The sequence below is a fragment of the Callospermophilus lateralis genome, chromosome 10 (genome assembly GCF_048772815.1).
Source record: "Callospermophilus lateralis isolate mCalLat2 chromosome 10, mCalLat2.hap1, whole genome shotgun sequence".
Lineage (NCBI taxonomy): Eukaryota > Metazoa > Chordata > Mammalia > Rodentia > Sciuridae > Callospermophilus > Callospermophilus lateralis.
Window position 1 is genome coordinate 50,414,216 of NC_135314.1, and position 72,089 is coordinate 50,486,304.

The window sequence follows — 72,089 nt, forward strand, 5'->3', positions numbered from 1 at the left end:
TTTAATCCGCAGTACTAAAAATAAATAAATAAGCAAGAAAATGAGTTAAAGGAATATCAAGATGCAGAGAAAAAGGGATACCCAAGAAGTGAGGAGAGCTGGGTGCAGTGGCACATGCCTGTAACCCAGAGGCTCGGGACTACTCGAGTCAGGAGGCCAAGATAGGAGGATTGCAAGTTCAAAGCCAGCCTCAGCAAATGTGAGGTGTTAGCAACTTGGTGAGACCTGTCTCTAAATAAAACAAAACAAGGCTGGGGATGTGGCTCAGTGGTCAAGTGTCCCTGAGTTCAATCCCCAGTAACTGCCCACCCCCTCCCCCGCAAAAGAAGTGAGGAGCTGAAAGAGCCATAGCGCATTACACAGAATGTGACTATAAAAAGTACAGTGTGCTGGCTCACCCTTAATGTAAGTACCTAAGGATATCTGGGATCCCTATGCCTAAAATGAAAACTGGTAAACTATTCTTTCACTCTCCGTGGCTCTCTACAGATGAGTTAGCTACAACACATGCTTCCCTCTGTCAGATTGGCTCAGGGGAGGGTAATTTTGGAAGTTCAAGGTCTTCAGGGGCATTTTTTTTTTTTTTTTTTAATTTATGTTTTAGTTGTACTTGGACACAATACCTTTATTTTATTTTTAGGTGGTGCTGAGGATGGAACCCAGGGCCTTGCACATGCTAGATAGGCGTCTACCGCTGAGCCACAACCCCAGCCTCAGGGCTTTTAAAAATGATATATGTCAGCTCTCCAGCTCTCTGCCATATTAAAGATATGTTGGGCGTTTATGTGAAATTTAAACTACTAATCCAAATAATGTCCTCAAAAGAATTCACCTAAAATTCCAGTCATATTTTAATTGATTACAACTGCTAAAAGATCATGGAATGTTCAGCTGGCATTTAATCTACTTAAACAAATGAAAACATCAATTAGTGACAAATTAATTTTAGTATATTTTCAAAAATGTCCCAACTCAAATTAATATGCATTTTTGTGTATGTTTACACAAACAAATATACATCATCCATTCCCTCATCTGAAGACCAGCCTCCTACAGGAGTACATTTCTGGGGCTCCAACGACTACTCGAGTCAGATATCGTTTCCAGGAGCCCTTTAGTCTTGACATCAAGATTGTTGGATGTGGCTGCAAGGCACAGGCAACAAGCAGCTTCTATTTTTTCCCATATGCACAGTGTAGATGCCACTTCTGTTGTAGTTCAGGTTCACATATCCAGGTGCTTGTAGAGTCTACGACTTTTCTCTTTTTTATTTCTGTTGCCGTGTTTTTTCCAGGGCTTCCCGGTTCCATTTTCAGAGGTCAGAGTAGCTGCAGTCACTAGGCCACTCCCAGGCCTGTAACCCATCACAGCCTGAACCCCTTTGGTCAAAGCTCTTACATTCTCCTGGGAAATAAAAGACATTATATACAAGGTGCCAGATGGCTATCTCCCTTGATGAACATACACAGTACTGTTTATGGATCACTTCAAGATAAACATGAACATATCACTGAGTGGAGTTTTGTTCTCTTTCTCTCTCTCCACCCCTTAAATGTTAAGCTTCCCAGAATTCTCTTTGGTTCATTTCATTTTCCCCCTCGTCTACTTTATTTAGTCCCATAGGTTTAAATGCCATTTATAACTAAATTCATAGCATTAGCTCTGTTCTGGAAATCTCTGTCTTATCAAAATCCAACCTGCCTCTACCCAAATTAGACACTGACTCTTTTAAAGAAATTTTAAGTTTGTGTAGTATGAAAAACTAATCCAATATGATCTGATATGGAAAGCAAGATCCCACAATCTTTGTGTAATAGTAAAATATTGGGCTAAAGGTTAGTTATAGAATAAAATTAGTGGTAAGTTTTCAGCTTTCTTATACATGACCCTGCCTGCCTCACAGGCTCATTTTGTGAATCACACAGGTAAAGCACCAGATAAATACCTAACTAGTATCTGGATACAGCTGATTTTTAAATTTTTTTTTTGCTATAGCACTCACTTAAAAGCATTTAAAATATATATTAGGTACAATTCTATAATTTAACTCTCTTGCACATAAATCTGTCTTTTAAAATACTACTTTCAGATCCAGTAGATATGATATAAGCAATTAAAGTTATATATATTTTTAAATTGAGGATTGAACCCAGGCGTATTCTACCACTGAGTTACATCCTCAATCCCTTTTATTTTTTTGAGATAGGGTTTCAATAAGTTGTTGAGGCTGGGCTAGAACTTGCAATCCTACTGCCTCAATCTCCCAAATTGCTGGGATTACAGGTATATGCCACCATGCCTGACAAAGTTGTTCATATTGTAAAGATAAAGTAGTTTTTGAATATTTTGAATATATTTAAGAAGTCCCCCCGCCAATCACAAGATATGTTGACTCAGAGGAAAAAGGACCTACTAGGGAGAGAAAATATTTGCAAATCAGAAACTGGGTAAAGGTCTTATATCTAGAATATATGAAGAATTCTTATAATTTAACAATAATAGACATTTCTCTAAAAAAAACATACATGTGCCTATGAACACATGAAAACATACTCAGCATCACTAGTCATTAAGGGAATGCAGATCAATAAGATACATGCCCCATTGTCAGGCTGGCAAAAATAAAGTCAGAAAATTTAAGTACTGGTAGGATGTGAAAAAATTAGAAATCTCCTACAATGCTGGTGGGATGTAAAACAGTAGCCACTTTAGCAAAGTTGGCAGTATCTCAAATGTTAACCTCAGCAATCCTGCTCCTATGTATATACCCAAGAGAAGTGAAATATATATCCATATAAAAACTTTTATAGAAGCATTCACAGCAACATTATTTATAATAGTCACAAAGTTGAAAATGTCCATCAGCTGACCAATAGATATCTAAGTGAAAAAAGTGGGTTGTAAAAGATCACACGGCATATGATTCCATTCATGTGAAATGTACAGAATAGGTAAATCTATATAACCAGAAAGACTGGTGGCTGGCAAGGGCTATGGGGAGAAGAGAATGAGGAGTGACTGCCAACAGCATGGAGTTTCTTTTTGGGGTAATAAAATTCTAAAACTGACTGATGTGGTGGTTGTACAACTCTGTAAATATACTGTAAATTACTGTACCCTTTAAAAGGATGAGTGGGAACTTAAATTTTAATTATGGTATGTGAATATCTTAATCTTTACTGTTATAAAAATGTGTTGGATCAGAAGTTAAAGAAAGTTAAAACTTACTTGATGAAAAAAAGTTTTGTCGACTACATTTTCTATCTGTTTTGTTTTTTTATTTCCACCCGGCTGCATTTTTATTTCATCACTTTTCGTTTCATTCCTTAGGAGTTGCTGGTGTTGATGCTGAAATGTCACAGGATCTCTTCCAGGAGGAGGATGGCAGTATAGTAGTTTCCCCTACAAAGAACATGGAAGATAACAGTGTCTCCTAAGTGTCATATGTGTTACCCCAAAATAAAATCCCCAGAGGAGACATCTCCACCAGCTACCTCCTTAGGGAGCTTTCTACATTTGATTCAGCTGAGTTGAGTTTGAGTCTACTGCAACTGAAGAGTCCTCACTTTATTACACCAATGTTGATGGTGAAAGTGTTCTAAAGATGGTGCTCTCTCATGGCCCCAAGACTAAAACAAAATCTTTTTTCTCTGTTTGCATTTCTACTAAGCATTCTTTAGTATATGTTTATGATTATACTTATGGTCAATATTTTCCAAAAGAAAAACCAGGATACAACTAGACAATTGTCACTGTACTAAAGGAACATTAGGCTAGAAATCTGAAATCAAGACAGTTCCTGATTCCTATATGTGGGATTGTAGTTGCTCACTGGGTACACATGTGCATCTTTCCACCATAGAGGATTTAAAAGTTACACTTTACTCATCTTTGCATCCTTCACAGTTAAGAAGGTAAGAGAATAAATAATCCATATAAATACTATTAACTACTTTCTTCCTGAACTGGAGTCAATAAAACATGGCTGCCCAGTTTTATTTCTATGCTCCAAGAACTCCATTGACGTGGGCTTGAGGAAAGAAAGGAATAAAGCCAAAGCCTCACAACTTGTTACTACCAGGGCCTCATAATGCTAATTTTGTAAAGAATTACACTTAAGGCCATAATAATTCTTGTGGGGGCTGGGGATGTGGCTCAAGTGGTAGCGCGCTCGCCTGGCATGCGTGCGGCCCGGGTTCAATCCTCAGCACCACATACAAACAAAGATGTTGTGTCCGCCGAGAACTAAAAAAATAAATATTAAAATTCTCTCTGTCTCTCCCTAAAAAAAAAAAAAAAAAAAAAAAAAAAAAAAAAAAATTCTTGTGGGTTTATTATGTGCCAGGCACTGAGCTTAATGATATTTGTAACATACATGTTAAAAACATGCATTGTTTTCATGAATCTCCCAGAATTTCATGAGCTACATATGATCAATCTCCATTTTAATTATGAAGATAATCCAAAATAGCTTGTTCTCATTTGTAACATGACAGCATTAATCCTCTTAAACTTGTTTGTTTACTCATTTATATTTATGGTGCTAAGGAATGGACATCATTCATTCATTCATGGTGCTGAGGGTTGGACCCAGGGTCTAAGAATGCTAAGCATGTGCTATACCACTAAGCCATTCCCCTAACCCCCGTCTCTCTCTCTCTTTTTTTTTTTTTGGTGGTACTAGGAATTGACTGAACCCTGGCATATTCTACTACTGAGCTATGTCCCCAGATCCTTTATTTTTTATTTCAAGACAGGATCTTACAAGTTGCTCAGCCTGTCCTTGATCTTGCAGTCCTCCTGCCTGATTCCTGAGTAAATGGGACTATAGGCATGCACCACCATGCCTGATTTGTTACATATTTTTAATGAGATACATATAAAACATCCACAACTCTTAAGCAAGTTATCTTTGATATGAATGTTAGCTATTACTACTACTGTTACTAGAAAAGCATGGGAAGAAAGGCATGCAAACAGGTAAACCATAAGGAAGATTGTAATAAAGTCACAATGGGAACAACCAAAAGGCTGTAGAAATGGAAACACCAGAAGCATAAATCAATGAATTTCAGTGATTCCAGGTGTTCAAAGATCTTCATCTTTCCTTTCATAGTATGTTATTAGTCACTTCTGGATTAAGAATATAACCCTAGTTATTTACTCCATCTCAATGAAAAAAAAATCTCATAAACTTGTAACAGGTTGCCATTAGTTAAGAATATAGTATGTGAGAAAAGACTCACTTATTCAAAAGTAAGAACAGGGCTGGGATATGGCTCAAGTAGTAGTGCGCTCGCCTGGCATGCATGAGGCACTGGGTTCAATCCTCAGCACCACTCAAAAATAAAATAAAAATATTGTGTCCACCTAAAAGCTAAAAAATAAATATTAAAAAAAATGTAAGAACAAACAAAAACAAAAATCCAGGATGCATTTACTTTGACATAATCCTTTAGGATATAGCGTGCAGACCGAGGTTGGTCTGGCTGTCCATGTGCTGTCATGAATCCTCGCATATCTGTGGGAGAAATGAACAGAATGAACTCAGAATACAGAATATCACAAAGATAATTGAGGCACTGTATGTTTAGTTTAAGTAAGCATGATTACTATGTTTTAAAAAATTAATTATCATTATATATTTTGTTTAACATTACAAATATTTGCTAATGCAGAATAAACTATGTAGTTGAATCTGATATCTTAACAACCTCTAGCACCTCACTTTGAAAGTTACATTACATTTCTCTATATTCCAGTTATTTCTTCGATCCCTGGATCTTAAATATTTATTTAAGGAGGCTATCTGAGAACATTATTAGCAAAATAAAAAGCAACAGGGCAAGCTTTTTTATTTTTTATTTTTGGTAGTTTCCCAAACATATGATAAAGATCCTTTTAATATTATTCAATTAATAGATGGTGGCAGACAGGTTGTGTTCAAAACTCAGCGCTCTCACATACTAGATGGATGTTGGCTTGTTCTGTTTACAGGAAAGTATTTAGAATCTTAATTCACATCATACAAAAAATAAATTTAGGTAGATTAAAAATCTAAATGTTAAAACAAATTTTACAGGAAGACAATTATTTTGGGGGGATAGAGAAAGCTTCCCAAAGTAAAATATCAAGCTGAGTCAAATCCAAAGAGGAAAAGATAGTCTATTAAAACTGTCCTCTTCTGTAAGGCTAAAGAAAACCATAAATAAGTAAACACTGGGGGGAGGAGGGCAAAACAAAACATATGCCCACACAGAACAAAGATCTTCTACAAATCATTTTAAGATACAACCAATATGTAGAAAAAGGTGACTCCAGAAGAAATATAGAAGGGCAACAAACATATAAGAAGTTCAACTTCATGAGTATCTAAAAAAATACAAAGCAAAACTAGAATAATCTGGCAATGCCTTTTAAAATTCACTGCAAGAATCCTTAATTCTATATGGACCTGCAGACAGCAGTCTCAGAAACTGTCTGTGGTCATTTGTTTTTACATCCTGGCTTTTCTTTTACTGGCTTTGTTAAGTAGTACTAGATAAAAAAGAATATTTACAATATAAAAAAATAAAATAGCTGGGGATGTGGCTCAGTGGTAGAGTACATGCTTACCTTGGGTTTAAATGCCTACATCCCCACAACTCCACAAAACTTCTGTTAACTATTTCTATTAATTAACCACATTGCTATTTTTTGTTCATGTTTTAATATAGAAAACAACTCACATCCATAAGCTGTCAACAGTTCTTCTGAGGTTGGAGGTCGATAGGGATCTTCATCTTCTCTAGGCTTTATGATATTAATGCCATAGGTGTCTTCTAAAACATGTCGTGGAATATTCTGGCATACGTAAACTGGTCAAAGAATCCATTTTCTTGAACTGACCATCTTTGCCTCATGACATCTAAAACATACTGCTAAAAACAGAGTACTTCAAAAACTTTATGACAAGTGCCCTTTCTTCTCTCCAAATAGTACAGATTTTCATTAAAGAATCAGTTTTTCTTTTTTTGAATATTTACTTTTTAGTTGTACTTGGGCACAATATCTTTATTTATTTTTATGTGGTGCTAAGGATTGAACCCAGGGCCTCGAATGTGCTAGGTGAGTGCTCTACTGCTGAGCCACAATCCCAGCCGTCAGTTTTTCATTTTAAACAAAGTTTTATTCACCAATTATCACTTCCAAAAGAGCTATTTTAAAATATCTCCAAAAGAGACCTTAAAGATGACATTAAAAAAAAACAACAAATAAGATTATAAATAAACTATAAATTTGTAAGGTAATCCTAATTAAGATATTAAAAACACGGGATGTCTTTGTTCCTATTGCCTACAACTATGCAGATGACTTTTCTTCCCTTTTCTAATCTCCCACAGTTTATCTGTAGTTTCCTTAGGTCACTTACAATTCTATCTTGTACAGTTATTCATGAACACATCTCATATCCCCACAGACTGATCATCCTTAAAAGGCAGGACCCACCTGAGTTATACCTGTTAACCTCCACAGTACCTAGCCTAATCTGCTTAAATGCTTCATACATGTCTATTGTTAATTAGCAGACTCAAAAAAAATACAGAAAAACATAAATATTAAGTCCTGTGTTCCCAACTACCAACAAAATTTCAACTATTAAAATTATGGTATGGTAGTGCTTGCCTGTAATCCCAACAATTTACGAGATTCAAGCAGGAGGACTGCAAGTTTGAGGCCAGTCTCAACTTAGTGAGACTGTCTCAAAATAAAAAATAAAAAGATCTGGGGCTCTAGTCGAGTAGTAAAATACCCCAGCATTCAATCCCTAGTACTAAAAACAAACAAACAAACAAACAAAAAGAAGTATTAAAAAATTAAAGCTTTTAAATCATTACACCAGTTCCCCACTCTGCCCCAGGTAATACCAGTTTATGGTACATCCTTCAGTCCACTTTTCATTTTCATATACGCATATACCTATGAACACAAGAAAACTGTTTTGTGAGATAAAAGTTTTTACAAAAATGGTATCATACTATATATGTATATGCAGCATTCTAAGGTTTATGCAGGTTGCTATTTGTACTATATTCACTTAGGATGGCCAGGTACTGTCCTTGATGCTGCTTCACATTTAACTCATGGTGCTGAGAGGAGTGGAGTTCCTAACCTACTACCATCTGTGAGATCTTGGGTAAATGATTTAACTTGTTTCTGTCCAATGGGAATAATAGCAACACCTGCCTCAAGGATTGACTTATGAGTATTAACTAATACTTAGTAAACATCAGAAAACATTATTAACAGCAAGCAGTTAATGAGTGTTAAAATGATTAAGTTCAATCAACTGTGAGGTAGATATTATTCTCATTTCATAGAAAAGGGTAAGAATTCAGATAGTTAATCAAGTTTTTCTAAGGTCACTCAAATAGTCAAATGACAATATGATAAAGGTTTGCAACTTGGGGCTGAGAATCTAAAGCTGGGGTTCTTCCACTTTTACAGGTTGATGAAATCAGAAGATAAGGTTCTGATACTTAAGTCCTGATGTAAACTTGTGTAGTTCTTAGTATTTTATTTAGTGTCTTTAAAATATCAGACCTGAATTCTTCAAATGCCATTGAAAGGCAATGCCCCCCTGCCCCCAATCCCTGAAGCTTTAGTATGTGCCAAACAACCAGTTTTTTCTGGAGCAGAAAGGATATTAGTGATACAGGTGGGACATGATCTCTCATCTGGTCAATTGGGAGAATTCCATTGCAAATCATCTCTGCCTTAGTAGACACAAAGGATGGCATCACCAGGCCCGGGCAGTCACACAAGCATAGGCCAGGCTCCACGTAGAGAGTCTGAAAGACAAGAGGTTTATTTTGGATATATAGCAGATGAGGGGAAAGAGGAGCGGTATGTGAATGGCAAGGGGCTGTAAAAATACCTGGAAATGCTTGGTGTGACCAGGTGTGGCAGACACAGATACTTTCTTGTTGCCCATGATGGTGTTGATGGTTGAACTTTTACCAACATTAGGGTAGCCCACCTGGAAGAGACTCAGAAATTACTGTACAGGCATAGTAGTTACCAAAGACCCAAAGATAGCACATAAATGGCGGCAAGACTAGCATAAGCATCTGGTTACTTTAGAAGATTGTGTGTTCCTTGACTCCCCCTTTCTCCTGCAGTTTGGGTGGGTTTATTCAGTCTCATCTCCATGAATAGCTGAGTTATACAAACTGTATTTCTATAGCTTTTGCTGTTAACCTAAGTAAATCTCACTGCCCCATTTACAGGCATTTCACTGTTTCCATTGCATCTTCCATAAGGAGGTGAAGATGAGTACCAGACAGACATTAAATCACAATATGATTATTTCAAATTTTCAATAACTTTTTAGTTTGGGCCCAGCAGAATGCCTGGCCTGTAGCAGGTGATCAAAAAATGTTTTTAGAATAGGTAAATTAACTTTTTTCAGGATTTCTTGCAATATCTTTATTTTTATTTATTTACTTTTTTTTGAGAGAGAATTTTTTAATATTTATTTTTTTAGTTTTTGGTGGACACAATATCTTTTTTATTTTTATGTGGTGTTGAGGATTGAACCCAGTGCCCGCACATGCCAGGTGAGCATGTTACCGCTTGAGCCACATACCCAGCCCTATTTATTTACTTTTATGAGGTGTTGAAGATTGAACCCAGTGCCTCACATGTGCTAGGCAAGCACTCTACCATTGAGCCACAACCCCAACTTGCTTTTTTAGAATTTCTACTATGACATTTTCCACATATGGATTTTATTATGTTGAAGTTGTTTAGTTATTTTGCAGTACTAGGGTCTTGTGCATGCTAAAGAAGTGTTACACTGAGCTATATCCCAAGCCCTATTTTCAGTATTTCTAGAGTAACACATTCAGAAAGTGAGAGAGGCTGTTTTTTTTCTTTTGTTTGTTTCATTAAATGAAAAACACTTGTAGAGAAGCTGAGCTTTTTGATGCATGCAGAAATTAATTTTTAGTAATAAAATACAGAACGAAGCCTTAAAACTCCAAGAAATTAAGTAACTTTTCCAAAGTTCTACTGCATGACTGGGAAAAATGTCAATTGCTTTAGTCATTTTAAGCAAGTTTCTATTGTTGTTGTTGTTGCAGGGCCAGGGAAGTAAGTTGAGTGGAGCTATAGAAGATTCAAACATAATTAGGATTACCTTTACTTGGTATGCAGGCATGCAACTTAAGAGCCCCAAGACTCCAAACCTGCCATGACCTCCCTTCTTCTACTCTTTGTTCTCCTGGATAGAAGAGCTTTATAATAAACACCTTCTCTAACATCTTACATTTCTTTAGCTAAGGCTGGGGCCATTTAGAGCCATGCTGTTTCCCTTTGGGGTATAGGGACTTTCATAGCCTCTGGAATTAGGCTATACATATGCTGGGATGTGATCTATTTTCTCCTTTGTGCTATGCAGTGGTTACACAACTAAAGCATCTGTCATGTTTTGCCTGGCCAAGATGTTGGAATTTTCCCAAATATGCATCTGGAACATTTACAGTATAAGTTGGCAAGGACCTCAAGATGCCAAAAGAATACTGAACTAGATATTAAATGCTTTCATTCTAGTTTCTCTTGGTAATTTGCAAGTCATTAAGAGTTGAACTGGAAGTAGATTGGATAATATATTTAACATAACAAGTATGTAACTAATAAAAGCCTTGAAGGAGTTCACCCCTCAAGCTGGGCTCTGGCCAACACACTGCTTCATTCCATGATGCCAGTGGGCAATAAGATATGCTTCTTATGATGCCCGAAGACTAACTGCTCTTTGGGGTCCTTGTGTAGCTAACAAAGGATGGGGAATAGACACTTAGGTAGTAATAATTTAATGATGTATTTCATCTTACCAGGCCAACGGTAAGTTGTCCATCTTTCACCTTCTTCCCAGTGTGCAGCTGCTTAAAGAGCTCCAGTAATTCCTGCTTTGACACCAGGTGGCTAAAATTGTGTATCTGCCTCCTCTGTGGGGTTTTCCTTCCCTGAGCCTCAGAATCCACAGTGCAGCTTTTCTTCCAGCCCTGAGCTTGGGCTTCCTCATCAGGGCAGCTATCTTCTGAGCATGTCTGCCAATCTTCCTCCTCTTCCTCCTGACAGTCCTCATATTCACTATTATCTTCATCACTAGAGGAATCATTAAATGAGAAAGAATCCCTGTCTGAGAGATGGTCGGTCTCTCTGTGTGGAATTTCATTCTCCTCAAAACTGGAGTTTTCGGACTCAGATGTGTTGGCTTCTCCAGCATCTTGGTTCACTTGTTCCTGCTGAAATTAAAAACACAAACAAACAAACAAACAAAAAAAAACCCCACAAAAGTTCAGAAGTGTATAGCTGCACTTTACACTTTAGTGAACATACTCAATGAGCCAGTTATGTAATGTTAAGATGAACAGAGTACAAGAAAATTATGCTGGAGACTGGAAAAGGCAAACACAAGGAGGAGGAAAAGTAAGCCTTTCCATGCAAGGATGTGCAGCCAATCACCAATAGTGGTGTTCTCTGAGGAGGGCAGGAGCAGCAGATCTTCACTTTTTACCATACGCATTTCTGCATAATTTGAACTTTGTACAAATGTTATGAATTATTTTTCTAATTTAAAATAAATCTCAAAGCAACTGGAAAATGCTATGTTAAGATGAACTCTTTGGCAGTGCATAATTTTGCAGTGGGCTGTAAAATAAAACCATTTTTCATTAACAATAAAACATTTTAACATTCTCCTTTTTGAACAAAGCAAGAAACTTTTGAGCTTCATTTACATTTCTTAATGTTTAAGGAAATGGCTATTCTTTTGTGTCTGTGGTGCTAGGGATGGAGCCCAAGGCTGTGCCCATGCTAGGCAACTGCTCTCACTGGGACCCTCCCAGCCCTGCTACTCTTTAAGTGCCTTTAATTAGTCAAAAAGTACCATGGAGCACAGACCCCTGAGTGTGAAATGCAGAAGTAGCAAAACTTCAATCCAGATGCTGATGATTCATTATCAATAAAATAAAAAGAGAAAAAAAAAATCACTATTCATGGGTGTGTTAATTCTTCTGAATCCCTCTTGACAACATAGCAGATAGGAAGTTCTACAGTAGCACTAATTCTTACCTACAAGTGTGAAGTGGTTAGACTTGAAAGTGACACATGTTTTGTATCATTTCTAAGTTGATTTAATACTAGAATGAGTAACAGCCACCAAGGAGGACACAGTCAAACAGGTATCCTAAAAGTTAGGAAACAAGAAAGAACAACCACATGTGAGGAAAAATAGATATGATTTCACAATGGCCACTCAAAAAGAAATCTGGCCTGTAAGAGAATCCTAAAATTAGAAATAATTTTTATGATAAATAAGCAATGAATCTAAAGAAGTCAGTGTGTCCTCACTGTGAACTTTTCTGAATCATTTTAAAATATGAAAGAAACATAAAAACAAGAATGTGAACTACAAATCAAGAAATGTGTGGTAGAAAATCTGGCTAGAAGCAGTTCAGCTTTAGAAAAAAAATGCTAAAGATAACAAAAGAACTTTGTAATAATTATGTTAAAAATTAAAAGAATGAGAAAGTCAAGTCTTTGGAAAATGCAATTATTAATAGATGACCCAGAGAATAGTATTCAACTAAAAAGAGTTAAATATATTTAAATAAGAAGGGGTTGAACAATTAGAGGAAGAACCAAACTCTTCAGAAAGGCAAATAAGCAGTGAACATCAAGTCATTTTTAATAAGTTTTATATTCAATACCCAATTAGATATGGTTACTGATATGAAAACACAACCTAAGAAATCATGGAGAAGAGATTTTAAAAGACTTGGGAGGAGCAAATGGCACATCACTTTAAAAATCAGAAAAAATAGCCATAAGTCAAGCACTGTTAATGCATAGGCTAATAACTGAAAAAATCCACAAATTAGCTGATTAGCCTTAAAAATAAGACAGACATCAATAGGAAGCATCCATGGTTTCCTGAGAACACATCATGTAAACAATTTCATTTCTCTCTAGAATCTATTACTCAGAAGAATGTTAAAGACATAGAAACTAATTTTTTTTTCCCATTTCTGATAGGGTTATTGACTTGTTTTATCAGGACAGAACCATAAAGTGATAAATATTTATTTAAACACTTCTTCAAGACACTGACTTCCAGAACAGATTTGAAACAGAAATAGTAGGCATGTAGGCAAAAGATGGAGCCCAATTGCCAGAGAGTAGGAAGTAACTGCATGCTGCTGAGAAGACTTAATGAACAAAATATGTAATGTGTTCAGAATAACAAGCCTGGTAGGGAGTAAGATTCTATTAATATCACTTTTATGGATTAGTTTTTATTTATTCTTGTGAGTATGTTTATCTTCACCACATAAAAATGCTGAAGGTACAATAACTCTGGGGCAGGAGGTCTGCAAATGGAGGCTAGCCTCAGCAACTTGGTAAGACCCTGTCTCAAAAAATAAAAAGTACTGGAGATACAGCTCAGTGGTAGAGTACTCCTGGGTTCAATCCCTGGTACAAAAAAAAAAAAAGCTTGGTAGAGAGTGATTAGTAGGTCAAGAAAAGGTCACAGAAATCCTATCTCTGGTTTGATTATGTTTAAAAATGTTATCAATGCCTTAGAAGAATATATAGACTATACAGAAGTGTAAACACACAAAGTCTGCAGATGATTCAAAGCCAGAATGAGAGAAAAGAAAAACTGCCCTTTAAAAAACAAACTCTACCTTGATGCCAAACCATTAATGTTACTATCCTAAGTTGAGGTAAAAAGCAAACTTTTACACATGTAAAAATAGTTTGCTAAATTCTCTTTTTAGAAAACTATTTGAGAAATTCAGTTCACCACAGTTATATTATGCAAACAGCATAATATAAGTCCTGGAAGCAGATGAAATTAACAGAAAGTCTGAATTAATAAAAGTATCCTGATGTCAAAAAATGTGTACCTTTCTGTATATGCTCTGGGCAATATACAGAAGTATATACTTCTGGAGTAATACTGCCAATTTTAACCATAATCCTGACACAAGCAGATAGGCATTCAGAATGGGGGCTCCAAAGAGGGTGTCTACAAAGAATTTAACAGCAGATATTACAGTGTGTAGTCAAGGGAACCAAGAGGACATAGGACAAGTGCTCAGATCAAAGACTAAGGGGGCTAACACAGCTTCACTAAGGGAAGAACTTTCTGAATTTAGGGATTGAAAAGAAATGAGCTACCTGGTCTTGGGACCTTGTCATTGAAAGCAGTCACATAGAGGTAACATGACTTACAGGATGGTGAACTGGAGGTTAGAGCTTGCTAAATTGTGAGTATACCCAGAGGAGGGTGCTGTATTCATAGAACCTAGCTGCATACCCACTAAATGGATGTGTGCCCAACAGGAGAAAAGAAAAGGATGATAGGGAAAAAAACATTTACTTGTAAATGTCTATTAGTGTAAAACATGAGTCTATTAATTTCTTCTCATAGTTATTATCTTATTAGAAAAAAGCCCTATTTTTGTAAAATTTGGGTTAAAAGATTAATAAGATGGTATATCTAAGTTTAGGGTTAATTTCTTTGTTTTCAAAACAAAGTCAAGGGATTCTGATCAAACCCTGAGATGTTACTACATCTTTCTGTTCTAATTTCTCTTAGAAGTAATTACAAGATCATTATGAGACTTCCTATAAAATGTCTTATTTAAAAAGAAAAAAATTTAAAATATCAGTGTACAACAATAGGGATGGTAGAATATTTTAAAACTACAAAAAAAAAATAAAAATTTTGTGATTCACTCTTCTATTGGTCATCCTACTATTAGTATTTAGGGGGAAAACCCCTGAAAAAACAAAACTAGTTCCCACAAATCTCCAATGGGAAAAACAAAACACCAAAATTCTCCCTGAAAACACCCTGAAAAAGTGCTCCAGGTTACCTTAGAGTCCTCATTCAACTGAGCAGGTTCAGCCAAAGCTGACCAGAAAATAACCTTCACATCTTCTTTTTCAAAGTACACGGCCCAGGCACTCCGCTGCTCAGCAGTCAACAAGTCAGCCTTGTTTATCAGAATAACATTCTCCTTCTCAGCATCTGTCTCTTTCACATAACATTCCTAGGTGAGACAAGGACACTCAGAAATATCTCTTCAAACAATTAAAATATTAGTTTAGTTATTTTAAAGATCCCCAATAAAAGTGTTTTTTAAATTGCACCCCCTCCACAGTAAATCACTTGCTAGTTTAAAGATTTTAAATCTTGGTGCATTCTATTAATTAATCTTTCATTAGGCTTTGAAAAGAAGTTTCACCATTAAGATTTTTGTTACCGACTAGTTTGAAAAATGGGAAACTGGCAAATGTCTATTAATAAAGTAGCTTCTGAACTAAAAGCTAGAAAACTCATGCAAGTGTTTGTGCCTTTCTATAAATGGAACAATTGTTTCAGAAGAGAAAACATCTGTCTAAACAGTGGCATTATGCAAGCTCCTGACCTTGGGAGGAGAGAGAGGCCTAAACAAACAAAGCTAATGAGTACAGAATGCTTGCCTACAGGGATTGCTGTGAGTGATGCTGACCTTTCTTTGCTACCCCAAAGGTGTTGAATCGAACTTTTATTTATTTATTTTTTGTTCTTTTTAGATATACAAGACAGTACAGTGTATTTTGACATATTACAGATAACTTATTCTTTACTTACCAAATCTTCACATCTAAACAGCAGTGGGTTTCGAGCATCTACTATCTGGACCACAATATCACTAGGAAAAAAAATGAGAGAATCTAATCATTGTGAAGTGAAAGGGGTTGCTGCCCATATATTGAGGGAAGAACATTTTCCGTATATTAAGCACTTGACACATATTTTTAAAAGTACTATTATTCCCAGTTTGTGTGAGGAAACTGAGGCTTATAGTTAAGACCTATAGCCTAGAACCAGCTATAAGCAACTGAGCCAGAACAGGAACCCAGGCAGTTTGGACCAGGGTTATACTCTTAACCATAACATTCTACCATTCTAACAATGGCTTAGAGAGGCTCAGGCAGCATTTCATTGCTAAAACTTCCACTATAATTTCTATTAAACTCTCCTGGTAAGATAAAAGAGTATTCCACATAGTTCACTCCAAGTTGAAGTCTAAATATTCAGTTCCTAATTTTCATTCATATTAAAGCTTCAAAAGAAAGCTAATAAATCACTTGCTGACAGCTACCTCTATAAAAGCCAAAAATCTTATTTAAACCCAGGACTACCACAAAGCCAACAATCACTCAACAGTTCTAAGAACATGCTTCAATAACAAAACAGTAAAATATCAATTTAAGTTGCCATACTGAGCAGGAATCATGAGTTCAACTTCTTCCATCATACAGAAGAATATGTGGCAATAAAAAAACTCTCTGTAGCCCTTGAATCCCTCACAAATTAGAGGGGATTGCAGTAGCCTTCCATGGCACTGCAACCTTTTTCTCCTCAGAAAAGATCCTCTGCTTCTCTGGGAAGTGCCTCCCTCCTACTCTCCCTTACTCCAGTCTCTGTGGCTAGCAAGATGTTCTAAGGGCCAGCTGGTACTGCCAATGGAAAGAGAAGCTGCAGAGCTATCACCATCTTATAGCACTCTCCCCAAATCCTAATTTGGAAGACCAACCTTTTCTTTTTCTTTTCTTTTTTTTTTTTTAAAGAGAGAGTGAGAGAGAGAGGAGAGAGGAGAGAGAGAGAGAGAGAGAGAGAGAGGAGAGAGGAGAGAGAGAGAGAGAGAGAGAGAGAGAGAGAGAGAATTTTTTAATATTTATTTTTTAGTTTTCGGCGGACACAACATCTTTGTTTGTATGTGGGGTGCTGAGGATCGAACCCGGGCCACATGCATGCCAGGCGAGCACGCTACTACTTGAGCCACATCCCCAGCCCAAGACCAACCTTTTCTAAGGTAACTCTCCGAAACCATACTACATACCAAGATCATTTAGGGCAGGGCTTTGACAAGTGAAAGTGCATCTCCCCCCAACAGAATAGTTAAAATTTTAGCATAACCTTGTGATTCAAATTCAAAGAATTCCTAATTTTTGACAAATTGTTAAGGAAAAAAAAAAAAAAAGGAACAAAGCCTAATAAGGTAAAACCACAGGGTCTATAAACATTACATCTACCTACTAAACATGCAGACAGGATAAATGGTTTCAAAACACCAGAAGGAAAAGAAGACATTTTAAACTAGCTTATTTCATGCACTGATTAGGATACCAAGTGCCAACTGTGTAGCAGGAAACATTTGTGAACACAGTGGAAACGCCTTATCTTACTGGAATACAGTGTGCTGCCCCCAGTGCCTCAGCAGTTTCCTGCATTTCAATGGCATGTTACACATCAAATCTTTTCTGATAACTACTGTTGAAATTAAAGAGGCAGATGGCTTAGCCAGCCTGTTAGCAAACAGGAGACATCTGCTGTAGAGAAGTCATCAATAAATATTTCCTGTTCAAGATGTGGTAGTAGTCACTTTATTAATAACATTTCTGTGTAACTCAGCTCTATTTTCATGTGATATAAACAATATTCCCTGAGATAGAAATACACTGTTATTAAAAAGAAAGAGATAAATCAATAAAAATATCAGAGCAAGTAATTCTGTAATTCAACTAAAGCTAGGGGTTTGAACAAGTGTGGACATACTCTGGAGAAACCAACTGCTATTTAGGGGCATACAAATTATGTCAAGAGCCTTCCTGTTGAACATGGATAACTGAATACATATAGCTGCCTCTGCTTCCTCTCAAAATGTAAAATCTAAAAGCAAATGATGAAACTCATTAGAACAAGGAGAAAGAAAGAATAGCAGCAACTAAAAAATACTAAACCGTGAGAAAGCTCAGATTAGAAGCATCAGCTCTCTTTAGAGGTATGGGACCAGAATCACCTTCCCACTTAGCTCCTTGGTCGGCTCCACTGTACCATTCAGCCAGGCAACTGCAATCCAGCCCATAGCTCCCATTCCTCCACCCCAACAGTAGAGGGTTAGCATTTACCATGGAGAAAAGAATCTAAGAGGCTCTCGAACTGGGACTTTAGGCACAGAAGGTGAGAAAGAGGTGTCATACATAAAAAAGAAAATGAAACATAAGCCTACATACTGAACTGTGAGGATGCCCAGCCTCCTGGCATCATACCACTCTGGCCCCATTCTCAGAAAAAGATCATTCTTCACATTAAGAAAATGGTCTTAGAGAAAAAAGGCCAACAGAAACATCTTGGGATATTCCAACCAAATATAATTGATCCCTATCAAGTCACCTCAGAGAGATTCACCACTTGGCAAACTCTACCCAAACAGGTAGGTCAATCAGCTTTGTAATGCTTCACCCTTAAATATGAAGGGATGGAGCTGAGGATATAGCTCAGTGATTGAGTGCTTGTGTAATACGCAAAAGGCTCTGAGTTCAATCCCCAGGGCTGCAAAAAATGGACAAAAAACATCACTAGACATATGGGAAAGGCCTTGTACGTGAACATCAGAAACCAGAATAAACATAATAAAAGAAACAGAGAAGACAGGAAATACAAAAGTAAGAGAAAATCTAAAATAAATACTGTAAGTATGTGGGAGGAGTTTGAGGGTGCAGCATTGCAGAGCATGTTAACAATTCTTTCTTTTAAAAAAGAAAACAGGCATTCTCAGCAGCACACACCCTCAACTGCTAGTGAAGCACTGAAGGAGATATGAATCCATTCTGCTCTGCACAAGTTCCCTAGAACAATACTAGACTTCCCAAGCTACACTCAAGCCTAACTGAGTAAAAGGGGCCTGTGTGGAGCTGCCACCCACAGTAAACTTCTCCTTTTTACACATTACTATTCCAACTTCTTCATATCCCAGCCCATCAGCCCTCTATCTGCTCCTGGAAAGCAGGAGGTGGGGCACCTAAAAAATTGAGACATAATTCATGTATCATAAAATTCACCCTTTTAAATGTACAATTCAGTGATTTTTATCCATACATATCTGTAACCATTACCACTAATTTCAGCATATTTTCATCATCCTTAAAAAAAACAAGTGATTTTTTTACAAGTTTTATTCAAGTCTCATTTTCTTGGTAACAATGCTAAATGTGGGAATATTTTTTCCTGAGAATGAACCAATTAAAGCATCCTATTTCATGGGTTAAAAAAAGACAGAAGGTTCACCATGTCAAGTATTAAATTCATTTATGGAGTCCCTGAAAATAACTAAAAAAAATCTTTTTCGTAAAACAGAAACCTTCTAACTAAGAGGTGATATTAGAGGAAAGTGATTTTATTAACTTTTAACAATTAGGAATTCTCAAGAGTACATGAAAAAGAATGAAAATTTCCCATACTCAACTTATCAAACCCCTCTTTTTAAAAAAAGCCCAATTAAAAAAAAAAAAAAAAAAAAAAAAAAAACCTCACCTCTTGATTTCCCTGGATTTACATCTGCTCCTTTCTCTGCTTTGGCACAGCCCATGGCCTTTCTATCTGTAACATAGCAGGAATCTTGCTCCTTTTGAATTTTACTAGGTACTGAGTTCTGAGTTCAAGGACCACACTGTGTTCATCTGCATGCCCCTGTACTTGGCATTATATTGAATTCCATAAGACTGATGAAATGAGCTCTCACTTGGCTCTTCCCATAACATGCACACTCTTTACAGGCAAGGAACTACCCTTTTTTATGCCCATATTTTCCAAATACCAGAAGAATTCAGAATTCACCTTAACAGAAAACATTCACTGTTCTTATACACCAGTCAACATACTCCTATAAAAGCAACAAAAAACCACTGTATTTTAAAAGATATATAGTATCATGTTTTCAGTTTATTATAATTCTCTATAGCTCTTTGTATAATTTAATCCCACTTCCCCAACCCAGAGCATGGGTATATATCAATATCCAAATCTAACACAACTACCATATTTTATTACACAAAAGAAAATGGCTACTCACCTTCTCTCAATGACCCTCCAGAGTTGGCGCCAAAAGTCCAAATTTCGTTCAAATGGAGTCAATATTAACTTTTGTTCCTCTTCTAGCCTGGCTTTAGAATGAGAAGTTTATATCTTTGCCAGATTATCACAGAACTGTCTTAGGCAGTATAAAGGTTCAAATTTATTACATTAAAATGTAAGTACACAAATATAATACCAGTATTATTATATGCCGCTTGTTGAATCAATATAGATAAAAATTTATTCATATCATACTTCACCAAATTCAAATGTTATCTGTAAGCTATTTAAATCCTGAAAGTTTCTCTTTCACACAAAATCACATATTTCTTACACAATTCTTATTGGAAGAATGCTCAGGAGAGCACTGATCAACTGCAGGGAACCTAATAGCTCCATCGGGGAATGAAAGAAAACCAGGCTAGGAAGTGAACAAAGCCACCAACCCATCTTTGTGCGAAGATGCACAGGCACCTAGTAATGCTCTATTTACATATGTTACAGAATGGGCTTCCAAGTAGAACACTACCATTTCCCTTTTAAAGAAATCAAGACTTCAAAAGGCAAAGAGTAATACAAGCACACCAAATGCCTGAACTCAGGGTTTCAAAATAAATCCTTAAGAGTCTAACAACACTCACCGGACAAGCTGACGTCTCCATTTTAGGAAGTTATCTTTCTCTGCTTGTTTAAGTTCTTCTGGGCTAGTTTTTTTGTCCCAGTGTGGTCTGAAACAGAGAGAAAAAAATTCCATATAGAAGTTGCCAAAATAAAACAGGGAATTTGAAAATAATGGCAGCTGAGGAAAAAAAGCATAAAAAATGTGAATAACTAAAAATTTTACACTCAGCCGCCCTGTATGGTGTGTAGTGATCTAAGTTTTTGCTCAACTCACCTCCTTGGTATACACAAGAACTGCCTGTTTTCTTCATGGAGTTTCTTAATTCTCTGGCTTTCTTCAAAAGACAGCAGTCCAGTTCTAGCCTCAGGGAGCACAAACTTAATATTAAGCTTTTCTGTTCACACAAAAGAAAAGTACTATTATTTAAGATGCACTCTAAATTACTGAGGGAAGGTCATTTTTATAAACTTGTGAAACTAACGATATGGAGCCTACATCAGAATTTAAACCTTATTCTTCTAGCCCTGAATAAGTTATAATTTCCAAATGAAGTTTTATACCAAGAGAGAAATTAATTCTTCATAAAAGGTCACCATTTCTAAAAGTACTAATTTTATAAAACTACATATGGTAAATATTTCATTGAAACAAAAAAGAATGGGGAAGGACTGTAAAGATTCAGCACAACCAATTTCCTCCTTTTATATTTGGAGAATAATTTTAGTCACTGGGAGTTGGTGAGTAGGCAAAGATTCAGGGAAAAGACTCGCTCCAGTTCGAACTGCTAAACTACTATACTGCTATAATTTATACAAGATATATGTTAAGTTGGAGACAAACACAATACCTTTATTTTATTTATTTATTTTTATGTGGTGTTGAGGATTGAACCCAGTGCTTCACACATGCCAATCAAGTGCTCTAACACTAAGCCACAACCCCGGCCTCTAAACAAGATATTTATGATCAGCACTCACCATTAGTGGCTATATTTAAAAAAAAAAAAAAGAAAAAAGCCAAACCTACGTATGAACTACAGAGACCTCTACTCTAGGGCTCTACCTCTCTCTGCTCTCTGAGCTGCTCTATGTCTCTCTCTTATTTTCCCCAACACAGCCACTACCTACTCAGCATCCATAGGCAGTGGTGACTGCACTAGAGACTGGTACCTGGGAAGCTAGCAAGCTTTTTTCTGAAATGGCAAGGGAAGGTCCTATTTCAAAGATAACCAAAAGCCTCCTGCAGTCTACTGCCCTTATCAGACCACCACAATGCCATGTAGGCCCTTGCACAGCCCACTAACCTGGTTTATAATCAACCTAACCACAATTCTTATCCATGTCATCCTCAACGACAGTCAAAACACAACTCTTTGCCCATGCTCTCGACGCCTTTTTTTAACATTAACTTCTTCATAGTGGTCTGCCCCATCTGACATTCGCACTTGGCTCTGTCTACCCTCTGTAAACACTTTGGCCCTTTGATTCATGCTCTTTATTCCAGATCATCACCCACTTTGTAACTTCACTTCTTTTCCTATTTGGCTAAAACTGCATGATATAGCCCTTCAACCATTCTCTAACCAAACTGTAAAGTTTTTCACTCCATTGCACCCACACACCAAAACTCCAACTATGCATTACCTTTCTCATTTCAGTAGCAATGCTATGTGAACTGCTGTAGGAAATGATACAATAATGCAACTACCTGCTATTGCAAATGTACAGGCTCCAGAAGCAGCTAAGTCTTTGGGACTTCCCATAGAAAGAAGAAATCCTATATTTTTGGCTTATCTCTTCCATTCTCTAAATGAGAGTTTCCTTTAAAGCCCCTACACCTTTTCTGCTCGATTCCTTTCCCAAAAGATAGCCTTGACATCAATGAAGAGAAAAACTGAAGCTATTGGATATGCACCCTCTTTTTTTGATACTGGGGATTGAACCCAAGGGTACTTTATTACTGAGCTACATCTCCAGTCCTTTTCATTTTTCATTTTGAGACAGGGTCTTACTATGTTGCCCAGGGTGAACTTGAACTTGCAATCCTCCTGCTTCAGTCTCCCAAGTCACTGGGATTACAGATCGTGTCCAGCAGCACTCTCTTACTTATACATTTCATGTATGCACCCACCTCTGGTTTTTTTCCTCCAGCCTCAGAGGAATCTGTGTTCCCTTCCTGCATAAGCTCATCTGTCCGACTTCACTTTTGATCCTATTTTATTCCCATCTCCTTCCAGACTCAAACTTTGCCCCATCTCATTAATCTCTGTTTTAAAAAATTAAATTTTAATAACAAAATCACATCATAAAAAATTCTTTGTTAAAAAAAATAAATCAATATTTGTAAGGTAAACATTCTCTCTGACTTAACTCAAATTATCTCTTTATCTCTGCAATTCCAGTTCCCTTCTTTAAGGTTATTAATTAAATGTGTAACTTTCCAATCATTTTTCTAATATTCACATACATATATAGATTGGCCAGTTTTAAAAGAAATACAAATAGTATTAAACTACATGTATCACTCTGCAAATTTATCTTTTCATGTGACAATAGGTCTTAGAGATCCTTCAAATTAGTATCCAGAGAGATAATTCACTGTTTTTAATAGCCACACAGAATCTCAATTTCATAGTCTGGGTGTACCACAGTATATTTGGCCATTATTGCTGTACTGAAACATTTAGCTTCCAAGTTTTCATAGTCAAAATACAGCATCTTTTGGGATCTCGTTAAAAATGGAAATTATTATGTTCTAACCCATACTCGCTGAATCAAAATCTCTAGAGAAAGAACCTAGGAATTTGTTCATTAACAAGTTCTGAGTAACTCTGCTGCTCATTAATGTTTAAGAACTACTGCTCTATAATATATACTGAAAAGCGGACATGTTAAATTACAGGATTTGTACTTCAAGTTCCTAATAGCTCCTGTCAAATTAAATGTTGTCTTTTCACCCCCACCATAACCTATGGGCATACTAATATTAAGTTTGACTCTACACACACACACACACACACACACACACACACACTTTCTCTCTCTCTCTCTACCCCTCCCTCCCTCCTCTAATAAACAAACTAAAATGGTTCTGGCAAAGATCACTAAAGACTTTTTAAAAAACAACTTTATCAAGATATAATTCATGAACCATACAATTCATCTATTAAAAGCACACAATTCAATGATTTCTAATATACAATATATAGTTATGCAACTGTTACCACAATCAATTTTAAACATTTTCATCACCCCAAAGAGAAAATTTTACCTATTGATACTTCTCATTCCCTCTCAGGTAACCACTAATCTATTATGTCTCTGTAGGTATGCTTACTCCAAACTTTTCATACATATGGGATCATACAATATGTGATTTTTGTGTCTGGCTTCTTTCACTGAGCATGTTTCAAGGCTCCTGCATGCTGCATCATGTATCAGAACCTTCTTCCTTTTATATATCCCATCGTATAGGTGAACCACATTTCGTTTAATCATACATTAGTTCAAGGAGACTTCAGTGCTTCTTGACTCTACTCTTCTTCACTTACTCCATCCCTTCCATCAAGTCTGGTTTATTTTGGCTTCTAATGTTCTTGTTCCTGTTTTGTTCTCTACTATTCTACTTCAGTTCTGACTTGCTTCTCTTATTGACTAAAGCAAGTCTCCCAATGCATCTTTCTTCCTTAGAAATCCATCACTGATCTTTTAAAAAATAAAATTTGGTGCAGCCATTATGGAAACTAGTATGGGAGTGCCTCAAAAGGTTTAAACTAGAACTACTGTAAGATACAGAAATTCCATATGAAAATTCACAATATCCAAGATATGAAATCAACCTGTGATTATCAATGAATAGACAGATAAGGAAAATCTGGTATACAGTCAGTTCTGTATGAACTCAACCAATTATAGGTTGAAAATATATGACAGCTGGGGGTGTAGTTCAGTCACAGGGTGCATGCAAGAAGCCTTGGGTTTGAATTCCAAAAATGCAAACCAACCAAACCTGAAAACATTCCAAGAAAAGCTAATATCACATCTGTTCTACACACACAGACTTTTTTTTTCTTATAGAGTAATAACTACTTATATAGTATTAGGAATTACAAATAATCTACTAATGACTTAAAGTATGCAGGAGGATGTGCAGAGATTATAGACAAATACATTTTATAAAAAGAACTGGAGTATCTATTGGGGGGAGTCCTGAAACCAATCCCTACAGATATCAAGGACAACAGTATACATACACAAACAAATATTATTTAGCCTTAAAAAAAAAAAAGAGAAGAAAACCCTGACGCTTGAAATAACAGCAAACTGGAAGAACATTATGTTAAGTGAAATAAACGAGGCACAGAAAGAAAAATAATGCATGAGCTCACTAATATGTGGAATATGAAAAAGGTGAGCTCACACAAGCAGAGAGAATGTTGGTTACCAGGAGTTGTGGGTGGAGGAAATAGGAAGATGCTGGTCCAAGGGTATACAATTTCAATTAGTAAAAAATTCTGGAGATCTAATGTTTCTCATGGTGACTATAATTAGCAATATTATACCATATACTTGAAACTTGCTAAAAAAGTAGATCTTAAATGATCTCACTGCATATACACAAAACTAGTGAGGTGATGATCTGCTAAATAGTTTGATAGCAGATATACACATATAGCATATATACACATAACAACAACAACAACAACAAACTTGCTGTACACCATAACTAAATAAAGTTGGGGGGACCCCAAACAACAAATTAATCAAAACCACTAGACAATGAAATCTGAAACTATGTTGTTCACTTGCTTAAAACCTTTAAGGCTCCCTTAAGTCTTTATTCTCCTCAAAATCTGCCCATTGTCCACCTCTTCAGTGTCTGTGTTGATTTCAGCCTGCCCCTTTGTGTCTATAAAGTCAAACTTCTAATCATTTTCTGAGTAAAACAGGCTGGTGCTTCCCATCTTGCCTTGAGTCCTCTGCCTGCCTGTGTATAGATACCTGTTTATCTCCTCTGTCCTTTTAGTATCTACTCAATATACAAGACTCAGCTCCAAGGTTAGAGTTTCCTTGACTGGACTGTCTTCCTTCAGATAGAAATGATTATTAACTCAATCTTTTATGACCCTATTGTCTTCTATAGACTTGTTTCATAGCATCCAAAACAAAATCTTTTTAATTTATTTTTTGGTTCATAAAGTCTTTTTTTTAAATTGCTATATTATAATTTTACATAATAGTGGCATTCATTATGCCACAGTCATACATGCATATAAGATAATCTGGTCAATCTCATTTCCCAGTACCAAAACAAAATCTTGCTAAAACTAAATTTATCTTTTAACACTGTACTCTGAGTAGTCAGTACCTAGTAATCAGTACGCCTGAGAGTAAATGTTCAAAAAAGCATTTGAGCCGGGTGCAGTGGCGCACACCTGTAATCCCAGCAGCTAGGGAGGCTGATAGTAGGATTTTGAATTCAAAGCCAGCCTCAGCAATGGGGAAGCGCTAAGCAACTCAGTGAGACCCTGTCTCTAAATAAAATACTAAATAGGGCTGGGAATATGGCTCAGTGGTTGAGTGCCCCTGAGTTCAATCCCTAGTACTCCCCCACGAAAAACAAAACAAAAAACAAACAAACAAACAAAAAACATTTGAATAAATGAAGAATGATTTGCTAAACAACAAAATAACATTTAAAAGACATTTATAGTAACAAGAAGAGGACTAGAAATAATAGTTTATAATACTATTTTATAAGAGTGCCAGGTACTCTCCCAAGTTAAAAAAAAAAAAAAAGGAGAATAGTGAATAAAATTATGTGCATGCAAAAATTGACCAAAATGCATTGGCTGGTGCTTTAAAAACAGTCAAGACTGGCATGGTGACACACCTTTGTAATCCCAGCAACTCAAGAACCTGAGGTAGGAGATGACAAGTTAAGGTCAGCCTCTGTAACTTAGCAAGGCCCTAAGAAAATCCTGTCTCAAAAGAAAAAATTTAAAAAATGGGCTGGGGATGTGGTTCAGTAGTTAAGCACAACTGGGTTTAATTCTCAGCACCAAAATAAGGAAAACAAAACCCAAAAACCAAACAAACAAAACAAAACCCACAGTCAAACTGCCTAACGGTAGCAAGGATGGAATTTTATTATTTAATAATGATGTCAGAAAACAATTTCTGGAGAATGCCATATTGTTGACTGGTCATTTTTACTATGAGAGGTTGAATTTCTTGAACTTGATATACCAAGTATAAGAAGTTTAAAGTTATGAGTTTAGCAGAGTCTCAAACACTTTGCAGTAAAACATATTTGTATCTAGACAGCAAGGTGATATGTGACTAGTGTTACATACACTCAGGAATAAACAACTTACCAGCTATGAACTCTGTTCCTGCAAGTTCTGCAGTCGCAAGAAAGTCATCAAGAGAGCTCTGTTCAGTCACAGACTGAAGATTAAGACGACCCCAATCATAGCCATCATTGAGTTCACTTGTGTGCAACTATGAATAAAACACAGGGTAAGAAATAAAGCTGCTCTCTTCTGCTCTTGACATCCAAACAAGCTCTAAATGTCTTTGCATTTGTTCTGTGTTCAAGATCACAACGTTCTGTGATCTAGAGGGTGCTTTAGCCCCTTTCAAAACTATACAACTAACAATCAACACTTAAATAAGCACTTTTTAATCTCATGGTAAGTACTTCCTCTTCATCATTTATTTAATTTTCAGAGTTTTCTGAAGTGAATTCTATTTTATCTCATTTTCTAATTAGGAAAGTGAGATTTTTTTTAAATTTTTTTTTTTAAATATTTATTTTTTAGTTATCGGCGGACACAACATCTTTGTTTGTACGTGGTGCTGAGAATCGAACCCAGGCCGCACGCATGCCAGGTGAGCGCGCTACCACTTGAGCCACATCCCCAGTCCCAGGAAAGTGAGATTTAAAGACAAAATAATTTGCATTTAGTTTCAAACTAAGTGGTATATATAGAATTTGAACCCAGACTGTCCAACTCTGCCAGTCACCATTTTTTGATTGACCACAATAAGAAATACATTTTACACAGTGACTCAAAGGTGTGTGACACACAGGGAGCTAAGTGTATAAGTACTATTAATTACTGTAAAATGTAAATAAAAAAATCTAAAAACAAAAGTTATCACATACAATACTAATATCTCTTATTCTCTCTTACCAATGTTACTACTCTACTGATTTCCAGAGGGAACCCATAGTCTAATAAAAACACCAGCTATGTCCTTAGTACAGCTACAAATAAATAAAACAAAAAAGTTAAGGGTCCAAACTTAAGGGCCCTTAACTTTACTGATGCTCTGGGTCACAGCATCAGTAAATATTAGAATAAAGATTAGAATCTACATTCAATTTTCTACTTTCTAAAGGCTGCACTAACACATTAATAACGAGTTCCTTCAAAATCAATTAAAATTACTAGTAATCTAATGTCCAGAGTAAGTCACACCTGATATGTACTGAATGCAGATTACTTTACAGCCTATATGGTTGTAAGTCGGATGCCATGATAGTGGCAGGAGGATAGTCAAATTCAGGAAAAAAATAACTTTAGCGGAGAATCTTACTGATCACTCAGTGATGTTCTCAAATACCTTGGAGAATAAATGACTAGAATGAGAAACACAAACCAAACCATATTCACTTTTTAAGGGTCTTCCAGAGGCCTAGAGAAAAATTAGTCCTGTCGCATCTTGGAAATAAATGGCTCATTAAACCCCCAGGGAGAAGAGAGAGAGAGAGAGAGAGAGAGAGAGAGAGCGCGCGCGCGCGAGCGAGCACAGATCTAGGTTATTTTGTAGTACTCATGGTAACCCAATAGTTTTGGGGCCTCAATTCTTTAAACCAATCAGTTTTTAAGTAAGTTTTCTTTCCTGCTCAGAAACTTCCAAGCATTTCTCCTATGGCTTGTCTCTAGAGCGAAAATCAAACGCACCTAAGACAGTGTGGCATCCGGGACTTCGCACTCTCACTCCAGCCTCACGGTCATACCAGGTCAGCTTTCAGGCCTTTCCCTCTGGGCCCTATGGCTGGCTAGGGCCTGCTTCTCGGTCTGGCAAAAACGACCACTTGAAAACTGCTTAGGCATCACTGTGCAAAATTTCTGTGATTTCTAACCCCCAATTTTGTAGCATTCAGGCTCTCGAAACTACACAGAGTAAGTAAGATGACAGTGTCTAACTTACCCACGGGTCGGGGTGACGGTGGCTCCGGCTCTTCTGAGTCTGATGGCGGATAAGGGCCCGGCCCAAAGACCCATTGCCCAGCGCTCTCTTCCGACCCATAGCAATCCTGTCGTGGTACGAACCTCCCAGCGCGTGCCGCTTCCGGAATTCAAAGCTCTACTTCAGGAAGTTACGTTTGGGCGAGTCCAAATAGTTCAGGCCCAAAGATGAGAAGGAAAAGCGAAATGACTTGCTCCACGATACTTTCCAGTATTATATAAAAGAAATTTGGAGATAATTTCTGGGTATTTCCTATGAATCGCCCTATAAATATCTCAATTTGATTGAATGATTCAGTCAAGAGAATGGTACACTCCAGACTTGTTCTTTAGTCCTTAGCGTCCGGCTGGAAACGAAGACAACTGGAAAATATGGCCGTTCACATTCAAGGTACGAACCCCGCCTCCTTGCTGGTTTCTGCGGGAGTAGGCGGAGACTCCAAAGAAGGGTGTTTCTTCGGCACGTTGTGGAAGCGACTCCCACGCTTTGGTTTTCAACCAAGTGTGGAGTCCCGGAGGTTCAACCCAGAAACTAAATACATTTTTTGTTTACCTACGATTCCCTAGCTGCCTGAATGGGAGTTCGGAACGAGAAGTTGAATATTTCCAGTTTGGTAAGGTTTCAAGGAAATTAAGTTAGGGTCTGATGTCTGCTTTATTTCTAATAATAATAATAATAATAATAATAATGCTTAGAAGTTCCAGTTAAAATTTCATTAACATTTTTTTCAATAGTTAAAGAGAAAACTGCGAGTTGGTTCCACTCTTCAAAGCCTGTGCTTTTGTTTCTCACTTTATTATTAATTTTATCTATAACGCAAATATGAAGTCAATTTAGAGTGACGTGTGTAAAAGACATTCTCATTGATCCAGAAAACCGCTTCACTATTGTGATGCTCAGAGAAGAGAGTAGTTTTCCCGGGTCATAGATGAAATATATGCAACGTCAGGAATCAAACCCACATCTTATCACTATTATATAAATTCCTGGGAGGACTGGGGAATGAGGATTGTTAGCATGTATTCAAAAAAAATAGGATCAAGTTAATACATATGTTAACTAGCTGTATTTAGCTTTCCACTACCTATAGCACATTAAAACATGATGTACATCATACATATATACATTTTGATCTGTCAGTTAAGACTTAAAAAAAAAAAATCACTGGATCAAGGGGCCGTCTCCATCTGCCCAGTGGTGCACGCTTATAATCCCAGCAGCTAGGGAGGCTGAGGCAGGAGGATCATGAGTTCAGACAGCCTCTACAACAGGGAGACGCTAAGCAACCCAATAAGACCCTGCCTCTGAATAAAATAAAAAAATTGGGCTGAGGATGTGGCTTAATGGTCAAGTGCCCCTGAGTTCAATCCCTGGTACACATCTCCCCCCCCAAAAAGAAACCATCTCATCTAGTACCTCTCAAAATTTAATGTATATATGAATCCCCTGGAAATTTCTTTTAAGTTTTTTAGCTGTAGTTGGACACAATATCTTTATTTTACGTATTTTATGTGGTGCTGAGTTTGGAACCCCATGCCTCACATGTGCTAGATGAGCACTCTGCCACAGAGCCACAACTCCAACCCCCCTGGAAATTTCTTTAACAAAGATTTTGATGAATAAGGTCTGGGTCTCTGTTTCTAACAAATTCCCAGGTAATACAGTTGCTATAGGTAATACTTTGAGTTGCAAGGATAGTCCACTACTTTCTAGTGCAGGCAAAGTCATTGAAGTGGGTCTGGCTAGAGCTCAATCACAGCAAGTTAATAGAGTTGGAACACTACTGCTTACCCATTTCTGGAATCTCCCAAGCTCTCCGTGTGCTACACCTCATTTGGGAACTTTGGGGAACTCCCAAGGAATTGCTGACAAGCCCTGTGGTGCTTGGTAAGCCTTTGGGAATGTAGTGCTTACAGACAGGTAAAGGAATGCACCAGAACATGATTTCTCCCATTTGCCAACTTAGAAGCTATATGTCTTTAAAATATCTGAGAAGGAAGATGAGGAGAAGACACATAAAATAGAATTAGAGACAGCTCCTGAAATTCTTGCCAAAGCTGAGTGGTTAAAGATACCACTAACTCAAGAAATAAGATTAAGTAGATTTTACATGTTACAACACAACAACAACAACAACATATGGTTTAGAGAAACATGCCATCTCTTCCTATAGGTCAATCACTAACTTGAGGCTTTACCCTAATTTCCTTTTCTATATCTTGTCATCCAGGATTTTGAGAAAATAAACACTTTGGGTTTCTATTGTCATTCATTTAAGGGCTCTGAAATATCTTGACCAAATAAATCAGTGATAATTTAAGTAGGCCTGGTGAGGAGTCAAATGTAAGATTAACTAGCAGAACTGATTCCCAGTTGACAAATAAGTGTGAAGCATAGCTTAATATTTTCCCTGAGGCATTACTCAAAGAACTGAGTCTCAGTTTTCTTATTTGGTTAATAGGGATAATAATGATAATCATAACTCCTGTCCAGCAGAGATAGCCAATGAGATAATGCTGCAAGATTGCTGTCCATTCATTAGTGGGACAAGTGTACGATTTTTTCCCACCAACTGAGCAATGCAGGTAAGAACCCTGCTGGATAATTAATTGTTAAGTGAGAAGGGCAAAGAGGAAAGAAATGGAGGGTGCTGATGAGACAAAATCACAGGACCCAGATCAAGGAATAAAGTACATGCTTGAGGAGGGGAGTGATGATTGTGGTGAAGGGTTGAGTAAGACTTTGGCTGAAGCTGTAGTGAGGGGGTTGCAAAGATGAATGAGCCCAGGTCTCTGACTTCTAACTACAGAAGTGAGTCCATTCATAAACTTCAGGAACAACACAAATGCCAGTGCCAGCCAAATGCCCCTGGTGTTTTTGTCACACTAATGGAAATACTCATCTGTTGGACTTATGTCTGAAGGATTGGTCAGAGTCTCCCAATCCCCCATATAATGAGGTCCTTCCATTGGAGCCAGAATTCTCTGAACAGCTGCCTCCTGGAGGAAGTTGCATTGATTTGGGGATTAGAAGTCTTGTATCTGGCTTCAAACAGTGACAGCGGGTGTTCCTCATTCATGGTGTTGCATAATGCTCGATTTACCTCATCTGAACAATATTCAAACCCCGAAACTCACGCCCAGAAATAAACCTTGGAGCACTCTTTGCCAATCCAACTCTACACTGCTGAGCTGTGGGCTCCACATTTGCCTGAGGAGGGAGAGAGAAGATTGGATGGTTTCTGTTTTGGTTTGCCTTTCACTCCTAAGCTAAAAGTGTGTCAGTGGCAGAAAAATTGTTCCAAGACAAGTATGTAGTAGCCTTGTTTCCCTTCACTCTTATTTTCTACACTACCTCCTTCTGCAATTTGCATAGGTGGGAGTTGTGAAAATAGAAGTCTGGCTGTCTCTGTTGAGTGTCCTTGGCTCAGCAGGGAAACTTCCTTGAATTTTCTGCCATTCTCAGTTTATCCCTGTTGGAAATGGGTGGATTCTCAAACACAAGTGAGATTCAGTAATTCAGTAGACACTTTATTGGTGTAAGTGATTGAGTCACTGCACTCAAACATCAATTGCCTGCTTGTGCAAGTTGTACATGCAAGAACAATGTCAAAAGCATGTGGCTTTGGTGACACAGGTTGCAGGATCCTATGTGCACTAGATTTATGCCCATGAGTTTTTCTTAACTCTTATATGTGGAATATATAGGGTCTTTTATTCACAATGACTTTGCAACTAGTTTTGTCCTTCACAACAGTCAAGTGAGAAAGGGTATTATTTTCGGCACTTTGAGTTGTAGGAATTGAGACCCAATAAAATTAAAGAAAGTAAAACAAAGTAAAGGAGGCTAGAAGGAGGATTAAATAATCACCAACTCTAAAATCTGTACATAGAAAGTGTTTCCTTCCTTCCTTCCTTCCCTCCTTCTACTAGGCACTGGAGATTCAGTATGGACAAATTCCTGCCCTGATGAATTTACATTTCTAATGGTGATCAGACAGGGTTTAGCAGGTCAAATCAGCAGTAGAGCAATGAACTTTTTACCCACAGTTGACCCTTCTCCACCAGGCCTTCTCAGGACCCAGGTTTTGCTTTTTGTCCCTAAGTGTGACACTTCCCCTTATGTCATTCTAAATACATTAATAGGAATTAGCATATCAATCTGAATGAGGATGGAATGCAGAAACATGTCCTGTGAGACAAAGGTGATGGAAGTATGACTGGCTTGGGGAGGACACCAGGGCTGTGTGAGGACTATTTCCATTTTATGTGCAGGACTGTCACAGGGAAGGGAGAGAAGATTGAGCAGACACAGGGCAAGCAGAACCAGAACACACGGGAGAAGCCACAGAGTTGCAATTTTAGGTTTAATTGGTCTGAAACTTCTTAGAATTAGGGTGGTTCAAGATGGAATGTGCAGCTTTGGACATTCCATCTGCTAGTCCGGGGTGTTGAAGCGAAGGCTACCTAACCAGGTGTCAGGATATTCTAAGGGAGGTTAATGCAAGAGAGTGGGTGTTGAATGGATGACCATTGAGGTGCTCTGCCAGACCTTTGACCCTGATACCTCCCCTTCTTCTTCAAGCTACCCTGCCTTTCACCCAGGTATCTGAAACAGCAGGGACAATACTGACAGCCTCACAAAGGGCGCCTAGGTTGGCAAGAGCAGGCCAGTGCCTTTATCATGCAACTCAAGGAGAAGACTACACCTTGCCCTTTCTGTCGTGAGAGGGTTGAGGGTTCTGTAAACCACCATGTAGAAGATGCATTCATCATTAGTTACCATTGTCACAAATGGAAATGTCAAAAATGAACACTTTATAAATAAAAGCCACAAAGTTTCTGCTTTAAAGCTAACCATGCAGGGGTAATGATTTTTCCTCCCTCTACCTTCAGAGGGGACAAGCTCTTCTAGTTCTTTCCTGGCCCCTTTGGTGGCAGTGATGAGAAGGCTCTTATAGGCTTGTGCTTCCCTTCTCTTGGTTTCCTTCTGTGCCTTTGCATTTCTGCATTTTGCCTTTGTTCTCGTGGCAAACATTCTGAGCAAGCAGCCCAGGAAAGGAGAGGCTCCACCGCAAGGGGCACAGCAAGCGCATTTCCTGGGGTGCATACCAAGGATAGGAGTAAGGATAGGAGTTTGTGGACTTCTAACCTTGGTCCTCTATTGTTCCTCCTTGACTCCTGCAGTTTCCTGCCATAGCCCCTGTTTTGAGTTGAGTGGTATCCCTCAAAAAGAGAAGTCCTAACCCCCAGGGCTGTTGGTGTGATCTTATTTAAATAAGTGTTGTAGTATTCTGCTGTATGGCAATATGTAAATCAATGGATGTGCAACTGATGTGATTCTGCAATCTGTATACGGGGTAAAAATGGGAGTTCATATCCCACTTGAATCAAAGTGTGAAATATGATATATCAAGAACTATGTAATGTTTTGAACAACCAACAATAAAAATTAATTTTAAAAAAATAAGTGTTGTAGATGTAATCAAGGAAAGAAGAGATCACTGTGATTAGAGTGGTGCCTCATGCCACGACCCCTGTCCTTAGAAGAGGCAAATTTGAAAAAAACAGAACATAGGGAGAACACCACATGAACATGGAGGCAGAGCCCACAGGGAAATGTCTATAAGCCAAGGAATGTCCAGAACTACAGGCAATCACCAGGCTCTGGGAAGAAGCAGGGAGGTTCTTCCTGTGAGAGGACCCAGTTCTGTGGTTTTAAGCCCCCCTCTTCAAGGTAATTAGTTATGGAAATCCCAGGAAATGAACAGAGCTTCCTGCAATCTTTAGAACTAAAAGGAATTTGCACAGCTCACAGGGAAGCAAATGCCCTGGGAGCGAGCAGCAGCCTGTTCTGGGACCCCCAGTGTGTTAGGGCTGCTTAGAGCTTTGCCTCTGATCCCAGTGCTTCCCTGCTCCAGCTGCTCTAGTGCCCCCCAGTGTGGAAAAAGCCTTCACCTGCCACTCAAGGTGCTAGGGAGGCAGGCCTCTGCCAGACCGAAGCACAAAAAAGAATAGTGGCTTTGGGGACCTTGGGTAAGTTATTCAACTCCCCCATGCCTACTCCTTTCTCTCTGTAAAAGGAAGAGATTGGTGCACATCTCACTTGGCACAGTGTCTGACATATGCAGGTGCTTAGTACACTTGAGTTTCCTGCTTTTGCCCTGTCATTTAGTGTTCCATATGAACTACTTTCTGCAGGAGCAGTTTTCTCTCTCTGGGCTTCTTTCTCCCAGCAACAGCAATCTGCCTGCCCCCCCCCCCCCAGCTTTCAATGCTTAGCATGAAGTACATCCTGCCACAAAGGGGTCTCTGGTCTCTTCACTGTTTGCTAGACCTTCTTTTTTCCTTCTGAGACTTTGGAGTACTTTGAGTGAAGTTTATCTGTCACCATCACTGTGATGACCCCACTGGCCAGCACAGGCCAGAGCACTTTCCCCTGTCTCTGTGGGACTGGCTCAGGCTCTTCTAGAGCTCTGCCCAGAGAGACACCTTCCAGACTACGCTTCTAAACCAGCTGCCTTCCATCCTTAGCACTGTTTCCTTTCACCTTATCACCACCTGATATTTTATTAGTTGTTTGTTGATTCTCTGCCTCCCTATGGGCTATAAATCCCATGAAGGCAAACATCTCTGTCTTCTTTACAGTTCTATTCTCAGAAATGACATCAACATTCCCTGTAGATTCTCAACAAATATTTGTTGAACGACTTTGAAATTTCCAGATTTGTCATTTGTCAGCTCTGAAGTCAATGTCCATTCTATAGGATGTTGGGGGAGGAGCATTCAGCACCACTTAAAGTGGCAGAAAGTGGGTCCAAAAGCCTTTTATGAGATAAAAAGCTGACTCTTCAATGCCAAACTGTGGTCTGGGACTCCTTGTGGCAGCATTTCCTTCCAGCTGTGACTTGGCGGTAGGTGCATTGATTCAACCACTGGCTTGTACAGTTTTATGAGAAACTTTCCCATCAACTGGTACTTCTGCCTGTCACCAGTAGATGGGGCAGTTTCACAAAAAGTACAGTCTGCAGTCTGTCCCATTTCTCACCTGACTGCTGTGGTTCAGTTCTGGAAGAGCCCTGTGTCTCAGATCTCATAAACAGTGCCCTCAACTTTACAGCTGAGGAAACGCAGCTTCAGTTGTGACTTGTGTCTTCAGTTGAATGGGGGTGGCCAGCTTCTTCACAAGATAAGGTGGGCTCGAGAGGTTGGTTGGTCCAGGCTCAGGCCAGGAGGAGGCTATCCTGTTTCCCTCCTGGGTCTTGGAGCACAGGTAGAAGGCATAACTCACACATTTGTCTAGAACCTTTCTGTTCTTCCGAGGTTAATAACCTCTCTTGTATTAAAAAGGCAGTTGAAGCAGGACATGATCTAGTCACCAGGAACATCTCTGTGGACCTGTACATCTGGGACTGGTCCAGTTGGCCCGTGGATGCCTCCCTGCCACTGTAATTCCCTGCTCTGTCTTTTTTATCATATAAATCCCACAGTGGTGCCTCCTGCAGAGAATGAAATCAGCCTTAAATTTCACTACAGCTCCTCTTTTCCCCTTCCAGAACCTTCTGGCCCTTGGTCCTCTGAGACAGTTAGAAATGCTAACCGCTTAAGTACAATGTCTGCTTTTGTGGAGTTTTGATTTCAAGATTATAGACCAGCTAAAGATCACTTAGCACAGGTTAATTTGATGTGTTTATTTCAGAAATTTTTTTTGCTTTGGAAAAGTTACTGTCTACTTCACTGACACTGCAAGATATTTCAGAAATCCGAGAGAAGAGAAATTAATGTTGGTTTAATGGTGTATAACAGTCCCACCTCATTCTGGTGCCATGTCTGGCATCCTTCCATTAACCCATCAGGGCAGCTGAGGAGTAAGGCATGATGGCTCTGGTAGAAGGTCATAGGGCCAGCTGGTATGAGAGGGCCATTCCTTCCTTCCAAGAGTACAGAGAGTAAGAAGGCCCAAAAAGCATTATGAGGAAAGTTTTTCTTTCATTGTTACAGTCATTGAATTCCATCCTACTCTGCACATGTACATGCTTTTTCATACTTCTATAATTTTGCCATCTTGTATACCCAGAAAGACCTCCAATCCTTTGTTGTTTTGAGAAATCCTGTTCATCTTTCAAACATCACCACCTCCATGGAGTCTTTTCTGATTTTCCTTGTCATAATGAACCTTTTCTTATCATAGCTTCTCCGAGCATGTCGGTCTTTCTGAAGGCATTTAGACCACTCTGTCTTCTTATTCACATGCATGTCTCATTCATAAAAACAACAAACATTTATTGTCTCTTTGTACCAGTCACAGAGGACACAGGGTACTTTCATAAAACCTACCTTGCAGGGGAAGCTCAGACAGAGTTTAGTGGCATTTACATCCTTCTTTGGACTAGGAGCTTCTTGGGAATGGGATTTAGGTCTACTCCTAGCTCAGGACCTATCACAAAAGGTAATTCAGTACCCATGACTCTGATAAACCTGGGTTAGAATTCAAAGAAAGGTTAAAAGATAGCAAATGTAGGGTCAGGGAATTTCCAGGAGCCACAGTGGTTCTTAAATGAAGAACCACTGTGGCCTAAGAAGAGAGACCACTGTCAGCCTCCACGAAGAGCCAGGGAGTTTGTTGCAGGACCATCTGGACATTTATCACACATTCCATCTAGAAGTCATTTTTGCTTTGCCATAGAGGCAAGTGGGTTTTTTCAAGGACCTAGAAATGAGCTATTAGTCAAGGGTCAAGCTGGTCAGATGACTAAAACTACGTTGTCCAGTTGGCAAATGAGAAAAATAATAATGCAATCATCACTCCCATTGGAGGATATTTAACACTCATTAGAATTTTTACTAGGAATTCTCATTCAGAATGTGTCAATGCTATAATAAAACTGAATGACAGGCCTGCCAAAGTAAACTGAGGTCTAACCATATTCAGCATTACTTAAAATTGTACCTATCTCAGAAAATTGCTCTACTTTGAGGGCAGGAAGGGTTATTGCTGAAGGAGGGTGTTAGGAAGCACCTAATTTATTAACTGTATACAATATTGTTCGCTCTAGTCATCTTACCACTCATTTCACTACCAGCTGTTTACCTGTAAATAACTGGCTCCAAGAAAGTAACAAAACAAGTCTTTGCCTCTCTGTTTTATTATTAATTAATTATTAATTCTGAAAATAATATTAAATGGCACCGTGAGATTCTGAGAGAGCTCTCACAAGGGGAAGGGGACTATTTTCCCAGCCATTTCCACAGGAAATTATAATTCACAATTTCCACTTCCACTACCTCCCCCAGAAGTTTCGATCTAGACATACATTTATTCAGTGAGTTGCAATTCACCCTGGGGGTGGAGTGTGAGAGATCAAGTTCCTTTTGCTGCGGGGTAACCCCAGTTATTCGTGGTTTCTGTATATAAATGAGATACTGCTAAATTTGAGGCATAGTTGCCAGATTGGATTTGTCTTCTCTTTCTCTCGACCAATGCGTGCAACCTTGTCCCTTTAAGAGACCAGAAAACCGTCGGGCGTCGCAGCTTGAAACTGATCCTCTTCTCTGCTGCTCCCCTGTCCCTGCGCGGCGAATGGTTCGTGCCGGCCTATATTTACCCGAGATCTTCCTTCCCTGACGGCAATGATGTGAGGGCAGCCAGCCACTGCTTGCAGGACTGAAGAGGGCGCGCTGCAAAGACCGGCAGCCGACCGTGGAGAGCCCGGGAGTGGAGTTGGACAGTCCTCGGAGAGAAGAAATGAGGTAGCGGCGATTCCCGAAGCCGACCATGCGTGCGCCCCGACCTTGGAGCCCAATGCTTCGGTGGTGGAGCCGGTCTGGACAGTGAGCTGGCGGAGCGTGAGTCCCCGGCATCCCGCTGGAGCGAAGATGCAGTGAGCCACCGCGGGACTGCTGCGCGGGGCCCGGCGCGGCCAGCCGGACCTATCATCTAACCACACTTTGGGCTCGCTACTGATTCCAGGACTTGCTCAGCTGAGGGGTCTCGGTCTCCAGCACCCCTAGTAGGTGGGGAGCCCTGGACCCTGGGCAAACTGCTTAAGAGTTTCCGCGGCTTCTGGCCCCAGGCCCACGGTTTGTGTGTGTGTGGCAGGGGGCCCTGTTCACGTTGGCCGGAGTTCCTGCAGATTCCCGCACCACCCCGTTGCTTTTACCGAGGCTCCCTCTATTTATTTGTATGCGTGCATCTCGCTCTTCTTCTGACTTTCCGCTTACTCTCCTTCCCTTTTCTCTCGTTGTGTTGCTTGCCTGAGACTTTTTGCCCTCGCCCTTGACTAGGCTGGGGTAATTCTCTGTGTGTGCGCCTCCACCCCTTACAAACTCGAAGCTGAATATTTTCCTTTAACAATTCTTCCCCACCCCCTGCGGGGATCCCAAGCACTATCCGTTCTTCCCTGCCCCCCTCTTCCTACCACTGGCCGGCTCCCAGCAGTTTTATCTTTCGGTCTTGCCCGGGCCAAGCCCGGCCAGGGCTGGTGGCTCAGCTGGGTTCAGACCCGGGGCTCGGCCGCCGCCGCCCAGCTGCGCCCGGGTGCCCTCCAGAGATGCTGCCCTGGAAGAAGCACAAGTTCGAGCTGCTGGCCGAAGCGCCGCCGCGGCAGGCGTCCAAACCCAAAGGCTACGCTGTGAGCCTGCACTACTCAGCGCTCAGCTCGCTAGCGAGAGCGTGTCCCGAAGGCGCGCTCAGTCGGGTGGGCAGCATGTTCCGTTCCAAGCGCAAGAAGCTGCACATTACCAGCGAGGACCCCACATACACCGTGCTCTACCTGGGCAATGCCACCACCATTCAGGCGCGCGGCGACGGCTGCACCGACCTAGCCGTGGGCAAGATCTGGAGTAAAAGCGAGGCGGGCCGTCAGGGTACCAAGATGAAGCTCACGGTGAGTGCGCAAGGTATTCGTATGGTGCACGCTGAAGAGCGCGCGCTGCGCCGCCCGGGCCACCTCTACCTGCTGCACCGCGTCACCTACTGCGTGGCAGACGCGAGGCTACCCAAGGTCTTCGCCTGGGTGTACCGGCATGAGCTGAAGCACAAGGCGGTAATGCTGCGCTGCCATGCTGTTCTGGTGTCTAAGCCAGAGAAGGCGCAGGCCATGGCCCTGCTGCTCTACCAGACCTCGGCCAACGCTTTGGCGGAATTTAAACGCCTCAAGCGGCGGGACGACGCGCGTCACCAGCAGCAGGAGCTGGTGGGTGCGCACACTATCCCGCTAGTGCCCCTGCGCAAACTGCTCCTGCACGGATCTTGCTGCTATAAACCGCCGGTGGAGCGGAGCCGCAGCGCGCCCAAGCTCGGCTCCATCACCGAGGACCTGCTGGGCGAACAGCAGGAGCAGGAGCTACAGGAGGAAGAGGAAGAGGAGCACCCCGAGGGCTGCCTGGAGGAAGAGGAGGAGGAGGAAGAGGAGGAGAATCGTGTGGGGGTGGAGGGCCCAGCAGAAGAGGAGACCGAGGCACAGAGGGCACTGGTGGTGGCCATGCACTTCGAATGTGGGGACTTGCTAGACACCATGGAGAATGGGCGCGAGGAGATGCTGGGAGGCGGCGGCGTCTCGCTGGGCCCTGGGTTGGGGACTCCACCTCCGCTGTCGTGCAACACCTCGGACGTGAAGGCTCAGCTGTCGCAGCTTATTAACGATCTGGGAGAGCTCAGTTTCGGCAACGATGTGCGCACCCTGCAGGCAGACTTGAGGGTGACGCGCCTGCTGTCGGGCGAGAGCACTGGCAGTGAGAGCTCCATCGAGGGCGGAGGCCCGGACGCAACCTCCACCACTGCTGGGAACAAGTCTGGTTCCGCAGACAGCTCCAGCCCCGACGAGCCCCACTCGGGTTGAGCTCCCAGCAGACTCCTCGGTGCTCCCCTGGCACTCCACAGTGGCTCCCCAACCGTTGTTCTAGCAATCTCCCTCTTCCCCGCCTTCATCCAAGGGAAATCGGGCACGTGGGGCCCTGGTCCTGGGTTCCCTATGGTCCTCCCCATCCACCCCGCGCCCTAACACTTTTTGCTCTTTTGGAGGCGGCTCTGGTTGCGAGTGGGGATGTGGGAGATGTGAAAGAGAAGAAAACCCTACGGAGGAGAAAGGGGTAGTCTTCTTGGTGGTGGTGAAGAGAAGGGCCGCTGAAGTTCAAAAAGTCCAGGAGGGCAGTGTGAGGTGCCTGTCCGCCAGTTTCCTGTTTGCTAAGCAGCTGGGGCCTGAGGAGGAGGGGTTAACTTCCTCCCTCAACCCCTCACTGGGCGAGGCCTTGCCCTGTCATTGAGATATCATTTAAAAAAAAAAAAATCTCTCTCACAATGTTTAAGGTTGAAATACCACCCTTTTGCACCCAGTTCTTTTTGGTGAGAGAGCTTGGGCTGTTTACCTCAGACTCAGACTCTTGAAATTCTGCCAAATTCCTCAAATAACTATTGGGGGGGGGGTGTTATGAAAGAAAGAGGCATTTTGTTTACAGTTAAAGACATCTAATATCTAAAAAAAGAGTTCTCCTTTAGAGTCACATACACCTTCCTCCTGCCCCAAATATCTCACTCCATGATGCTGTGTAAAATATTTTTGCACTGTTGTGAAGTATTTTTGACATTTTTTGTACATAACTGTGTTCTCAGAGCTGAATGTTTATATCTTTTGCTGTGCAAAAGAAACATGTAAAATGTTATTCAGTTGTATATATGGAAATGTGTATAAAACATTTTGTTATTTTTTGAGTAGCACTGCTCTGGTTCTGTTGGCATGCCATGGGGAAGAGAATAAATAACAGAACAGGTGAGCATCTGGAACTGCTACAGGAGGTGCTCAGATCTAAGTTGTGCATGGTCTTGGGCCTTTCTGGATGACACAACTCTCGGTGCTGTGTCTGGGACCCAACAGTGTTTCATATTCTTCATTTAAATTGTTTGAGCATGGGCTTTCCCTCACCTTTTTGAGCTAATTTTCGGAGAGGTCAGGGTGAGCTCCATTTCCCACTTTCAGACCTGAGAGGTTATGTGTGGAGGAGTGACATCGAGATCTGCTAAGGTTTTGCCACCTCTTCTGTGGGTTGCCTTAATGATTAAGAATAAGGATACTGCCTGATCTATTCCCTTACAGTCAAGGAGTTTTAGAGATGAATTCCAGACCTAAAGGAAGTCGCCATGGGCTCTCTGAGGAGTGGGGCAGTCTCTGCTTTTCCTGGGAGGAAAACCAAGTAGAGAGAAAAGTTGTAAGTTCCAATCATGTGTGAATGAGTCATGTGCAGGTGGGGTGGGGGTGGGTAGTGGCTTGCAGAGCCCGCTTCCTTCCCCTCTACAACTGAGCCTGGCCCAGTGGGAATGGTATGGAGGGCAAGGCAGAGGGGCTGTTAGAGAGCTTGGTCTGGGTGTGTGTTGTAGGGTTTTCATTTTTTCCTGTGCGCTTGTTTCTGTTGTAAACTCCCAACAGATGTCTCTAGTTGGGCTACACCCGATCAGCTGGAAGTTGTAATAAGATGCTGCCACAACTGTGCCTTCTGCAATTTATTTTTCCCCTTTGCCCTTTTGGGCCTCCTTTGTTATAGAAATGGATCTCGCAACCCCCCCCCCCCCCCCTCGCCTTCCCTGATGTTTTGCTTTGTTTTTGTCATAAATGTGTTCTGAGCAGTTAGAACCAGAGATCCCAAGGAGTCTGGAATTCACAGAAACCAGAGAGGAAGGGAGGGTGAAAGATGTTTTTCCCCCTAATTAGTGGGAGTGGTTCAAGAATAAGACTGTCTTTGGAAAAAGAAAAACACCAAGGGGATGGGTGGGAAATATTTTTTAAAATTTTTTATTTGTTTTAATTACTTATACATGACAGTAGAATGCATTTATGCACTTTGATATATCATTCATAGATGGGATATAATTTCTCATTTTTCTGAGTGTACATGTTGCAGAATCATATTGGTCATGTAGTTACATATATACATACAGTAACAATGTCTATTTAATTCTACTGTTTTTCCTATTCCCACATCCCCTCTCTCCTCTCCCATCACTTCCCTCTACCTAATCTAAGGTAATGCTATTCTTCCCTAGTGCCCCCCACCTTACTGTGAATTAGCATCCACATATTAGAGAAAGCATTCAGGTTTTGTGGGATTGGCTTATTTTGCTTAGCATGATATTCTCCAACTCCATCCATTTACTGCAAATGCCATAATTTCACTCTTCTTTAAAGCTGAGTAATATTCCATTGAGTATATCTACCACATTTTCTTTATTAATTCATATATTGAGGGTCACTTAGGTTGGTTCCATAGTTTAGCTATTGTGAATTGAGCTGCTATAAACATTGACATGGCTGCATTACTATAGTATGCTGATTTTATTAAAAAATATTTGGTGTCTTCTTAAGGACCTTGGGATATGGGCCAGGCCTTTGAATCTGTTTTATTTGTTTTGGAAGAGTTCCTATTCCTCTCCCTGAATACCTGCGATACATATTGTTGAATGGTGATTTATTTAATTTAATTAATTTATTTATTTGTGGTACTGGAGATTAAATCCAGAGGTGCTCTACCACAGAGCTACATCCCTGGCCCTTTTTATTTTATTTTATTTTGAAGTAGGGTCTTGCTAAGTGCTGAGGCTGGCCTCCAATTTGTATTGCCTGTCTCAGTCTCCTGAGTGGCTGGGATTACAGGTTATGCCACCATGCCCAACTTGGACCATACTTCTAAATGCCTAGTAGAGATCAGGAAGGTCAAAGCCAAGTCTACTGCACACCCACATTGATGTGGCCTTCCACATCAGCAGATAGCTGTGTGGGCCATCATCATCTTGTAGGACTATATCTCACATTTCCAATTGTTTCCACACATTGCCAACTCCTTTGCTGTTCAAAACTTGTGAAGACCACACACAATGGATATAATATGGCTGATACTTGGGAGCCGAGCAGGGTGTGTCTGCCTCATTCTTATCCAATTTATGTGTCTGGTGAGAATGCCAAGGTTGGCTTTCATTTGTAGTGAATGGGGGTATGGTAATTGGTCAAAAAGCTCAGACAAATTGCATTTAAATCAACACCATCAATAAATATAAGTCAACTGTCTTTAAAGTCTGATTTTTCCTCTGATACGATTTATAAATAGAAAGGAGGGATTCAAGGAGGAGGAAGAAGAAGGAAAACAGACTGCAAACTAACCAGCTCTCTTCTTCCCTGACCCCTAGTACTCTCCCTCTCTCCTCTTCTGCCCTCTGCTTTTTGGTTCCTATCTCTACTGCACACTGGGGCTCTTGACAGATGTAATTCTAGAAGAGATGTGAAGGTGATACACGATTCACCTCTTGTTGCATCTCAGTCTGCCAGGGACTGTACCAGAGTAAGAAGAGATGCTTTGAACTAAAAGAAAAAAAAAAAAAAACAACTATAAACTAATTTGCTTCGGCACTCCAAAGAATAAGAGTGGTGTGACAAAAGCAAAGCTAAGTAGTCGATGAAATATATATTCCAGAAAGCACCTGCAGTCTGGTGTACTCATCCAATTTAGCTCTTACTTCCTGAGTTTCTCCTTTACATGACCTGCTGGTACTTTAAATGCAGTGAGACACTTTGCACATTCTTTCCCAGCCTAACTAATCCTCCCTGTCCAACAGTGCAGCATTGACTGCCTGGTGGTGAACGAGGGAGGGACTTCCAGCAGCAGGAGAAATTGTTGCAGAGGTGGCAGCATGAGGCCACGGAGCAGGAGTTTGTCAGCCTCTTTGCACAGACAAATTAGTCTCTACAATTTGTTATGTATGTGGAGAGGACGGAGGGAGGAGTAGGATGGTATGAACTCTAGTACGGCAGACCCTCTTGACAATGATTGCTTCAGAGAACAACCTCTCTGCGCACACGCATCCTCTTTTTTAAAGAAGATGTGCCTCTTGCTGCCCCACACTCAGCAGCCCAGAAGATTTTAAACAAATTAGAAGGGCTCTGTTATACTAAGAAAGCAAAATTCTTTCCCAGGGGACACAGCTATGTTTGAGGGTTCTGCTGGTGAAAGGAATGTGAACTGGCTGGAGAATCTATCCCTGGCTGCACAATGGAGATTTAAACATCTCATTGGAGTCATTGAGGATCAGGAGAAACAAAAATTCTATTAGGAGTAAGTTGCCCTCTTTTCTAATAGGGTTTAGTAATTTAATAAGCAGACCTGTTTCCTCTGTGTGGCAGGCATCAGTAACCTCAGCATCTGCTGGTAAGTGATGCATGACAGAGCAATAAATGTGCGTGGACTGCTGGGGCCAGGAGCTGAGGCCAGGGGTCGAATCAGACACATGGAAACTACGCAGGGCCCCAGGCGTGCAGGAGGTTTTTGCACACAGCCACATCTGGATTGGCTTTATTGTTAGCCAGGGCCTTTTTGATTCCTGCTGGCTCCCCTGTTTAGAACCCTGGGTTCCTGGGACCGAATCCCTACTGCCAGCTCAGAAGTGACCCAGTTTGAGCAACTTTGACTAACCACCATTTTGGTGATTTGAATTACTAGGTGTCCCTGGAGTTTGGCACTTGTTTCCTCTTCTCTCTTGGAATGTCCAGTCGTACCAGCAAAGGTTCTTTTTTTTTTTTTTTAACATTTGACTCGATTTATGAATTCCCATTTTTTCCCCAAAAGGTTCTTATTTCTAAGTCTCATAAACAGTGGCCCTTCTGATGACCTTCTTTTCTGACTCTCTCCTCATCTCTCTTCCATCCATTTCCTTCGATTAACTCATCTTTTCTCTCTTGCTTCTCCTATTATTTCTTTTCCTTTCCAAAAAACTTGTTCAGATCTTAAATCACCTGAAAGCCCAACTATTATTATTTTTTAGGAGTTGAGGATTGAACCAGGGCCTCCTTACACATGCTAGTCAAGTGTTCTATCACTGAGCTACACCCTCTAACCTCTGAAAACCCAAACTTATTTTTTATTTTTGGTACCTGGGATTGAACCCAGAGGATCTTAACCACTGAACCACATCCCCAGCCTTTTAAATATTTTATTTAGAGACAGAGTCTCTCTGAGTTGCTTAGGGTCTCTGTAAATTACTAAGGTTGGACCTTGAACTCATGATCCTCCTGCCTCAGCCTCCCCAATAGCTGGGATTATAGACATGTACCACTGTGCTTGGCTGAAAGCCCAAACTTTCAAGGAAAAAAAAAATCAAGAACATTGACATTAACCAGCACCAATTCTGTAATGCATGCTTTGAACCTGTCCCACCACCGAGAGATGAAGAAACTGACAACAGGTGATATCCTGCCCAAGGTCATATTAGGAAGGACCAAGATCCAGGGGTCTAATTCTTAAACTAATGCTTTTTCTTTTTCTTTCTTTCTTTTTCTTTTCTTTTTTTACATACCTCTGATTTTTAGGAATTATAATTCAATTTTTGAATTTTGGGATAGCAGGAACTGGCTGTTGAATTGTTCTTTGTTTCCCCCCATTTTTTTTCATATTTCCATGCTTTATACACAGTAGAAGCTTGATGGTAAGTATTTATGATGCTATCAGTGCACCTTTCCCTCACCATGTATAAATGAGTACTTACTGGATGTGTGATGCTGGGGATAGAGAGGTCAGGTGTCTTTCTTCCTAGGGGAGAACGCTGTTGGTGGGTGGGGTGGTAGCCCCTAGAGGAGCTTGATCTCCTGTTGCTTCCACCTTTGAGATCTGGTCTAGCCAGACTCTGCCCTAGAAGAGCAGGTCTAAGTCAAGGGTGGGGGAGCTCTTGCCATTGCCTCATGGTTATTAGTCATCTGTAACCTTCCTGCTTGGCTGTCTTCTTCAAGGACAGGCATGTATCTTAGGCATTGCAGATTCACCCCACTTAACACACGGTTTGGCACTTAGTAAGTACTCAGAAAATGCTATGGAAGGAGTCAAGAAGTGATTTCCATTCAGGCTAGAAGAACAGGTCTGATACATGTCAAGGTCATGATACAAGTCAAGGTCATTACCAGCAAGGTCTTAAGAACGTGTGGCTGGTGAGGAGGAATGATAGGGATCCATTTGACTCCTCTACATGAAGTAGATTTAATTCCCAACATTTTCCTTGGAATTTATCTGACTTGGGGAGTAGTAGTCCTAGTTTGGAGACATATTGTTTATTTGGAATTGGCTTTGAGTAGATTCAGAATTTTAATTTCTACTCATTTCAGTCCCTAGGTTATTGCTCAAATCCAGCCCATTTGTGCCAATGACCTAAACAATGTGGTATGGCAGAAAGTTTGCCAGGGGAAGGGACTTGATTCCAGGACCTAAAGTGTCCAGAACTCTCTCAGTATGTGAGACAGTCAAGTCCCTTCCCCTTTTCAGCCTTAGGCTCCCATAGGTATAATGGGTGGGCTGACTTTCAGTGAATACTTTCAGTGAAGCAAAAGTTAAAGTCAAGTGTGGTTATCTTCCCCTAGCCTCTAGTAGGACAGAACAGAAGAAACTCTGACTGTGGGCTAGAGATTTTCTAGAGAGCAAAGCTTATCTTTACGACCAATTACACCCGAACCCTCACAAAGACCTGGTTTGGAAGTAATATTCCCTTGGCCAAGCTAGAGCAGAAGACCTCTGTTACATAACTTTTTCACTTGGAGGCCACGATGTGTCCTGAAATGGGGACTATCACTGAATCTATGGGCCATGCTAGGGTCCAGAGAAGTGAAATTGTTTGCCTAGGACCACTCAGAGAGATCTTGTGTCTCCTGACTCCAGGTCCTACACTCTTTCCCCTGTATACTTTGGGTTGGATATATGTTATTTTGGATGTAGCCCAATCTCTGTCCAAGGAAACTTGGCAGAGACCAAGTGTATGATTGAAGGCCATGGAGCATCTGGCTGTGGTGTATTTTGGTCTCTTGACAACAAGGACCAAGACCTGCCTGAGGCAAGTGTGGGCGAAGAAGGAGCTGCTATTCTGGGGAACATTTCCTCAGCCCCTTGCAACAGGACCCTCTCCAGGACCCATCTCCATCCTGGATCCTTCCCATAGAACAATTTGTTTTTAATTTTGGGTCGGGATTTTCCCTTCCTCAGTTTCATCATTAGCCAATCATGGCTTAAGAGGTCCTAGTTCACTCCAAGGTCTTCTACCTATGTGTTCTCAGAATTTGGGAACCAGACAGAACCTTGGGGCTCCTCAGGTCCAGTTCCTTTATTTTATACTTAGGAAAACTGCCAGGAGAAGGGAAAGGGTTTAGGAACATTGCCATAGGAAGTTTATGCAGAACTCATGTTAGCACTCACATTTAAAAAAATATTATTTTCAGAATTGGGGATGAAACTCAGGGCTTGGAGGTAGCAAGCAAGCACTCTACTACTGGGCTACCTCCCCAGCCCTTTTTATTTTATTTTATATTTTTATGCTTAGTTCTTTTTCCATATTTTTATTGGTGCATTGTATTTGTACACAATGTTGGGATTCGTTGTTACATATTCAAATATGCATTCAATATAACAATATAATTTGGCTGATATCATTCTTCACTATTTAGCCTTTCCTTCCCTTCCTCCCTCCCTCTGGTTCCTTGTCTCTACTGATGTCCCTTCAATTTTCATGAGATCACTCCCCTGCCCCACCCCCACCCCCGTCTTTCTTTTCCTTTTTCCTCTCTAGCTTCCATATATGAGAGAAACCATGTAACCCCTGGACCTTCTAGGTTTGGTTTATTTCACTCAACATAATGTTCTTTTTTATTTTATTTTGAGACAGGGTCATACTAAGATGCCTAGCTTGTTCTCAAACTTGCAATCCTCCTGCTTCAGACTTCTGAGTGGCTGGGATTACAGTTATGTGCCACCATATCTGGCTGAACTCAGGTGTAAAATTTCTGTCTGTCTGTCTGTCTCTCTCTTTGAATAATCTCTCCTATCTTTTCATTTGCTTGTTTTTTATTTGTTCTTCTACACATGCATGACAGTAGAGTGTATTTTGACATATTATACATACATGGAGTATAGTTTATTCTAATTAGGATCCCATTCTTATGGAGGCACTGATGGTGAGATTCACTGTGGTGTGTTCATATATGAACATAGGAAAGTTATGTCTAATTCTCCCTAGTCTCTTTCCAAGATGCCTGCTGACATCTTCCAGAATTCTCTTCACAGTAATGCAGAGAGCCCCACTGCCTCATGGGACATGAGTCAATTGTGTACAAAGGTCAGGGTTCTCCTCCCTCCCACAACTGGTGAAATCCCCTTTTTGTCTCAAATTTATAGTGGATATGTAAGATTCTTATCTAAATGAGCAGGGAATTGACATTTTAATAAGGGACTCTTGAAGATTAGAAGCCTCTGAGATAAAAAAGCCAAATAAAAAGGGTATTTCAGACACCATGGTGAAAAGAAGCTAACATAGGCAGTAAAATACATTTTAGTTTGGAGAGTACTTCTCATAACATTACAGATATTTTCCTAGCACCATAAATCACATTCCTAAAGGTTCCAACCTTGCAGTTGAACTCCTGCTTGGAGAGAAAGCGATGTTCCCAAAGTCAAATGAGGAGGGAGGATGGGTAAGGCCACTAGGTCTTGCATCAGCAGACTCTCAGCTTCGAGTTCCAGTTCAGGGTTTGTGAATGACTCCCAGGCATCACCTACAGATCTACAAAAACACCATCAGTTTCTTATCTGCTGTCCTCCCCCAAGGCTTCCTCTGCTGAGAAATTTGTCCCAGCCTTTGTGCCAACTTGTCCCCATGGTCCTGTTTCCCAGGGATAAATGTTCACTGGTGTCCAGTAGAGGAGATCTTCTCTTTAAAAGGTGCTTTATTTGTATCAAACCACACTGCCTGTCTGAAAGAGATGTACATCATGGAAAGTGTGTCTTTCACATCTTCAGCAGCTAGTGTAATGAAAGAAGCTTTCAGAGTTCATGGTTGCTCAGATGCTTTTGGAGGCATTTTTACCAATGAGATTAAAGCAGATATCAGTCCATATACTTAATAGTGCTCTTGTTTTCTTGTAATAGGGATTGAACCCAAGGGAGCTACACTCCTAGATCTTCCTATCATTTTTTATTTTGAGATAGGGTTTCATAAGTTGCTGAGGCTGGCTTTGAGTTTGAGATCCTCCTGCCTCAGCCTCCCTATTTTCTGCCATTAAAGGCATGTGACACTATGCTTGGCAGGCGTGTGCCTTAAATTGGCTACTCCATTCCTCTTACCCAGGTCCTGGCACATGTCCAATGTTAGTCAAAAGATGTGGGGTGAGGGTCAGTGGGTGAGGCTGTAAGGTGAAGCTGTGGGTGAGGGTGTAAGGTCCAACTGAAGGAGAAATGAACTTGAGACCCATTTCTAGTCCTGTTCTGGTTTCCCCACATAATAACTCTTTGCTTTTGAACATGTTTCTTTTTGGGGTCAGTTTTTTTTTTTTTTCTGTCAAATAGAGACCCTAATGCCTGATTAAACTATCTCTCTGTTGTTTTGAGGATCAAAATCTAAACACTGCTGGATGAATGCGTGGTGTAAAAAATGCAGCATAAGAAAGGAGAGGCTGCTGCTGGAACATCCAGACTGAAGTAACATAGGGTGCTCAGTAGTTTCAGTGGGACTCCCCTGCAGCTCTAATGTGTCCCTGGGCAGGGACATTTTCCATGAAACATATTCTAGAGCCCAACATGGAAAAACATACAAAGACAAGGAAATAATCAAATAAGAGTAGGAAGCTATAGGTGAGTGTTTAAAATGGCATGCTTTATGTGGAAAGATTATAGTCTAGCTTTCTGACTGAAATGTTAGGTATTGCTGGGTGCAGTGGTGCACGCCTGTAATCCCAACTGCTCTGGAGGCTGAGGCAGGAAGATCACAAGTTCAAAGTCAGCCTCAGCAATTTAATGAGGCCCTAGGTAGGCAACTTAATGAGAACCTGTCTCAAAATAAAAACTAAAAAGGGCTGGGGATGTGGCTCAGTGGTTAAGCATCCCTAAGTTCAATCCCCTGGTACAAAAAAAAAAAAAAAAAAAAGGTATCCACATGGGCTCTGTGGTCAGCTCCAGACCAATCTTGTCCATCACTGTGGCAGAGGAGCATGGCCACTGTCTTGTGCTCTCTGGCTGAAATTTTATTTGTTCCACGTAATGGATTCATTATGTCAGCATTTGTTTATCAGCTTAGATTAGCATTACTTGTGTGATTAATGCTCTGCACACACACACACACACACACCCCAAAACCTTCCACAAATATTTGCAATTGTGATTTCATTTACCTATCAAATAGATGTCCATGAAAAGGATACAGATCTTAACGTAAATTTCTATATTGATTTTTTTTTTCTAGAAATGTGGAGGTTCTGTGCACTTTTCTTGGAGATGTTATGTGTAGTTCACTGAGCATCCTCTTGTGCTGATGAAATGTGTGTGTGTGTGTCCCTTGGGTAGGCCTGGGACAGGGCTAGGGATGAATATGAGCTGTATTGTAAACTCAGGCTGTTGTGATTGGCATTAGCATCAAGTGATCAGTGAAAATTCTGTGGTAAGAGAGCTATGCTGATCTTCCCAGATTTCTGCCAAGAAAAACTTCAAATTGCATCACTCTTTCTTTCCCATTGTGCTCTGAGTTTTCTTTGTTTTTAATTTTAAAGGGTCCTTAAACTAATTAAAACCACCATTTTCCTCTGGGAATGCTGAAGACCATGACTCAAAGAGTCTATGGCTAGGATGGTCATGGGTTCCAGATTGGTCAAGACAGTCGTGGTTAAAGTCTGATGTCCTCAAATAATTACATTAGAGCCACTTTGAGGTTCTCCAGTGTGGATGATAACTGATATAGTTGTCCACCTGTAGTTTTGACCTTTGCCTGTACAAGCCTTTATTCTTTTAGAATGAAGGCACGTTTATAATGTATCTGCTGTGGGACAAGCACTGTTCTGGTTGTCAGAGGAGGTGGGAGAGTATGTCGGGGAAGGATGAACCTAGGGAGACAAGCAGAGACTGTTCACATGATAATACAGTAAAAAAGGCCAAAACATGTAATACCCACCCAACATAAAGAGAGGTATAATCAAGGGCTGCTGGTGTAGCTCAGTGGAAGAACGCTTGCCTAGCATGCATTGGCCCTGAGTTTCATTCCCAGCATTGGAAAAAACCCTAAGTATAATCAGTTAGTGCTTGAAGTATTGAGGGAACATAGAGGAAGGGCAGCCACCTCTCCCATGGGAGAGAGGGCTGGGTAGTCACAGAGTTCTTCACAAAGAAGATGGTCATCCTTTTTGACCATTAATGTGGGTCTTCTCACAAGGCTCCAAGGAAAGTCATAAAACTGCCTGACCATGTTCCAGAGGAAGCATAGTTCTCCAGAAGTATTTATGTATTTATTTATTTTGCAGGGGGTGAGAGAGGGTATTTTGAAAATCTCCTACCTCTAAATTTTCTCTAGTCCTGTACTCCTCAAGTCCATTTCATGAGAACATTCAAGTTTTCTTTCTCTTCAGTCCATTTCCTGATCCAAAAACTTGGCAACCAGAAGAATAGAGTATGGTGTATTTAATTAAATATGGTTAAGAATAATAGTTGCTTTAACAAATCCCATATTCTAACTAGCTTGACATAATGAGGATTTGTTTTTCCTCATGCAATATTAAATGTGAATACTCTCAGTTCTGTCAGGGACTCAGGCTCTCTCTCTTTTTTTTTTTTCCTAAATTTTTAAATTTGTTCTCTCAGGCTTCTTTTATATTGTGGTTCCACCAACTCATAGGGCAAGAGTCCTCAACCAAATTGGGCCTTCCAGCTGTTTTATTGAAGTTTTATTAGAACAGTCACACCCATTCATTTACATATTGACTACAGCTGCTTATGCCCTACAACAGCAGTGCTTAATACAGTTGTCCTTGTCCTTTGGTATCCGAGGGAAATTGTTTCCAGGGGCCCCTCCCTGCCCATAGATACCAAAATTTGAGGATACTCAAGTCCCTTATATAAATGATGTAGTTTTTGCAATGTAACTTACACACATCCTCCAGCAACACTTTAAATCATCTCTAGTTACTAATAAAACCTAATACAATGTAAATGCTATATAAATAGTTGTTGTGCTGTATTGTTTTATTTGTATTTTTAATTGTTGCATTATTATCGTTATTGCTTGATTTTTTTCCCAAACATTTTTGATCCCCAGCTGGGTGCAAAGACTGAGGATATGGAGGGTCAACTGTAGTTGCAACAAAGACTATTGCTATGCTTTGGATAAATGTCATCCAAAGGCCTATGTATAAAGCCTTGGTCCACTGAGTGGGGAGCTATTGGGAGCTGGTGAACCTTTGGGATGCAGATCCTAGTGACAAGCCCTCAGGTCACTGGGAACATGCTCTCCATGGGGATCATGGATCCAGCCTCCTCCTCTTCTCTTTGCCTTGTTCCACCATGGCTCTTGCATAATGTGCTGCCTCACCACAGGCCCAGAGGGATAGGGCTAATTGATCATGTTCTAGAACCTGCAAAACTGTGAATCAAAATAAACCTTTTCTCTAACCCTGTCTCTGCCCTTTGTGGTATTGAGTATTGAACCCTGAGCCTCACACATTCTAGGCAATCACTCTACCACTGAGCCACATCCCCAGCCTACCTTTTGTCCTTATAAATTAGTTATTTCAGAATTTTCATTACAGTGACAGAAAGCTGCCTAACACAAATGTACAGCCCAAAGCCTGAAATATTTGCTATCTGACCCTTTAAAAAACATTTCCTGGCCCCTATTCTAAGATCCCAGAATTTCCTCCCTGCATCATGCCAAAGAAATGACCTCCTATGGACAGAGAAGGGGTATGCACGACCATTTCAAGGGCTTTACTGGGCAAGGTCTGGAAGTGCTTCACATAATTTCTGCCCATATTCTCTTGGCCACTCAGTTCATAGATATGTGTCACTGCAAGGGAAGCTGGGAAATGTAGTCTAGCCAGGCTCTCAGAAGGAAAGGGAAATAGGATTGAAGAAGAGGTACAGAGGCTCTGCAACATGGTGGAGGAGACTTACCTGGTCATTCCAATCCAGTTTATACACTGGACATGCAGATCTCGAAAGTAACAACTTGAATCAGCCCAACATAAAAATAACCACTCTTTAGTCCTCTCTTCATTTTATGACCACTGGTCCAGCATTCTACGAGCTAAGACTTTGGGAAGATCATGGAAATTAGTTGTTTATAAGAGTTTGTGAAAACATTCCTCACTAGTTTGCATTTGGTCCTAAAGGCGATTTTGAATAGATCAGGAAAACGGTCCAAGTAACTTCTCAGAAAAAAGATGCTGAAAAATTAGCTCAAGACTAGAAGGAATATTCCAAGTGGATTATCTCTAGTAGGGGAATCCCTCAAGCCCTGCAGCCCTTGCAAGCAGACTTCTTCCTGGAACAGCCCAGGTCCTGAAAGGGCAACCCTCATCCTGGAAATTTCTTATGAGATTTCTCTTCCTGGGATCTGTCATACTGGTCTTCCCTCAGCCCTGCAAGGATCAGAGAACGAGCTGGTTGGTTCTTCTTAGTGTGCAGGGCAGACAGAAGCCTCACCAGGACAGCCCTCCTGCTCCACTTCTTTGATCAGACCCAGGAGGAGACTGGTGTTCTCTTCTATGGAGGCGCCAACTGCCTCTCCAGGGAGCCCAGGCACCTGAGAAAAGGAAAGGATTTTTTTTTCCACCTCCTAGACAAGATAGGGCCCTGGACAGAAGAGTGAGTGGTCATTTTGTGCTCTAGGAGGGCCCTAAATGAATTTCACCCCTGCTGTGGCCCGACAAGATGTCTGACAGAAGCCTCAGAGTCCCCTGTCAGAAGCACCTCTACTGACTTGTTGAATCTTCTTCACACTAGCATGGGGGGTGTGAGGGTAGGTGGATTTTTACTTTATACCACCATATGCCACTTAATGATGGGGACGTGTTTGGACAAGTGATTTATTGTACAATTTTGTCATTGTATGAACATCATAGAGTTCACTTATATAAACTAAGACTGCTGCAACATCACTAGGTGACTCATCCTGTGGGACCACCCCTGATGCGTGGTTGCTTGTTGAGTAGAGCATTGTTACATGATGCTTGTGACTGTACTATACAGCATGTGATTGTACTATATAGTTATTGCTGGATTTTCAAAAGCATGTTACATTTGCAATAAACTAATCTAATTTAAAAATAAATCAAGAACTGTATAACACATTTTAGGAATATTTTCATTTAAAATGGCATTTTTAAAAAGGATTGTGGGTACCAAAAAAAGATACCTGGAAATTTTTCTAGTGAGGGTGTTAATGGAATGCATCACTACTTTATTATAATTATTATTCTTTGATAACTTTAGTGATAAATCTGTAAATGATTGAAATGAATATAACACCATCAAAAAAAAAAAAAAAGGGAGAAAAAGAAAAAAATGAGAGCAAAGAGACCCAGTGGCATCTCTTTCAGAGGTTGACTCCACTCAGAGGAGAATCTCAGGGCTCCCACTCAGAATCCCTAGGGCCTGGACGCATTAAAGAAGGCTGCAACGTGGCATTGTGCAAAGTGGTGCAATTCTCTGAGATTTGGTGCCCTCATTTGCAAATAGGGACAATTTGCTACCTTATAACATTTTGCCATTCAAAGGAATTTATAAATATAAGCCACTTTTTATGAAAAGCGTGGTACCAGTTGTGAGAACTTTTTATCACTGTGGTCTTGGAGGAATCTGGAAGCCAACTTTGAGTTGCACCTGGGCAGGGTGGGGGAGCTCCAGAAGTGGACCCTGGCCTGTACATTGCAGCCAAGCCTGCTATATCCTTTGCTAATGGCTTCCTGGGATTTCTGCTTCCACTAAAACATCTTGAGGATGGAGACACAGTGTTTCCTCAGGACCTGAATTACTGAAGGTCAGACCAAGGACTGGGGTGTCCCCACCCAAGCACTGGGGCTGTCATGCTGTGAGGTCATGTCTGGCCTGTGATACTGGCACTCCAGTGTATGTGGCACCTTTGATGACAGCCACATAATGGAGTGATGGCCCCAACCCCACCCACTGGGGTTAAAGGATGCTTTCAGTTTCTCTCCTGATCTCATAACCACCCAGTGAGGCAAACAGAGTAGGAGTAATAACTCAATTTTCAAATAAGAGACCCCAGGATTAAAGAGTGGAAATGAATAGAAAACTAAGCAATACACAAGTGTTTAATATTTACAGTATGCAAGCAAACTACTGGGGACTTCAAGTGTGGTAGAGTAAGTAATGGACAGAGCTGGGTCCGGGGTCCAGGTCTCCTGATTCTGAGTATTCTGTAAGTACAGAATGGCCAGGCAGAAGGGAATATGGGTAAAGGCATTGGGGATGGAGGGTACAGCAAGAGAGTAATCAGGAGGGGCAGGTGGGGAAAGGAGGGGACATTGGCAACTGACAAGTATGAGGCAGTGGGTAGGGTTGGGGCCATCACTCCATTATGTGATTGTCATCAAAATGTCCAAATAAATAAAGGTTTGCAATTACAGGGAGACGTGGGTTTGGGAATCTCCCAGCAGCAGGGCCCAGATGTTAATTAAACCTAAGATAGGTCATTATCTTTCTCCATTGGATTGAACAGAGGGAAAGGGATGCAGACAGCAGGTTGAGAACTCGCCCATTTGTCTGTTATGTGTCATTATTTCTGGTTTTTTAAGAGTTACCTAACCTGGGGCTTTGGAGCCAGCCGAGGGGAAAGAGGCCACGTTTAAATGCTAGTCACTAAGGATGTCTCCCGCTCCTCCCTCAGTTAAAGAAGACCTGAACACTCAGCATTTGCCTTGTGGCTATTCTGGAGCCACCTGCCCTGTGTTCCCACACTGGGGCCAGTACAGAGCCAGAGAGCTGATTGTGGGGTGCAAAGCCAGGCACCTTGCTGACTGCTCCTCCCCAACCACCTCAGAGGCAGGGAAATAGGGAAATACTCACACCCACCAGTCTGAATGAAATCAGCCCCAACAGGGGCCTGGTATTGGTCCTGGGCCCCTGCTCAGCGAGGTGCTAACTCTGGCTCCAGGATGGTGGACACATATGCACATGTGGGGAGGGTTTCCAGAGGAGCAACAGGGCAGCCGGGTGACACAAGAAGGCGCCTATAGGGGGCTGGGGCCAGTGGCTGTTTACTAACAGAATAGGAGTAATTCAATGTTATACCAATAAGTGTGACTGTACCAGCAAATGTCAGTCATGAGAAAGATACTTCTTTATTTGTAAATTAATGTAGACATATAATTGATTTTATAATAATAATACTAATAAGAATATAATATTAATGTTATTTAGTCCCTTCACAAAAGCACTATTGGTCTTTTCTTTCATGCCTGTTTTCTAATAGGATGTGTTTCAGAAATAAAGATTTTCTTGGTTTGCTTGTTGGTAGACTAGGTGTGTTTCCTAACTCTTGCATTTGCGGTGATGGGAGAAGTAAGTTGTTCTTTCTTACTCCATATCTTCCATCAGCAGGGGTTTTTACATGGCAGCCTGAGACAGTTGCCTATACATAAGCCATCTACCCATCTGCTTCTGTCCACCTGTGTAGTTCAAGTAACTATGTATTGATGAAGAGTTGAATTGCTTAAGACTGGAGCTTTCATTCTAAACCTTGCATGGAAAGACTGAAACTTCCTACATCATCTACAAAGGCTGCTGGGCTAGTTGGTCTGTCTCTGTGTCCCTGCCCCACTATGAAGTAAAGATAAAGGAGGTCTCATTCTCAGAGTAGTGGTTGGCAGTCATTTTCAAGCAAAAGCTGTACAGGGCTTAGACTCCTCAGGCTGTCCCTGGCTTCAATCACTCCGGGTGTGCCTATTCTCAAGGACACTCAAAAGATTTCCTAATTATACTTTTATTGTGCTTGGAGACATGGGATGAAGGCTGCTGGGCAGAGTGTGGCCGTGTTCTTAAAGATCAAAGTGAGACCTGGCTTACTTCAGAATCCTGACCTTGCTTTTGAAGAGCTGAATAATAATAACCAAGATGGAAAGAAGAGACTTTGCAATACTAGAGTGGCCTAGTTATGCTCTACCTGGGAAAGGCAAACAGGCATGAGTTACTTTAATTCTTTGCAGCACATTTGTTAAAAGGATGACTGAACATTCAGGACAAGCTTTAGGATAAACAGGCATCCCTGGATTTAAATGGCTAGTCCTTTGTGTAGAACTTAAGAATAAGAAAACGATAAAAAAAAAATCCATACAGACCTGACCTACAGTGTCCACCCACAACTCACCCAGTAGATGTGGTCTGATTCCTTTTTATTTTTTGGTACTGAGGATTGAACCCAGGGACACTTAACCACTGAGCCACATCCCAGCCCTTTTTATCTTGAGACAGGGTCTCACTAAGTTGCTTAGGGCCTCACTAAACTGCTGAGACTGGCCTTGAACTTGCTATCCTTCTGTCTCAGCCTCCCAAGTTGCTAGGATTACAGAACTACGACACTACTCCCAGCTAGATTTGGTCTGATTCTTGAGTTTTCTCAGCCATGGGGAGTGCCCAAGTCCTCCACCTACCTCTAATAAATTCTTGCTTTCCTCCTAAATTAACATTCACCATGATGCCCACAATTGTGTTGCAATGACTTAAATTATCCAGAAATGTTTATAAAATATTTTAACATACTAATGGAATTTTAAAATTATAACTAATATTTTATGGTTGGTTTACAATGGCATTTTTATATCCATTACTTGATTTAATCTTAAACAGCTTTTTGAAATGGATGGAGATTATTATTCCCATAGGTGAGGAAATTAAGGCACAGAAGGGGGAATTGGCTTAGGCTCACAGTGTCAGAGATATGAATGAACATCTGGTCACAGACTTTCTTTTTCGGATGGAAAAATGAAGTGGAACCAAGAGGCTCGCCCAGGTCTTTTTGTAATTGGAGAAGAGTTAACATGCCAAGGGCATTTTCTTGCAATTATTTTAAGGAAGTTACCTGAAATTCTAGACACCATGCATGTGATCAGTGACTTCAGTTTGAATGTTCAGGGTCAGGGCTTGGACCAGAGCCTTTAACATGTGATTAAGTTATGAGCTGTTTTGAGCCCATAATTATCCAATTTGAAGCGATTTAAAAGACACAGAACCTAAGGGGCGGGGTTTGAATTATTGAGAGTAGGACATTTAGTCTCAGGAAAAAAGGAACATAGAAGTCAGATGGAGGGTGCTGGCAGTTCTTGATGCTGTAGTCACTATAGAGGGTTCTGGAAGGGCTCCTGCATCTTACTTTCTTCCTTCCACTTCAGCAAGCTGTGCCCCTCTCTGCAGGAGACTTCCTACATAGAAGAGGTCTCTGGCTCTGCTGCTTTCTACTACCTCACCCCTGACCTCCTTCTGACACCTCTTCCCTCTCCAGATTCCCCCATTGCCAGGCCACCATGCCAGGCACTGAAGAATAGGAGACCCACCATGAGATCTGGACCATGGGGGGGGGGGCTGTGGTTTTGGGAAGAGAGAGAAAGTCAGAGTACAAAGAACTAGCCAAGATTCCCCATGGTAAGCCAGCTTTCAATAAACCTGAGCTTCCAATAAAACCCTAGCCACTAGGATGAGAAGACAAGGGGTGCTGAGGGAGGGCTGCTTAGAAGGAAGAAGACAGTGCTGGTGAGCCCAGGAAGAGGAGTGAGATTTGTGACTGGGGAGAAGGCATTTCATGCTGCAGGAATCTCATGGGGGCCCGAATAGTACCAGGTTCACCAGAGAAGTCTGTTTGGGGTGAAGTATGTGAGATGTTCGTGTGTGTGTGTGTGTGTGTGTGTGTGTGTGTAGATGAGAGGTAGACAAGGGTCAGGTCACTAAGAGTTTGTAGATCCAACTTTGACCTTTTCATTGAACCTTGGGCTTGAAGGATACAAAGGATGGATAGTATGGTGGTATGAGATGATGGCGTAGGAGCGCTTGCCCTGTGGAAGATTAGAGGAGGGATGGGAGTGAGGAGGATCTAGCGGCGGAGAGAACCAGGAAGAAGCTCTCAAGATAGCCCAGGCAAGAGGTGAGGAAGGCCTGGACTGAGGGAGAGGATGCTGGGAATGAGGAGATGTGTCCTAAAGATATTTCAAAGAAATAGGCAGGAAGAGGGAGGTGTCAGAAATGCAGGGGTATCTGGGCACAGCTGGCGCTGGCTTAGAAGACTGACTGTGCACATCTTTTCCCAATTCTGCATTTAGGGATGTGATGTCGGTAGCATCTAATCAGCAAGAGTAGAAGGATTAACATCACAGAAATCAAGAAAGGCTTTTCCCTCCCAGAGAGTTGGTTGTGACACATTTACTACCACACCTCTGCCAGATACCTGAGCCTTCTTCTGCCTGGGTGACCTGGAGGGCAGTGTCACATGAAGTTGCCTGGGAAAGTTTTGGAAGCAAGTGACATGGGTCTTGGATTAGGCGTAGGTATGGTAGGTGTGGCATAAGGGAAGGCATTTCTAGTGAGCCATTCAGCATAAGCAAAGGCTCTCCTTCTTTGGGGTATCTTGGCACAGAACAGGGAACATAGGTATGCTCAGCGAGCATTTGTGGGCTATCCTAAATCAGATCTTTATGAGTTGATAGAGTGAATACACAAATGAAATGCCTTTAATCAGGTGCCTGGTGCAAAGTAGCCCATGTGTTTCAGGAGAGAATTCCCTGAACCCAGTTGTAAATTAGTCACCTCAATAATGACTCACTAAATGGCCTAGATTGTTATTAAGCTGGGGAAGAAACTGAGTCCAAGAGAGTACTTCAAAGGAGAGTACTTACTCAGGGTCAGAATTATTGAAGTTAACTTATATTGTTATCTGTAGCTGCACAACAAATTTCTCCTCTTCCTCCTCCTCCTCCTCCTCCTCCTCCTTCTTTTTGGCAGTACTGAACTTGTGATCCTCCTGCCTCAGCCTCCTGAGTTGCGGGATTACAGGTGTGGACCACTGCACTTAGCATTCCTTAATTTTTTTTTTTTTTTAAGTTGAAAATTTCCAAGTGGCAGGAGACAATAGCAAACACACTTATTAACTCTGTGAGCCAGGCACCCAGGAGTAACTTAGCTAGGTGGAAGTGGCCTGAGGTCTCTCGTGGAATTGTAGCAGCTGGGCTGTGGTCATCTGACTGGGGCTGGAGGACATGTTTCCAAAGGGGTTAACTCACATGGCTGGCAAATTGGTGCCCATTGTAGGCAGGAGGCTTGCGTCCCTCACTGGCTGTTGGCTAGAGGTTTCTTTCTGTTCTTACTAGGAGGGCCTCTTCACAGGGCTGCCTGAGTGTCCTTACCATATAGCAGCTGAGTTCGTCCTGAGGGAGTGATCTAAAAGGGACCAAGGCAGACACTGTCGTGTCTTTCATTTCCTGGCTTCAGAAGTCACACATCAGCATTTCCATGGTATCACAGTGGTTAGACAGGAGAGTCTGATTTAGTGTGGGAGAAAATTACACGAGAGACAGGAATCACTGGGAACATCTTGAATTCCTGCTGTAACCCAACATATAATGTGTTAGATCACATTATTTCTTCCTTCCTTCCTTCCTTCCTTCCTTCCTTCCTTCCTTCCTTCCTTCCTCCCTCCCTCCCTCCCTCCCTCCCTCCCTTCCTCTCTTTTTTTCTTTCTCAGGGGATTGGACCCAGGGGCCTTTTAACACTGAGTCTCATTTCAGGCTTTTTTATTTTTTATTTTGGGACTGGTCTTGATAAGTTGCTTAATACCTTGCTAAGTTGCTGGGGCTGGCTTTGAACTAACAATCCTCCTGCCTCAGCCTCCTGAGCCACTGGGATTACAGGCATGTGTGACTGGCCCCAGCAAAATCACATAATTCACATGAATTCAAAGGACATGGTTCAGTCATTAGGTAGATAGGGATTCTATGAAAATCTCAGCTTGCTCATTTGTAAAATGGGCCTGTAGTCCCTGCAGGTGTGATAGGTAGCTTTTCATCACTGTGACCAAAATACTTGATAAGAGCTTAAAGAAAAAAAAAAGATTTATTTTTGCTCCTGGTTTCTGGGGATTCATTCCATGGTTGGACTGCTCTATTGCTCTGGGCCTGAGGTAAGGCAGAGACTTATAGCAGAAGGTGTGGTGGAGGGAAACTGCTCAGCTTGTGGCAGCCAGGAAGCAGAGAGAGATGAAGGGGCATGGCCCCAGTGACTTATTTCCTTCAACTAGGAGGAAATAAGTAGTCCATTCAGAAACAGGGAAGTATACTATACTACTCCTATAGTAGTCCATTCAGCAACTAATGGATTAATCCATCAAATGGATTTTGGATTAGGGGCTAGGACTGTAGCTCAGTGTTAAAGTGCTTGCCCAGCATGTGTGAGGTACTGGGTTTAGCACCACATGAAAATAAATAAATAAATGTTTCCATCTACAACTAAAAATATTTTTTTAAATGGATTAATCCACTGATGAGGTCAGAGCTCTCATGATCCAATCATTGCCCCAAAGTCCCACCACAATCTTGCTGCATTGGGGACCATGATTCCAATATGAGATTTGGGGGGGGAATTCTACATCCAAATTATAACACTTGGTTTTCTATACTAGGGTGTGGTGAGGACTAAGTTGCAAAAACAGCACAGTCAGCCTCCATAGTTAGTTTCTGTATCCATGGATGCAATCAATTACAATGGAAAAGACTTAAAAAACATCCCATCTGTAGCAAACAGGTGCAGACTTTTTTCTGGTCCTTATTGCCTAAACACAGTGTAACAACTATTTACACAGTATTTACATAGTATGAAGTATTATAAGTCATTTTGAGATGATTTAAAGTATAAAAGAGGATGTGTGCAAGGCTATATGCCAGTATTGTACCATTTTATATAAGGGACTTGAGCAGCTACAGATTTTAATATTCTTGGTGGGTGGGGGAGTCCTGGAACCAATTCCCCCCTGATACCAAGGGGCACCTGTCCAGATGCTAATTATAATGATTATTCCTATGACACCTGTTTTTTTTTTTTTAAACAAGTTTGGAAAATACTGGATTAAACACAGTTAAATATATATATATTTATGTATTTTTTACAGGACTTCTCAGAGTCTTTAATATGCTAATATGTCTTATGACAGACAATATAGAAAACCCTAAATCCCTGTTTACTGATGTCTAGTCATGGTCAGAGGACTTTTGATCCTGAAGAGGTAGATACAGTGTGGTAGGCTCCAGAGCAAAGCTTCCTGGGTTAGAAGCTGAGCTCCAACATTTACTAACAGTGGACCTTGGGCCAGATACTAAATTCCCTTTTTCCTTCTCTATTACTGTGGAAATGATAATGGTCTCCATCTCATAGGATTGAGAGAATTACATTTAGCTCATTCAGGTGAAACGTTTAGAACAGTGCCTCCTGACGTTCAGTGATTGCTCAATATAAATAATAGTTTTTGCTACAGAGTGACCACAAAGTCTGGAAAACTAGATATTGTATTGTCATGCATTATAATTTAATGTCAGTAAAGTATTTACTATATATTCATCTGTTTCCAGACTGGGCAGCCAGCCTGAATTTTGCTTCCCTGTTTCTGAATGCTCACGCCACTCACTGTGCCCTTTAGTTGTGCCTGTAATCCAGTGGGTTGACCTGGGATAAGATCTTAATCTCTCATTAGGGAGGAGAAGACCTTTATTATACTTATTAATGTTGGCCCAGCCTCCAAGCTGCCCCAGATGTGAGGTACTGTTAGTGTTGATCCCAAGCGCATTGCTCACCCTTGTGGGGCCTTTTATTACATAAGCACACAGGGTAGAGCAGATGTCCCCGTGCTATTAAGTTGGCTTTGCAAACCGCAGTGGCCAACCACATGATGGCATAGATACACCTTACCCTGAAGGAGGCAGGGTATCAGACATCACATGAAAGGGTTCTGAACAATCCGTGGGAATGCCCTGGGAAAGGAATGTTCCAGAGAGGGAAGGTCTGGGGCTGCAGAGATGTACCCGATGTTAACAAGACCTATAACTCTAGCATATAAAACCTTGAGAAATTGGTAGCTTTGATGGTGTTTAAATTGTATTTTAAAACAACTCCTTACAAATAATTTACTGAATACTTTTTATAAATTGTTTAATTTTTTTGGTTTAACTTTTTTTTTTTCCTAAGAATTTGTCTCATATCCTTCTGGAGAACATATATTACTCAGAAAGGTTTTCCCAAAATCTGTTCTTAGAACACTAATCACATGAAATGTTATTGGTTATTTTATTTTTAAAATTTCCAGTGATTGAACAAGTTTGGAAAACACTGGATTAAACACAGTTAAATATATATATATATATATGTCTGTATGTATTTTTTCTACAGGACTTCTCAGAGTCTTTAATATGCTAATATGCCTGATGAGTCTCTATGAGGTGATAAAATTGATAGTGTTCCCTAAATTTATTTGACCACAATCCCTTATTTGGGGATAGATTTTAGAATAAGCATTCAATGGAAAATAAGTATGGAAAAACATAGACATAATAATTTGAAATCTACTGCTATTTTTTTTTTAGCACATATATTTATTTCTGGGAACATCAAACTGTTCTTAGCCCCATTCATGTGGTCCCCAGAGGAGGTGGTGTTTTTGTATATGTCCTATCCCTTGGGCACAAGTGACCTACCCCTTATTCCTAGCAGTGAGCTGCAGATCTATGCTGGACCACTGAGTCCCTTCTGTACAATTTTTGGATTTGAGACCACCAATTCTCTCTCTCATGGCTTAGGCTATAAGACGTATGTAAAGACTAAAATATGTTGATCATTAAATTCCCTACTCTCCAGAGAAGGGCATTCTGCAGTGGGGCTTCTCAGTGCCATCAGGCAGAGAGGAAAAGCATGGGAGGTGGAGAGTCCAGGTGTTTTTGGATACTTAGTTCCATTCACACCTTTTTTTGTGATTTGGGTATCTCTGACTGTGTTACTAAGTGTCACCTGTGTACCAGAGTCATTTCCCAAACTGTGAGTTACCAGTCCATAGTGAGGTAGGTTTCTGAACTAACAGTGGACCTTACCTCACTGTTTAATGACTTTTATAATAATTGAAAATCACTGTATCATTTTTGTAATAATTGATATCACAGAAACTTAGTGACTTTTATAATAATTGACATCACTGAGACATCAAGTGACATTTTATTTTTCTGATAACTCATACTTTGCCAAAGTATTGACCTCCAATGGATTGGATCATATCACTAATACTACAAACCTAGTCTTTCAGCTCAGATAGTTTGAGAAACACTGTTCCATGAAATACTCCAGCAGGGTTGCTACTTATGGTTGTGTAGGCAGTGCACTGAGCAATACCACCAGGTGCCATTCACAAAGATGACAAAATGAATGATTCCTCCTACACGTGAACTGTGCAGTGCCCAAAGTAGACAACCCTTTGACTCTAGTATCTTTCCAGAATTTTTTTTTTGCTTCACTTAGTCTTTTTAGTTGTTGCTTGCAACCTAAAACAAACAAACACAAAATAGACATAATATATCATCTACTGTCCCAAGGGCCAGTATCAACCGTCTTTACCTGAAGAGACCTGGCTGAGCAGTCTGACTCCCCACAGTATGATTCATCCATTTTGCTGTCTTGTTGGTTCTCCTGGGAGGAAGCCACGTAATACACAGTGCTTGGAAGGATGCCATGCATTCTTCTCCACCAAACCCAGCACTTGCTGGGCACGCCAACATTTAAAGTTCTCTTTCTACATCTGAGCGCTGCGTAAAGAGATCTTGCAAATGGCTGATGGGGGAAGGTGGGCCAGCTAACCATTTTGTAGACTTAGCCAGGGGGCCTGCCACACGGTCATCTTTCTGCAGCACAAGTGGTATCAAAAGCTTTAAAAATGCCCTTCCGAGCATTATACTTCTAGGATCTTTTCTTAAGGGTCTAAAAGACCACTAAAGATTCATGCCCGAAGGTTCCCACTTTAGTTTAAAAGTATACATAAAAATCAGGAATAATCTGAATGTATAGAAATAATACAGCAAGTGATAAAAAGAAACAAAGTAAAAAAATCTGAAGTAATTGTTTATAGTGTTTTTGATGGTAAAAAAACATATTAGGTTAAAAATCAATGTACAACAAAGCACACTTAAGGGGAAAACACTGAGAAAGAGGGCTGGAGAGAAATAGGCTAATATATTAATAGTGAACCTCTCTGAGTAATGGTATTTTGGATGACTAATACCATTTTAACAACTATTTTTTTCTAAGCTTTACATAAATAACACATATTGCTTAGATAATCAGGGAGATATTCAGGTAAATATTTTAAAAAGAAAGATAAAGACAGGGTCACTGTGTATTTTAGGTTGGGCCCCAAAACACAGCAGGTGGCTCCTCCCACCAGGCTTAGGTCATCTTCAGGTTTGAGTGCAGCAGTCTGGCCTCCCTGGGGAAACCTGGGCACACTGACAAGTACACAGAGCCTCTGTCATGTGTGTGAGATGTGAGAGCCTGTGCCTGTCAGTGGCTGTGCCGAGGGCAGCATTTCCTGATCATATCCCAGGTTCTCGGAATGCTCATCTCTGGGGAAGCACCTGTGATAGCAAGGAACAGACAGGAGGCTTAACAAGAGAATGGGACCTAAGGCTGAGGCCATGCACTCCCCCCAAGCCAGAAATTCCACTGAGATACACAACCTGGATAGACACACACACAGGTGTGCACAGTACTTATAGTATTCTCGTAATGGTGAAAAATTGGTTAAAAAGTTGGAAAAATTGCCAATCAAAAGGAGGATCCATAAATCATAGTATTTTCATACAATGGGATACCACATAGCACCAAAATACATAAAATGAACTAAGATTGACATGGGCAAATCCCAAATCAAAAGTGTTAGACAAACAAACCAAGAAAGTAGCAGTTTGATTTCATTAATATTAACTCCACCTGTACTTATCATATGTCATATTTTATTATGTGATGTATATTATTTTAATTTAATATAATATGACAGGATGATTCCATTAGGAATATGTTAGGATATTGCTAGAACACTATTATTTATGGATATCCATGGATGTCATAAAAGTAAGATGTCTTACATGGAAATAATAAACATCAAGTTCTAGAAAGCGGTTTCCTCTGGGACAGAAGAGGGAAAGAAAATGAAGGAGTGGTACATGAAGGCTTCAGTGGTGTCCGTGCAGATTTTGTCTTAAAACACACACACACACACACACACACACACACACACACACATACATATCTGAAGCAAATCTGGAAAAGGATGTTAAGACTTGACAAAGCCAGGTGGTGAGTACATTTTATATCATTCTCTACACTCTTCTTTCTTAAAATATTCATAATAAAAAATAAATAAAGTAAAAAATAGAAAGTAGGACAGCAACACAGGGAACTCAGAGCACGGGACAGGCAGAGCTGTTGCCAGGGAGGGAGGGCTGGGGAGCCCCCGGCATGGAGCAGAGCCTGCCAAACCATGTGCTGTGCCTCTCACTCTCTCTGTTTTCTGGCTGCTCCTTTTGGGGGAATTGAAGTTCTCACCAGCAAGACTTTAGCCCAGAACTCCCTGGGTACAGCTATACTGCCTGCCCAGAGGGTCACCTCTTTGGTGGCTGCAGTCTTTATACTTCAGGGTGTGTGAGAACAATACAAGTTCATACCCATCTCCCACCAAGGAATAAAGGGAATTTGGGGGGCTTGGAGATCCTGATTTTACTTGATCTTTCTCAGACTTCCCAAGTACTAAGTTCATGAAAGTCTCCCTTGTCCTGATCTTATGCACTTATTAATCTGTCTATCTCATCTTTTCTATTCTTCTAAAAATGTGTCCAGTCCAGGTCTGTGCCAACATTCAAGGAAATCTAAACTGAACCTCCTCACAGTACTGCTATCTGGTCTTGGAGTAGGGAGACCTGCTCTGGAACCCTAATTTGGGCAGCAGCAAGTAGCCGACGACTTTAGGCAAGTCCCATGGTCTTTCAACGCCCCCTATTCTTTGCATGATAAACTGGGCACAGGTTCTTGCCTGCCCTGGTTGGTATACCACATCTTGGTTGCATGAGGTATCATTTGTCAAAGTTCTAAGCAGCATCTGCCTGACAGCTAGCTAGCTGACTGGTTTGCCCAGAACCAGATACAATATATTAATTTACTTTTTTTCAGGGTCAAATTTAGCAATTAATGTTGCAGAGTTTTTAGATTCAGATTGTTTCTTTCTTTCCACCAACCTACCTCTCCTCCTTCCGTTGCTCCTCTTTTTCCAATCCTGCTTTCCGGGGGTACCTCTGAGCAATCAGTTTCCTGTGAGACAGCATGAGCCCCAGCCTCCAAGTCTAGATGAGACTTCCCAACAGCAGCAGCAGTCTCAACAAATCCTCCTCCCACCCCCAGAGAATGTGATTCCATCTTCTGTCTTGGGCTAGGGTAGTATTTTCTTTACCTCCCCTGAACCCTACCACTTCCTCTTGGGCTTCTCTCTTCTCTGGAGTTCCCATCATTCTAACAATGAAAAGAAAGATCATACTTTCATTTTTTTTTCTGTTTCTCCAGTTCTTTCTTGGAAAACATGTAATAATTCACAGGTTCTTCATAAAATCTTTCCCTAACTTTTTCCTTGGATAACTTGTATGGTAGGTGGAGCAGAAATAATCCACATTGTCCTGAAGGGCAAATTTTCCTCCTGTGGCTGATGTACACTTCTGTTCTGTTAGCTGGAGGGGGCACCCAGCTATCCTCCTGTCTGACTATAGGACTCATTTTTATTTGTGCCACTGATTTGAAATAAACAGCCCAAATCGAACCCAGCCACATAAAGCCATATTTTAGCTGTGAAGAATTTGCATGTAAGAGATGTTTCCTACTTATTTTGGGCTCATCTACTCCTAAGGCTTCAATGCTGAAGTGTGAACTTTTTGAGCAGCTCCTAGTGCTTGGCCTTTGTAGGCACTGTTAATTTGTGGGCCCCTCTGGAATCTTCCATGTTAGCCCATAATCTTCCCTCTATCATCCATCCTGTCACAGTGAACTCAGCTGTGCATGAGAAAGCAAGGTGGGAGGTCTTTTGGTCTGCTCAACCCAACTCCTGGCACAGTCTCCTGCCTGATGGAGGATCCAAGGCCCAGAGAGTGGAACTGACTTACTCTACATCACACAGCTGTGCTCACAGCAATTGAAACTGGCATGCAGTGCTTGGTAATTGGTGGGCTGTGCCTAAACTTCTCAGCTTTGGTTCTTGTATGTCCATCAGCTTGGATTGGAATGTTAGTTCTGGAATCTCACTCTATCTCAGCATCATGTTGTATCCAACGTGCGGCATGGCTGAAGCCTGTCTCTGGCTAAACGAGGTAGTGGCACGCTAGACATTTCCACAGGCCTTTAGCTAAGAGCTGGTTGTAAAGGTAAGGTGGAGACTCATTTTTACTTGACTACTCCTTCCAGGGTGGGGATTTGAGTCATAGAAGAGACAGAGAAGTTCCAATAAGGGTTGGCTCAAGTTAGAGAAAAAGACTTAAAAATTGAATATAACTATATATTTTTGATAGTTGTTTCATCTCTTGATGGATGGATGGAAATTTATTCTTCTTTACTCCTATACAACAACCTTTTATACACCATTCTTTTAAATGTCTTATGCAAGTTGAACCTCACAACATCCATTTTTGAGGTCATCATCCATCTTATCGATAAAGATGCTGAGGTCAGGAGGAGCCAGGGTCAGCTCAGGGCTATGCTCTGAGTTACTGGAACAGCTGGAACATGCAGCACTGCACATCAGCTCCAATTGCAAAGTAAAGATTCACCTGCCAGTGTGGCTTGGTGCAGTCCTGCTAATAGCCTCACCTACAAAAGGGCACTATCAGAAACCATGTCAGGAGAGAGATTTTGTCTCAGGCTCTGAACCTACTTTTAGTTCTCATTCTTTCTCCTCCTGCCTTACATCACTATAGCAAGAAACACCACTCAGTGCATCATTTAACCATGTTCTTGATGAGTGTCCCTCATGTTTTGAAAAGGGTTCCTGGGAAGAAAGAGATGACTCCAACATTGTTCCTGCAGCTACAGCTGTTACTGTGTGTGGCTTCTTTTCCACACCCAGGGCAGACATTATTCATCTGTTCACCCATTCCTTCCCAGTAAGCATGAACGAGACCTCTGAAGACTCTGATCCAGGCAACCAGGAACATTCAGTACAACTGGCATGGTAATAAAGCTCGCATTTACTGAGCACTTGCTATGTGCCAGGTACTTGTCACATTCACTGTTGGTACTTCTGTGTAACTCCATGAGGCAGGCAGTGTTGTGATCCACACTTTACAGATGAGAAAAAAAGGCTTAGAGAAGCTAAATATCTTGTTTCTCAAAATGGACCTAAGATTTGAACCCAGGCAGTTCAACTCTAAAGTTCGAATCCTTGTTTTCCATCCTTTACTGCGTTCTATTTTCCATCCCTCATCTACTGCCTGCTGCCTTTCTGAGCACAGAGCTGGTGTGACTTGAGGCTGAAGCTAAGTTTGTATCTCCTGGCTGCTCCTCCAGCTCCCTTGATGATCCACAGCCAATGAGCATGGGCCTCATTTCACAGAAGGAAGCACATATGGGCTGTGACATCTCCAAGGTGACAGCTCAAATGACAGGAAGAAATGGAAGTGGGAATACTGAACTCCCAAAGTCAGACCTCTAGGTCAGCATAGGAGCTCTGGGGACTTCAGGGTTCTTATAAATGCCTCTTCTCATTCCTCAAAGCCTAACATGGTTTAAATGTGCAAATATACCTGGTGCCTGGGGCTAAGGAGCAATATAAACAATAGAACTGACTAAAACCTGCCTCAGATTTTGTGGAAGGAACTTGGGATGAAGTGGAAGTGTTGGGTGTTAAATGAGCCTCTCATAAGAATTTCTACAAAATCTGACCATCAGCCCAGTCCTTCCTGGGGGCCATCTACGTTAATAGTCACAATGTTAAAGTGAGAAAAAAAAAAAAAAAAAAAGGAAAATGGAGTTTGCAGTTCAGTTCTTGAGTGTGGCAGATAATCCGTCAACCTTCATTAGGAAGAAAAAAAAATTAAATATTAATATTTAATTTAAAATTGAATATTATACATTTGCTGCTTCTAAATAGATAGGGAACCAATTTAATGGCTAAAACATGGAATAAAAGACTGAAAAACCACAAACACTGTGTATGCCTTTTAAAAAGAATCTATCTTAAAATATTTAAAAGACCAATTTATTGGCCACATTGGTTTTCTTTTAACCACAGGCAGATGACTTTTTATTATTCTATAGAAGGATTAAGTATATAAATAAATTTGCAATTCAGCTGGGATAAACTTCTCCACGGGCTACATCCTAGGGACAGATATCAAGAACACCCACAAATAGTTTGCAAGGTGTACTTGGTTGTATATGTCCCTCCAAAATTCGTGTCCTAGAACCTGTGCATGTGACTTTATTTGGAAACAGGGTCTTTGCAGAGGCAAATTAACATCGTGTTATATTGGGTTAGGGATTAGGGTGGACCATCAATGATTAGTGTCCTTATAAGAAGACAGACACAAACAAGAGACCCAGAGACCCAGGGAAGAAAGTCATGTGACAACAGAGGCAGAGATTGGAGAGATGCAGCTACAGACCAATCAGTGGCAAGGGCTGCAGGCACGCTGGGAGCTGGGAGGAGCCAAGGCAGGCTCCTCCCCCAGTGCCTCCAGAGGGGGCGTGGCCCTGCGGACACCTTTGCTTTGGGAACTGTGAGAGAATAGTGTTCTGTTGCTCCGAAGCCTCCAAGTTTGTGGTAGTTTGTTGCAGCAGCCCGAGAAGGTAATCCAGAAAGGAATCGGGATGGAGTGTGGGCTGACACCCCAAATTAGAAACTCAGACCCTCAGAGTGAGGCCTCGGGAGGGTCTCACGTTCTATCAGATGCCCACAGACAGGAACCCAAAAAGTGTGCCAGCTTCTGGAAGTCAAGAACAGGTGACAGCCCCGAAGGCTTTTCTCCAGTTACCTGATTATCATATTAACTGATAGCTGGAGGCCAGACACTTTCATTTGAGAAAGATGCTGCTCCTCTTGGAGACCGGAGCCGACTGACTACTACAGTGCGGAGAGATTTGCTTGAGGCGGAGACAGCGGTCAGGAGGGACACCGGCCTGCTTCCACTTAAGGAAGAGAGAGGCTGACAGCAGCATCTGCTCTGGGCACTTTAGAAACACCTGTGGAGACTGAAACCCTATGGACGCCTAGGTGTCACCCAAGATTCTGATTAAACCCGAGTGGAATGCTGCCGGGCATCAGGACGTCTAAACTCCCCAGGAGGTTCTAAGGCACAGTCATGGCAGTAAAGCCGAGGTAGAAGTACTTGTGGATTTCAGGCAATTGGGGTGAAACTTTCAAA

General features: G+C 40.9%; 2 protein-coding genes across 2 annotated transcripts; one reads left to right on the plus strand and one right to left on the minus strand.

The window, feature by feature from the left end:
* Window positions 1–881: 881 nt before the first annotated feature.
* Lsg1 (large 60S subunit nuclear export GTPase 1) lies at window positions 882–28,929 on the minus strand. Its single transcript, XM_076868320.2, has 14 exons — window positions 28,805–28,929; window positions 26,959–27,085; window positions 20,856–20,976; window positions 20,602–20,688; window positions 19,959–20,045; window positions 15,692–15,752; window positions 14,931–15,107; window positions 10,875–11,288; window positions 8,918–9,019; window positions 8,688–8,831; window positions 6,729–6,852; window positions 5,442–5,521; window positions 3,229–3,402; window positions 882–1,404 (listed from the first exon to the last, which is right to left on the minus strand). Exons 1-14 carry the CDS (start codon window positions 28,901–28,903, stop codon window positions 1,225–1,227), a joined length of 1,977 nt encoding a protein of 658 aa, XP_076724435.2. The 5' UTR covers window positions 28,904–28,929; the 3' UTR covers window positions 882–1,224.
* Window positions 28,930–38,482: 9,553 nt separating this feature from the next.
* Window positions 38,483–41,554, plus strand: Fam43a (family with sequence similarity 43 member A). The gene has a single exon (XM_076868441.2). The coding sequence runs from the start codon at window positions 39,393–39,395 to the stop codon at window positions 40,680–40,682; it is 1,290 nt and encodes a 429-aa protein (XP_076724556.2). The 5' UTR covers window positions 38,483–39,392; the 3' UTR covers window positions 40,683–41,554.
* Window positions 41,555–72,089: the final 30,535 nt, after the last annotated feature.

Bases quoted from the DNA above. Each gene is read 5' to 3' on its own strand.
- Lsg1 (XM_076868320.2), bottom strand. From the start codon at position 28,903: ATGGGTCGGAAGAGAGCGCTGGGCAATGGGTCTTTGGGCCGGGCCCTT. The intron at 15,753-19,958 runs GTGAGTAGCCAT...TTTTTTTCCTAG, and splicing joins TGGAGGGTCATTGAGAGAAG to TGATATTGTGGTCCAGATAG. The intron at 15,108-15,691 runs GTAAGTAAAGAA...TGTCTCACCTAG, and splicing joins TGTTTAGATGTGAAGATTTG to GAATGTTATGTGAAAGAGAC.
- Fam43a (XM_076868441.2), top strand. From the start codon at position 39,393: ATGCTGCCCTGGAAGAAGCACAAGTTCGAGCTGCTGGCCGAAGCGCCG.